At 37.0% G+C, this 60,948-nt stretch overlaps 5 protein-coding genes across 6 annotated transcripts in view; 3 read left to right on the top strand and 2 right to left on the bottom strand.

Annotated features, from left to right (window-relative positions):
* Nucleotides 1–761: 761 nt before the first annotated feature.
* On the top strand, nucleotides 762–26,927 carry LOC141848591 (putative inactive histone-lysine N-methyltransferase SUVR2). The gene is made up of 10 exons (XM_074736640.1): nucleotides 762–940; nucleotides 1,114–1,310; nucleotides 1,524–2,115; nucleotides 2,223–2,342; nucleotides 3,044–4,224; nucleotides 4,619–4,884; nucleotides 11,439–11,505; nucleotides 11,599–11,649; nucleotides 13,652–13,745; nucleotides 26,541–26,927. The coding sequence occupies exons 2-10, from the start codon at nucleotides 1,119–1,121 to the stop codon at nucleotides 26,567–26,569; spliced, it is 2,592 nt and encodes an 863-aa protein (XP_074592741.1). The 5' UTR covers nucleotides 762–940; nucleotides 1,114–1,118; the 3' UTR covers nucleotides 26,570–26,927.
* Nucleotides 26,928–45,841: 18,914 nt separating this feature from the next.
* On the bottom strand, nucleotides 45,842–46,696 carry LOC141848288 (uncharacterized). The gene is made up of 2 exons (XM_074736333.1): nucleotides 45,993–46,696; nucleotides 45,842–45,905 (listed from the first exon to the last, which is right to left on the bottom strand). The coding sequence occupies exons 1-2, from the start codon at nucleotides 46,694–46,696 to the stop codon at nucleotides 45,842–45,844; spliced, it is 768 nt and encodes a 255-aa protein (XP_074592434.1).
* Nucleotides 46,697–51,261: 4,565 nt separating this feature from the next.
* Nucleotides 51,262–60,948, top strand: part of LOC141848555 (T-complex protein 1 subunit alpha-like) — a 39,909-nt gene continuing 30,222 nt past the window's right edge. Inside the window, exon 1 of the mRNA XM_074736600.1 lies at nucleotides 51,262–51,306. The gene's annotated coding sequence lies outside the window, so the exon portion shown is untranslated. The remainder of the gene's footprint in view (nucleotides 51,307–60,948) is intronic.
* Nucleotides 54,545–57,529, top strand: LOC141811780 (succinate dehydrogenase subunit 3-2, mitochondrial-like). The gene is made up of 2 exons (XM_074699832.1): nucleotides 54,545–54,605; nucleotides 56,876–57,529. Exons 1-2 carry the CDS (start codon nucleotides 54,551–54,553, stop codon nucleotides 57,220–57,222), a joined length of 402 nt encoding a protein of 133 aa, XP_074555933.1. The 5' UTR covers nucleotides 54,545–54,550; the 3' UTR covers nucleotides 57,223–57,529.
* Nucleotides 58,844–60,948, bottom strand: part of LOC141811402 (uncharacterized) — a 12,427-nt gene continuing 10,322 nt past the window's right edge. For both annotated transcript variants that reach the window (XR_012600172.1, XM_074699454.1), the window contains exons 8-9: nucleotides 60,749–60,876; nucleotides 58,844–59,142 (exon numbers count right to left, since the gene is read on the bottom strand). Coding sequence is in view for 1 of the 2 variants with exons in the window: in XM_074699454.1 (XP_074555555.1) it covers nucleotides 59,088–59,142; nucleotides 60,749–60,876 (183 nt within the window). In the remaining variant the exon portion in view is untranslated. The remainder of the gene's footprint in view (nucleotides 59,143–60,748; nucleotides 60,877–60,948) is intronic.

The raw sequence follows: 60,948 nt of genomic DNA, 5'->3' as shown, positions 1-60,948 counted from the left end.
TTTTGGGTATTATTCTTTCTTTTGGGCTATATAAAAATCTAATATCTTATACTCCGACAAAAATTTTAAAAAAAAGATAATCCATTTTTTTATCATTAAAAGGGAAATTCACTCGTACTAAAAAATATATTAAAAAGACGCTTATCCTATTTTGCAATTTTAGTGAAAATCATTTCAACATGCTAAAACAAATATTAAGTAATTTCAATTAAAATTATTTTAATATTAATCAAAAATCTCAAATATCAGTTAAAATTAGTCTGATATATAATTAATCTAACCTTATCAAATGCTACAATATGAAATAGTTCTATCTGAAATTTCTATAACATAAAAAAATTAATTAAAATTGCTATAATTTAAAATAGTTGATCAAGGTAATTTTGATCGGTTATTTTAATTGTAATAATTTTAGTTAAAGTTGCTAATAACAAACATTATAAATATTAATATATTTTTTAAAAATAAAATATTCTTTTAATGATAACTAAAATAAGAGGTGTATGTTTTTTTTATTAAATCTAATTTAATCAATATATATATATATATTCTTTTTAATTGATATAAATATAAGGAATTATATATATCAGATTTTCGGTAAATTTAATTATTAAATGCCTTTGCCCTAACTCGAAGCTGCAGGAACTAAAATGGATGCACTGGTCACGTGTCGTGACTTGCTTCACCGTGCGATGTCCTGTCGCTCCAAGCCACGACTCCAGCGCTGCTTTTTTTCCCCTTTCCGTTCGTATTCCTATTCCTTCCCGTTCATGGAGCTGTCAATGGCGACACTGCATGCCCTCGTCTCACCGTCCAGTAGCGCCGCTTCCAACTGACAACCCCTCTTCTGTTGATCAAGGCTGATCGAAGCGTTCCCACCCAACCTCTTGTATCTGCTGTATCTCAGTTTAATCTGCCTCGAATACCTTAGAAACTTTAGGTCTTTCCTTCTATTTCTTGGCTATAATTAGGATTTCTTGTAGGGTTTGCATTTTTCTAACCGTCGTTTGAGCATTTTTGGTTGTATTCGCTCCCGGCGTTGGATTTTGTTGTAGAGTTTTGCTCTTTCGTATCAGCATTTGACATTTTTCGCTCATCTTGGTGATATTGTAGTTGGAATGGCTCCGATTCCTGCAAAAGCTATGGCAGCACTGAATGCGATGAAGGCCATCGGGATACCTATGCAAACAGCTAAACCGGTTTTGAAGAATCTTCTTAAGGTTTATGATAATAACTGGGAGTACATTGAAGCTGAGAACTATAGAGTTCTCGCTGATGCTATACTAGACATGCAAGAGTCAGAATCAAAGGTACCATTCTGATGCTACTTATTTGTTCTATGATTTTATTTTTCCATTTTATATATATTTTTTTTTGAAATTCTGTCGTGAAAGCTTCATGAGGAACATGAGAAGGTTCTTTATGATGAATGAGAATTGTATCATAATTTAGATCTTCTGTATGTGTAGTTTCTTCAATGTGTTCTCTTTCTAGGTTCAAGCACTATTAACTTATTTGGACAGGATATGGGCGAAATGGGTAACAATGATGTTGCTAGTAACGAACCTGAGCCTCTGAAGAAAAGAACAAGAAATAGGCAAGGGACCAATGACCCAGGGCCAGGAGTGATTAGCTCTGATGCAGCTGCAGAGTCTTCACTTAAAATGCCAAAATTAGAAGAACATGTTCCTTCTGAAGCCTATCCTGAAACAAGAAGAGATGAGCTAGCTAACTCAATTAACCACAAAGGGAAAATAGTTGAAACTTCATTGCCTGAAGCCCGTCCTGAGTTAGTTAACACAAAGAATAACAGAGGAAAAACAGTTGAATCAGAATTGCCTGAAATAGAGCATCAAAAAGATCAAGCAGTTCACTCAAGGAACCACAAAGGCAAAACAGTCACAGAAACATCATCTCAGCCTACTTCTTTTGGAGAAGCACCTGAGAAATTATCAACACCGCCATGTTCTAAGAAGCAAAGGACAACTGAGACCTTGTTACCTCAGATATATGATAGTCTTGGAAGGACTGGCCAAGCTTCATCTCCTATGAATTCTAGAGTGACAAGATCTCAAAAACGAGGATTTGAAGCTTGTTCTGGACCAGATCAAACTGGTAAGCTTTCTAAGTACCTGCATGATTAATGATGATTGATGATTCTTTGTTTGAAAAGTTAAAAGTTGAATGAGTAATTGACTTTTGCAAATCAAAACTCAATGCAGGTAACTTTTCTTCTGTTCCAATCAGGCCTAAAGATGAACCACGTGATGATGACATACCATTATGTGAGACTCCCATTGCAGTGATTCTCCCTCCACAGCCCATATCTTTTCATGATGTTGGTATATTGCCAAACTTCCCCTTTCAGTGCAGTTGGTTTGCATTAATTGTTATATTGTGTTTCTAGCACTCAGTTCCTTGGAAGCATTATGCACTTTGGTTTTACAAAATTAATTTGTTAATATCTAATTAGAATATTATCACTAGTTTGTTACATTACTTATATATTTATTTTATTGTACCTTGAAATGTAAGATTTATCTTTAATGTGAAAAATGGCCTATGCACTTATTTTTGAGACTGATTTTTAACTGCATTAAGAAATGTTGTCGATTGAGCTAACAAATTTGACACAAGGATAATAGCACAGTAGTCACTCTTAGATATTTGTGTCTACCTGACATCCAGTCACTCTTATATGTGGTTTTTACCCGTTGATCTAGTTTGGGTAGTATAATAAGTATTGCTGTTAGGTTCAAGCCGTGTTTGACTCATTGCTGTGAATGTAGTAGGAATATCTGAGTGCTAAGTAGCTGCACTGCTTCAGGCCATATGGTGGTATTAGAAGTTTGAGCACGGGGCTTATTCAAATTGTAGTTTTAGTGACTTCACAATTCCTAGACTTGTTTGTAATTGAATCATGGCACTTTTTTTTGAAGAAGCACTTTTTTGAGTACCAGCCATGCTATATTTGTCTACAAGTGATTGGTCACACAAAGTACTTTTCATGATTGATTCAATTTTCCCTTTCTGTCTCTTGAAGGTGAAGCAAGTCATCAACATTCTTCGAAGAGTCCTATTTTGCAGAAAATTGTTGATCGAGATGGAACACATAACGAACAAAATGAGAAGGATAAAGAAAACCTCCTAGATAACACATGCAAGAAAGGGTCCCCATCCAAAATCTTAACAGTTCAGGGCTCATCTTCTGTCGATGTCAATGCTGGTTCATCGGATCTAGGGGAGGTAAAACTTTCATTTTGGTACAATTCTGATCGACCCGATTTCCATGTGCCAAATTTGGAGGATGTTTACAAGCTAGTGGAGGACAAATGTTTAAGATCATTTAAGATTCTGCAACCTAACTTCTCCATTAAAAACCTCATGAATGAGATGTGCCAATGTTTTCTAGAACTAGGTTCTGAAACAACTGGCAATGAGCAGGATAATGTTGTACAGATAAATTCTTTGCTTGATTCACTCAAGAAACCTGTTATGCCTAGTGTGTGCATGCCTGCAAGTTCAGATGGTTTCTTGGGTTCAACACTGTCTGGTGGTTTTCAGGATAGATCTGGTCCATCTCACTGTTATAATGATGCAGAGAAGCATCAAAATGGGACAAGTAAGAAAAGAAAGAAACATGAATTCTCTGAATCTGCAAAGGATACATCACAGGGTTTGGCCATGGTTCAACAGCCACAATATCAGCTTGCAGAATTTAGACCACTCCATGATGTGGATGACATATCTAAAGGTGAAGAAAGAGTGCGAATACCAGTGGTAAATGAAATCACAACTGATAAGTATCCACCATCTTTTAATTACATACCACGAAACATTGTGTACCAAAGTGCATATCTGAATTTTTCTCTTGCTCGAATTGGAGATGAGGACTGTTGTGCTGACTGTTTCAATGATTGTTTGGCTGCACCGATTCCTTGTGCATGTGCAAGAGAAACAGCAGGTGACTTTGCCTATACAACAAAGGGGGTTGTAAAAAGGGAATTCCTGGATGAGTGTATTTCGATGTACCGTGAACCTGAGAAGCACCACAAGTTTTATTGTCCAGATTGCCCTCTAGAAAAATCCAAGAATGAGATGTCACCAGAGCCATGCAAAGGACATTTGGTTAGGAAGTTCATTAAAGAATGTTGGAGCAAATGTGGCTGCAGCATGCACTGTGGCAATCGTGTGGTACAGAGAGGCATTACACGCAATTTGCAGGTGAAGCTTGTTGTTTGTTGGAAATTAATAAAATTGCTTCCTCATTTTCTTTTTGTTTAGGCCTATCTCCAGCCACATTATATTATAGCTTTGGTTGAACATCCTGATGTTTCATGATAACCAATTCTATTTACAGTAGGAAAGAGCTTTACCTATCTCAAATACCACTAGAGCTTTTTTTTTTTTGCTCTTTTATCCCAGTAGACATACTTTTTGAGTTGCTACTAAAATTTTTATTATTATATCCTACATCTCTGATTTAGCATATCTTGACAACCAATTCTCAGACGAAATGAGATATTCCTAATTAAAATGCTAAGTTATTTTTTAAAGAAAAATTTCCAATCGACTTATTTTTTGAGTTATAGCTAAAGTTTTTATCATGTGCACCCAGGTATTTCGTACATCTGAGGAAAAGGGATGGGGTTTGAGAACGCTTGATGAATTGCCTAGAGGTGCATTTGTATGTGAATATGTTGGGGAAGTACTGACAAACATGGAGCTCTATGACAGGACAATGCAAACAACTGGCAATGCAAAACATACATATCCTGTGCTACTTGATGCTGATTGGGGATCTGAAGGTACACTTAAGGATGAAGAAGCACTTTGTTTGGATGCAACATTTTATGGTAATGTGGCAAGGTTTATTAACCATAGGTATGCTCCTCATAAGATTTGTGCTTTTTTTCTTTGCTTTCTGCTGTAGGTTAGGTATACTTTGGTCTATCATTGCTGGAGAACTATGGCTACTAATAGTCCTGTTAGTTTTCAGGTCACTAGGAGAACTTCTAATGCTTAAAATGATCTTTTTTTTTTTGCAATTCATGCGTTCCCATTCCATCTGTATTATCGAATTAGTTACAGCATCCGAAATATCTACAGGGATGAACAAAAAGTAGGATGTGCTGTCCGTGGTTAACATTTAATTAATAAACCCTTATAAGGAAATTATCTTTAATTTATGTTTATTAGTACTAAATTAACATTAAGTTGATACCTGTAACTTGTAATACTTGCAATTAATAGTAATTCTTGCAGGTTTTAACTACTACAAGTTTATATTAGTATAAATTATTAATTAATTGATGTTCTAATATATCAATGAATATTGATAATTTACTCTTACGTGAATATTAATCATTTAATGTTTATATTAAGTATTAACAAGTTAAAATGATATTTTTTTTATGAATTGTAAATATTTACAACTTTTATTAATATCTGTAATACGTCAACAAGGAGTGCAAGTTCAGGTTAATTATAAAGATAAATAATGATATTATTAAAATATTGATTCTATTAATATTAATAATCCTGATTACTTGTAAGAGTGCCAAAGCATGTCAAGTATCAATGCGATACAATGTCAAAAGCTTTCCATTTTCAATGGGGCACCGAAACTTTGGAATTGAACAATAAAATTTCATCATCAATATTCATTTTCTATTCAGCAAAAAGATATTGTTCCTTCTGTCATAATCAACTTATTACTTAAGTACAGATTAATGCAAATATATACTTACAATAATTCAAGTTAGTGAATCAAATTTATATTTTGGCTCATAGATCACTTAAAATATATGAGATCCACTTTTTATTTTTTTCATATACTTTTTTTTTAAGTCAATCTCCATTTTAAGGTTGATGAGTCAACTTCTAAGTAGCATGGTGGTTCATCTTTGGACTATTGTAGATAATAATTTCCTAAATAGATGTTAAATCTCTTACCTTTACTTCAAATTTGTTAGTGGCTTCTTGTTATATAACCAAAAAGTTTAGGAACAATAAATTGATAAGTGTTTAGAAGTCCAATATGAACACTTGGTTATCACATTTGAGGTCACCATTAAAGTGCTTGCTAATACAGAAGATACTTAACCATCATTTGAAATCTTGTACTGCGTCGAGTAAAACGGTCAAAACGTATCATTCCGGTAAATTATCAAAATTCGATACCACTCGACACAAAGTTCAAAATTTTAAGCCGTGCTGTAATTTTGGTTTTTGACTGGAAAGATAATGATTTAGTATTGTGTTGACATTTCGATACATGCTGTCGATGACAAATTAGAGGTTGAAAGAGGAAAGATATGAAATAAAGGAAGGAGATATTGTTTGTATTGAGTGATATCAAATTTTGGTAATTTATCAATTCGATTGTTTCGATCGGTATGGTACAAGATTTAAAACCATACTCGACCTGGACAATGCCTCCTTCGTATGCTTCATCTCCAACTCCAATCCATTATCGACACCATGCATCAAAACATTAGCATGATACCAAAATAGTATCGTTCCAGTCTGAAACTTCGACAAAGCTTGAGGTTTTGAATCTTGCTTAAATAAAATTAAATTCTAATATTATAAGTTAAATTAAATCCATATCAAAACCTACTTATAATTATGGATCTAAAGATGAAAATATTAATAAAAGTCAAACAATACAATGGTCTCCCAGACTAAAACCATTTTTTTAAAAATATTTTACTAGTCTTTTGTTGCTGTTAATGGTATTACTATTTATTTTATAGAGTAAATAGTTCTCTTATTTAATGATAGAGATGTCTAACTGATGATTCACAATGTATCTAATTAAAATTTGAGTAAATTATATATTTATATGATTAAACTTGGGTCAATAGTGTTTTTGAACTAGATATCTATATTAACTCAAGATTCAAATGCATTGCATTTTTTGACGCGTGATGTGAGATTACTGAAATAATCCAAATTTGGATTGGATGCGGTTGGTTTGGTCATCCATTTGATTTTGGGTTTTTTTTGTCACCCCTACTTATGGAGATAAAAGGATAGTTTATTATATCATTGTATCCTATAATAATTGTTAAGTTTAGCATATGCCTCTCTATACGCTCATGTAACTCTTAATTGTGGTAAGAAGTACATGAGAAAACTAACTTTCTAGGTTGACTAGCTTTAGAAATATAAGTCATTACAAGGAGACATACCAATGGAAGTCCATTCCTAATACATTTGTAATTGTGAGAAGGGTATTTCAAATTTTCGATTCATGCTTAGTTAATTTTCTTCTTTCATTCAATAGATAATGTGAAAATGATATGCTTTATGAGGAAAAGTCATGATTAATGCCATATAGAACATTCTTGCTTTGAGGGTTAAATTGTCCATAGTCTTTTTTAAAAGTCAAGTTTTGGGGCTTAATTAAATTGCCTTTATTATTAAGAGAAGGTTCTCTTGTGGGATTTTCATGTCCTAGGGACTTTCCCCACCTTACAAGATTACTCATCTAGCTATAACAACAACAACAACCAAGCCTTATCCCACTAAGTGGGGTCGGCTATTACTCATCTAGCTATATGACTTAAAATAGTTAATTTAGAAGAGGGGAGAAGCTATCAGAGAGGGTGTAAGAGTACCTTGGAGAGAGGGACTAGCGGCGGACATGACAAGTGATGTATGTGAGCAAGAGGGATTAAGGGAGAGGATAGGGTTCAAAGAGAGGAGTTAGGAGTGCTTATATAAAGAGAAATGGTAGTGGAATGAAATAATTCTTAAGCTTCTAAAAATATCACTATTTTAATTAAATAGGATTGAACTTGAGTATCCTATCCATGGAATGAAATCTCAAGCCGTTTCATTCGATACGGGCAAAAAATTTCATTTCGCCAGGGAATCGAAACTTGCACAATCAAGGTTCTAGTGTCGATGCACCTCGAGGCCTTGCTGGGCCCTTGTGACTCGTCCAGAGGGATCTCCGCTCCCGTGCTACTCATTCGAGGGATCCTCGTTGGGCTCACGCGACTCTTCCGGAGGCGTCGTTGGGCTCGCACGACACTTCCGATGTCGCGCAACGACAGGGGTGCGTCGCGCGAGCGCAGAACATTGAACTTATGTTTACTTAAATTAATAATTTTAATTAACTCTCGAGCTACTATGATTGATATAATTTAAATATGCTTTATTAAAGCCTAAAATTGTCCCATTATATATATATTTTTAAAAAATTATTTGATTTTTTATTTTTAAATATTTAATTTAAAATTTTATTTTTAGTTAATATATTTTATATTTAAAAAATATCAAAACTATATCGACACGATATGGTACCGAAACTGTATTGTTCCGATCTAGGACTGAAACCTTGGTACGGGTCGAGATATTAAATCTTGATCTTATCTATATATAAATATTATTCAATTTTAAATAAGTCAAAATAAATCCAAATCCACCTATTTAATGGTCTCCACTAAATCCTAAAGTTGACTTTTATTCAACCCTAAAACTCAAAATCTTGGGTTGATTTAGTTTAATTAATTATCTAAAAAGTTTTAAAAAACAATTTAAAATGCAAAATTTAAATATGATAAAATTGCTATTTTTTTCATGTAAATTTGGTGACATCAAGAGAGATGGCTGGAGTTTGTGTGAGCAAGTGATCAGAAAGTTAGAGTTTGATGAGATTATTGTGCTTCTCCTCTTCCTCTTGTTTTTTTTCTCACTCTTAGTTTAAGTGTTAAGGAACAACTAACGCTTTCCTTTATGATTAAAGTTAAAAATAATTTTAATCCATTTCATTAGAATATTGTTAAAGATACATGATTATTGCAACAAGTGTTCATTTATCATATTAGATTATTTTTTTTTAAATCTAAAAAATTTTAAATTCAAATTTGATTTTATCAAATAAATTTTGAGTCCAAAATTTTCAAATTTAATTAAGTTTGAGTCAAGTTTTATATACTTATAAAACCAAATAAATTTAATTACGAAATTTAAAATCTAAATTTAAACCTACAATATAATATTACATTCCAAAATATGAAAATCCTTAGATCTCTATTTTTTGTTCATTCTAATAATTGTAGGTACATGGAAGAAACAAAGCTAAATTGGAACTAAATAATAGAATTTTGAATTATTTATGTTTAATTTTTCTTTTATCAAATAAAATATTTTAATGCATAAATTTTTTAATAAATGCTCATGGACAAATTTTAAACGCAATTATATAAACTTGTAAAAGTATACATTCATTTCAAACAAAATTACACCTCAACAATGGAAACTTCTCGAGCCTTTGAAATTATTGTATTGTTGCATAATTCTAAAGCAAAGCATGCCCTAATTTATAAAGGATCAATGAAAGTCTCATGTTGTCATATTGCTCATTCCAATGTTGTACTTGCCAAAGTTGAATAAATAATAATTGCAAATCATTATGAAACAGAATATTACAATTTATGAATGACTAGAGTTAAAAATTAAACTTAATTGGTTGGAAGGATTTTTAACTCTAAGTTAAAAACTGAGGTGATTAAATTAATCAACAAACATGCACAGTAGAAGAAATATGAGTTAAATATATATTAACAATCTAATTAATTATAATAAAAAGTCAATTAGAAGTTACAACTTATATTATATTATGATTAATATTTAAGTATCAAAATCATACCGGCATGACATGTTATAGTCCTAAAATCATATTGTTTCAGTCAAAGATCGAAACTCCAGAATGACCCTAGATTTTAAACTTTGATTCTAGGCACATTGGTTCATATTCTTAGATCTTACAGTTGCTTAGTGTTCTGCAGATTGCACTAAATCCATTCATAATTCTCTTGTACACATTTTGTCTCTATTAATACAAACACTTAGTTGGGTGCTTTATACTGATTTTTCATAAGAAATGTTCAAAATCATGGGCTTAAGTGGTAGCTATGTGCATTTGGAACTCAGTAGTACTGGTAGGATTCTATTCAACATGTTTGCCTTAGTAGTGGTAGGACCCTATTGGACATGTCAAATGAAGATGTCACTGTATGACATGTAGCTTCAAAACAAAAAATAAACATAAGTTGTTTGTGAATAATTACAATGAGTCAAGCTAGTACTCTGTATGTAATTTAACATGATCAATGTTGAAATCTTTGAGGTCTCAGATTTCTTTTGATTTATATTAAGTTGACAACATATAAGTTGTTAGAAGATCTTGAGAATTTTATAAGATAAATACAACACAACCTAGCCTTTATCCTAATAAGTGGAGTCGGCTGTATAGATTCTCCTAAGTTATTGGGTTTGATCTCTTATTATATCATCATTTATATTGAAATGAATTTTATTTTTGTTTTATCATTGTTAACCAAGTCTTCATTGGTTTCCCTTTTCCTAGATTAATGTGCGTATTTTTTTCGATCTCATTTGCCTAAGTGGGGCATATCAGTTGCCTAAGTATGTCTATATCATTTTAAATGCGTCTTTTTGAGTTTTTCTTGATGTAATCCTACTTTCTCTCTAATGTTGTCATTTCTTATCTTGTTCATCCTCGTATGTCCGTACATTAATTTTAATATTCTCATCTCTACAACTCTCATCTTCTGCTCGTGTATTCGTTTCATAATCCAACATTCAACTCCATATAACACAGTAGGTCTAATTGTCCTTTTAGAATTTTCCTTTAAAATTTAGAATATTTTATAGGGCAAATAAGAATAAGAAATCATGTAAGTTCAATGTTAAAACCTTATAGAGGTAAACTATAAAGGGGGATAGTTTTTCTTCAGAGAGATGAGAGTGTATTTGACTGAAGAGTCTAGAGACTATGTCAAGAGAGAAATAGAGAAATTATAAATTCTCACAAAACATAGGTTGACACCATTGGATTCATGTTGACACTTCTCATGTGTTGAACGAGTCAGCTCTGATGCTTGGATTCTTCTTCTACATTGTGCATGTGTTAGATATTAATAGTCACACATAAACACTTAATAGACTCATATTTTTGTCGATCATGTTAATTTTTTTAAAAAATAGAAATAGCCATGTTGGACATTTTGATCCACACCTGTGACACCTGAGTTAGATACTTACATGAGTTCGTGTAATCTGGACTCAACAACGATGCCCATAGCATCCCTTTACCATAATATTGCTAGGAACATGCATACAGCATACTTTTGGACCAGACCTATCATTATGTGTGAGTACTAAAGATCAATAATCTTATGTTAAGTATTGTTTTGCAAGGTTTGGTTGGTGCCTATTCCTTGTCATGAAACTACAAAGTTCTGGAGGTTTATTTATCTCTTTTAGTTCTAAACTTGTAATGTACTTTAATTGATTATTAGTGTATGCCTCTTTAACTTTCATTGTACATGTTCTTGATGAATTATTTTTTTCACCACTGAGCGTAACACATTACTTCAATTTTGATGTATTGTTTGTAGATGCTGCGATGCCAATCTGATTGAAATTCCAGTTGAAATAGAAACACCAGATCATCATTATTACCATGTATGTGCTGAATCTTTTCATTCAGTATTCAGGCAAAGTACCAGATTTCTTTTATGTGTGGGAATCTTATGTACCTATTGAATGATCTTGCAGCTTGCTTTTTTTACAACTAGAAAAGTGGAACCTTTGGAAGAATTAACATGGGTAAGTAGTTCTAAATTATCAAGTGTCATGTTAAGCATGTTTCTTAGCTTGTGAGAACACAATAAATTTAATTCCAGTTTCTGAAGATCTTTTGCATTCTTAAAGATGAAAAATTCTTGAAGTCCCTGTTTTTCTGAGTGTAGGAAATTCATTGCAAAATTGTACCAAGAATTTCCAATTTCTGTTACCTTGTTCTTATCAACATCATGTGGAACTGGAAGCATTTGACAAGATGGGCCGAACTTCTGCATTGCATTTCTTACTATGATACATAAGATGATTTGTTTGAATCATTTACCCTTGTGTATTGTGTATTTTTTTCCTCCCGAATTGATGTTATGCCACTTGTGTTACTAATTAGCGGTCGACAAGAACATATTGAATGCTTAAGATTTTCTTTCCTTAAACCTTAAACTATTTTTGTTCAATTTTTTTTTTATGTGCAACATGATAGGATGATTTTTTGTTCTTGATTAAGCTAGCACTTTGTTAGGACTTAATTTATAAATGTTAAGTATCATATAATATTATGGATCTAATGTTAAATATAGGTAGAGAAGACTAACTAGGTAATTTTCTCCTTCAACAGTTTAATGGAGTTCAGAGTTGAAATATCTATCCTTCTGGTGTTGAATGCTCCATTGAGTAGCCACTCCACCATTGAGATCATTACCTATGGTAACCATTGTTTTAAGTGCTGAGTCATGTTGGTTGGCACTGACAAAATTTGTTGTTCCACCTAGTGATTGACACACAAAACCCTTCAGCATGGTGACACAATGGTGTGGAAATAGAGAAGAGAAAAGATTGAAGGAGAGAAAGGAGGAGAGGAAGAAGAAAAGGCATGCGACAATAGATAATGAAAGGAAGAGAAGAAAAATCGAGCAAGTGAAAGGAAAGGAGGATAGGGGAGGAGAAGAGGGATATCAGATAGGGAGTAGGTGGTGGGCAGGGTGGGCGGGAACCAACAATCGCAGTGACATGTGGTGGCGTGGGACGTAGGCGCTCCATGTGATTATGGAGGAACAGAGGTGCTCTACGCGATCATGGAGGAATTAGAAGGATTGTGAGAAAAAAGAGTAATTAAATAATTACTAAACTTATTCATAAACTTTTAAAAATGCAATTAATCTAACAAATAAACCAAATTATCTTATATTTAAATTTTGTTTAATTTTAACCTGACCAGAATAAATTCAAATAGAACCTGATTTGAACCTACTCAAACCTAATCACCACGACTACTTAATGGAAAATTAAAAATATTAATTTAATCTATCTTAATTAGTAGTATTCAAATTAAAGAATAATTAAAATAAAAAATTTAAATAAGATGACATTTGAAAGATCATACGAGCAAGCAATAAAAACCTGTGATGAAAAAATTAAGGTTCAACGGGACAAGCTAAATCATCAATGATTAAATAAACTTTATTTAATTAAGCTAAAAGTATTTTATTTATTTCCTTTCACGATTTTTAGTTCCTTTATTTAAAATATCAGATATTATTAGAATAATTTTTAAAAGACTATATTTCAATTCAAGTTAAAGGATAATTTTTTTTTTTTCAAATTTGATTAAGTCTATTTCGAGTCAATTTTTTTTAAATATTTTTTATTTAAAATTTTATACTTATAAAATTAAATAAATTTAGTTATAAAATTAATGTAAGCCTAAAATATAATATTTACATCATAAATTTTAAAACCTCATACTTTTTATTTTTCATATACTAATAATTGTGGTTACGTGAAAAAATTAAAACCAAATTATTTTACTTCATCTAAGAAAGTTTTATTTAGGTTTTATCAAACAAAATATAAAATGTCATTTAATTTACAATTTTTTAATTAAATGTTAATGAATAAATTTCAAACTCAATGAATGGATTTTTGGGGAGTTTATTCTTATTGATGCTTATGGAAGACTGATTCTTTTCTATGTTACTCTTGCATAATTTGTTTTCCTTTAATTCTTAGATAACATGTTCTTCTATGGCAGGATTATGGCATTGATTTTGATGATGATGATCACCCAATCAAGGCATTTAAATGTAGATGCGGAAGCAGACTTTGCAGAGATATTAAACGCCGAAGTAAGTTATGTTCAAAAGCAACGTAATACCTACTAGTTGGATAATTCTTTTTTCCCTGCTTAAGAATAAAAATGAGTTGACCATTGCTAGTCATTTGTAGCATTATTGTATAGGATGTTCAATATTTTCTTTCTAATATGTGGTACTACTAATCAAGTCAAGCATAATCTTTAATAAAGTTCATTGCTTCTGAGTGGTGAAAATGCCACTTGTCTCTTCTACCCCAGTCCTGCTGTGAAACTCCTATCATAAGCTTGAAAAAACATACTTTAAGGCCATAGTAAAACATGTGGTTTCCTAATCTCTAAATGAGTTGAGACTATCTACTTGTTTAGATGAGGGATAAAATTGTTGTATTCTGTAAGTTTACCTCTGTTTGTTAGATTACATGAAATAGCAAGACCTGATCTTATGTTTTTTATGAAATTATTTAGGCCATATTGACATTGTAACCCAATTAGGAATTTCTTAGTGTCTACTAAGTAGCAAAATCTTCTACCCTCATCGGCATTATCTCTCTCATCTTCTTCCGCAAGCAAAGGGACCCACCGCATTCCCTTCTTTCCTCAATGTCTCTTCCCACACCACCTTGCAAGAGGGCCCCGCTGCCTCCCTTGACAAGCTTCTGCACTCATGATCTTCTCACCAATCTCTTACAGGGATCTTCTAAAGCAATTCTCCTCCCTCTCCTTCTAAAGCACTCCTGTAGCGAATCTTCTCTTGCAGAAGCTTCTGCGTGGCCTTTCACTCCTCATGAAGTTGCTTCTTTTCCATCAACATTGGTGATGCAACACAAGAAGATGGTTTCAAATATGGAATAAGAATATGAATTTCAGTGGTAAAGAAGTGTAGAAGGGCCTTAGAAACATAGACATGACACCTAAGGAATCCTAGGCATCGTACCATAGGGAAATTACATGACGTAATCTGGAAGAGTTTCTTAAAGACTTACTTTTCTATTTTAGCTCTTGGCAGTACGAATAACATACACATTTATAGTAGTTGATGGATTCTCCAAAATAGAAAACTTAAAGGACTCATAAATATACTTCTATTATACACTTGACTAAAATAGATTCTTTTAATTGAAGCTTCAATTTTCCAAACTTTGACTATCAAATGTTGAAACTGCTGGACTTTATGACTTACTCTTTATGCTCTCATACTTTGACTTTCAAACATTGGAATTGCTAGACTTTACATCATTTCCTAAATATATTCATAATTTTCCAAAATATGCCAAATTTGAAATTGGGTTTTAGAATCTTTATTTATACGCTCATGGACTTCTAGAGAAGTTTGCCACTTGTCTCCATCAACCCTCCTCGACTGAGAAAAACTCATCCCTTATGAGCTTATTTTTTTTAATAAAAATCTCAGTTTAGCTACTATAATTCATCATTAACCTAAAAGGATCATGCCTTCCATTTGGTAATATAATTCAGAAAACCATTCCCTGCCTCCCTTTTTTGATAAAATTTTATAGTTTATTACATCTTTATTTTTTTTACCAATCTTTGAAGTGACGATTGATGAGCATTAGGTTCATTATTTACCTAAATATGATTATGTTTACAGTATAGGGTGAGATCCTTAATGTTGAAGCTCTTGATACACATGTTTGCAAGTAGATTAAGGACATAATCGTTGGAGCTTATTTTCTATAGAACTTTGTAGGAACCAACATTCCTTTAGTGAAATTTCTTCTTATAAGCCCTTTTTGAATATCATTTTGGTCTTATACGGACCATAATCACATTATTTTTCTCAAAATCAATAAACTCTTTTTTTTTTCCATATTAACATTTATCTTATGAAGGGGAGTCTTGGTGCAACGGTAAAATTGTTGTCGTGTGATCTTGTGGTCATGAATTTGAGTCGCGAAAACAGCTTGCAATGCAAGATAAGGTTGTATATAATAAATTATATGTGGTTTGACCCTTCCCTAGAGCCCCACATTGGTGGGAGTTTCATGTACTGAGCTGTTGTTTTTTAATAATCTTTTGCATGACATTGGTCTTGCCTCCAATGGTAAAGAAAATCAATTGACTTTCTAAGAAGGATTTTTGTAACAATTTCAAATGAACTGCATTTAGTGTGGACTTATTCACAGAACACTTACATGCAAATCCAACAATTTTACAAATTTGATCCCATGTTGTAACATGACCTCCAATCAGGCAACGAAGTTTCTCATCCATCATGAAATACTCATTCACTAACATCCTTAAATCTAATGGTGCTACCAGAACCAATATCAAACTCAAGGGATCCGGTTCTCTCTAATTGCATGAACATTTGAAGTTCTTATTGGGTCTCATTGGGAGTACAACCACCTCATATCTCCACCATGCCACTTAACATGATTTATTGACTTTATATAACTTCTCAATCAAATGGAATAAATCAGGCTTCATCAGTAATGCTCCTCTGTAACTCTGAGGAAATATGGGATGTTCTTTGGCATATTCACTCTCATGTGCAGAATGCCTTTCGTATATATTAAGTATACACAACATGATTGTTCATTACTGGTATACATTGTTGCTTTTCAGAGAATGTGGTATAAACTTGCCATATATCATCCCATCTCCACATATCCCAAAGTTTCCAAGTGTTATGAAGAATTTCAATTTTCAGGTTGCTAAGTTATTGCCTGCTTTGATAATCTCCAGTGGCATCCACGTATATTTTGCAATTGCTACAGTATGATCTTTATCCAATGCCTTAATCTAAGTGTTGCAATCTTCTTAACCTCAGCTAAAGCTTTAGCCTATGTTTCTAGACAAGATCTAGGAGGTGGAAGATGTGGTTATCGATGCATACAGAATTCATACCTACCATGAATTCATGTAGTTGCACTAATTTTTAATCAGATTGTTGCAGGGTTTGTTTGGAAGATCATCTGCTGCACAAACACTACACATTTAGTTTCACTGTAACTTCTTATTGTGCCCCAACATTGATCATAATTATTATTAGCTCAATTGAATATGAACTATTTCAGGCAGGGATTAAAATTTCGAGCCGTATCGCGCAATACGGGAAGGGGAGCCTTGGCGCAACGGTAAGATTGCTGCCATGTGACCTAGAGGTCACGGGTTCAAATCCTGGAAACAGCCTCTTGCCAAAGGCAAGCCAAAGGCAAGCTAAGGCAAGGTAAGCTGCCTACAATGGATCCTTTCCCCGGACCCCGCATGGCGGGAGCTTCGTGCACCGGGCTGCCCTTATCGCGCAATATGGACGAAATTTTTCGTTCCGCTACGGTACCGGCACCGGCACCGCGGTTCCAGTCGGGAAACGTTGTCGGAGGCGTCACCGGGGCCAGCCGACGCCACCGGAGGTGCCGCCGGGGCCGACGATGCCACCGGATTTTTAGGTTTTTTTTATTTTTTAAGTTAGAGTTTAATTAAATTTTAATAATCAACTCCTAGTTATAGTTCGGGATAATTTAAATAGGCTTTAATAAAATCCATAAAATTAACTTATTATTTTTTAAAAATATTTTATTTTTATTTATAAATATTTAGATTAAAATTTTTATTTTAGTTAATATATTTTATATTTTAAAAATATCGAAACTGTACCGACACGGTACGATACGGTACCAAAACTGTATCGTTCCGGTCCGGGACTGAAATCTCGGCACGGCTCGATATTTTAAACCTTGATTTCAGGCATTGCTCTAGAATGCAAATGATTGATCTAAATTTGCTATCACTACCACTTCTTGATCCGTTTCTTATATGTTAAAATCCATAATTCCATGTTTTCTGGTTCATATGCTTCTTCACATCTGATAGACAATCACAATTTAATTTCTACTCTTCACTTTTTTAATCATACTATTTGTCTCTAATGCTAACACTTCTCATTTAAAGGACCATACTCTTTTGATACATGCTTATTGTTCTTAGTCAAAAATCTTTATGCTCCACAATTTCTCATGAAGGTATTCTCTATTTTCACTCTACGGGAACCTTAAATAATCATGTAACCTGTTATCCTTGTCATTATGTCTAATGATCTCTGCACAGAGGTAAGGGTTGGTGACAATCATAAATATGATGGAATTTATTACATAGACAATCAAAAATCTTCTCTAATGCTCTTACTATCACTAGCATAACCCCTTACCAATGGCATCATTGTCTTGTTAATGTTTTTGGTCAAAATAAGAAAGATTATCAGTGATTCAGTCTCACTAACCTAGTGCCAGTGTGAAGCATTTGACTTGGCGGGCACTACCATTCGTTTTTGAAGTTAACAAACCCCACCATGCATCTCTGAACTTGGAAAAAACTACATGCATCATTTTCCGTTAGTACTCGAGCATACTTCATCCCTTTGGTGTTCACTCATATTTAAGGTCCTAGACCTATCTCTACTGACAATTGATTCATTATTCTGTAGACTGTCTTCACATGATATGACTTTCTTGTTGAGAAGTCAGAATGACGTACTTAATATAGAAAGGACAAACTTTATCCCTTTGGTGTTCGCTCATATTTAAGGTCCTAGACCTATCTCTACTGACAATTGATTCATTATTCTGTAGACTGTCTTCACATGATATGACTTTCTTGTTGAGAAGTCAGTATGGCGTACTTAATATAGAAATGACAGTTTTCTAATTCTATCAAAAGATAGTGATAATGCTTGTGTATATGCAAATAACCTTTGTTCTTTTTTGTGTTTTACAAGGTATCTTCCGCTAAATCATATGCTTGTATACATATTGAAATCATGGTGTCACAAAAATGCAAGAATCAGCATCTTCTTCATATCACATGCTCTATGATGTTTTCATCTATATGTACCTTAACTATATTGGGGAGATGTTCTCACCTTATATTATCTCATTATTTTCATCTCTTTTGTTCTTAACGGGTAAAATTTCATCATTCCTTCTTCCAATATAAAATACCTTTTCTTGCTGCTTAGGGTTTTTGGTTGTTTATGCTGTATTCATGTCCTTGCCTTGGACCTGGGCATGATAAATGTAGCTGTAGATCTACTCTTTGCATTTTTCTTGGATTTGCTCGTAAGTTACTACAAGTGTTATGATCTAGTATTTTTCCATTTGTAGGCTTATGCAATGCCACATCCTTTGAAACTACACCTTGTTTCTTGAACTATTTCTTGTACTCTTCACCATCTCCACTTGACATCATCAGTTCCATCAACTCTACTAGGGCTATCCACTGCCACTCCATTAGAGATTCATTGTTATTGCAGTGAAACCCAATCAGATTCTTAGTGGCCGCTTGTAACTCTTTCATTAGGCCCTGACACTAGTACCTCCTTCATTCATTTTTGATTGCATCTCTTCATAAGGTAAGTGTATTTTCATTATCTACCCTATTCCCAGTTTTAGTTTTCTTTAAAAAATTATGCTTGAATTTTTGCATTCCCTTGTCTTTGCCATCTATGAATATTTCCAGATCGCACCATGAAGCCAAACCATTGCAAGGAATATGAGAATTTGTTTTGCCACCACATGGTGTAGAACCTGTTTCTTTCTCTTACAATCAATTATCTGTCTGATGGTTATATTGGTTGACAGAAGATTAGATTGATTACAAAAGGATACACTTAGATCTCTACTGTTAATTACTTCAAACCTAGTATGGGTAAACCTAAAAAGGAAAATCTTTAATCTAAACAAAATCATAGGATGTGGTTTGAAAAGTGTCATTAGGTCACCAAAGTTGTCTGGAGTGTAGTAAGATTAGATCATTCAATCTTGGTCCAACATAGTGCTACCAAGATTATAATTTTGGCAATTTATGTTGATGGCATCAAAACAATATGACACATCATTAAAAAATAAACCAAAAATTAAATATATTATTTCAAGATTGTGAAGGATTTGGTTTTTCCTCGGTGTGGAAGATGCTGATTTATAGCTTTGAACAGTTAGTGTTGGAAGTCGGTCCATGTAAAAATTCTAATTGTCATTGATTAGCAGTGTTATGAACCTTGTAGTATATTGAAGGATATCTGTTATGGCCGAACTCCAAATCTATTCCCTCAGCCTGTATCTTCGCCAATCTCGCCGACACTGAACGCGTCACAGGGCGATCCCACAACTCCAAGGGAAGGAACCTTTTGTGCTGCCCTATCGTGAGCGATGGGGAGCCTTGCGCGAGGACAAGGTAAGGCCGGAACTGGTTGCACGAGGGCGCGGCGCGAGGGCACAGGATTGCAAGACTGCGATCTTATTCCATAAAAAAACAGAAAGGGTTTTCTGGGTTTTTATACCCTACATCCACACCCCCTTATTAACCTAAATCATGGCCCAAGCCCAACTAATATGACAACTTATAACCGGAAATCATGAACAGCAACAGAATAAGAAAAACATTAACGAAACCGACACTACGCAGAAGGCTATGCAGAGCCTTCTTCCAAAACCATACTCGCTATTCTTTTGGCTCGTCTGTGGTACGTGATTATGGGCGTTGGGACTGTAGCCTCAGTCCTAACATCCCTCCACGCTTCCGCCTGAGGCCCAACGATCTTCATAAATTCTGGATATCGTTCTGTCATGGTTGCACGCTCCTCCCAAGAGGCTTCTGCCGGTGAGTGACCCACCCAATGAATAAGGACTTCTTCCTGAGCTCCTCTTTTGCGGAAATCCAAAATAGCCTGAGGTGTTAACTGATCACTAGCCGCCGGAACAATGACCGGAATCGCCGGCGTGACGGTTTCTCCCAAATGTTTCTTCAGCTTTGTAACATGGAACACGGGATGAATCCGCCATTCCGTTGGTAACTCTAATTCATAGGCCAGCTCTCCAATTCGTTGTTTCACTGTGAATGGTCCATAGAATTTGGCCTGGAGCTTCGACACTTTTCCTCCAGCGAACACCTTCTGCTGCGGTTGAGGTGGTTTAACCCACACTAAATCTCCAACGTGAAATTCAAGCTCACGATGTTTCCTGTCATAGTAGGATTTCATCACCTGTTGACTGTGAGCCAAATACTCTGTCATTCGTGTCAACATTTCATCTCGGTCTCTTAAGGCCTCATCCACCGCGGCTAATTTGGAAAGCCCGGACTCATAAGAAACCAGAGTTGGTGGAGGCCTTCCATACACTACTTCAAACGGTGACATATCGGTGGTTGAGTGATGACTAGTGTTATAGGAGTATTCTGCCCAAGCCAACCAATCATGCCATTTCGAGGGTGCATACGAAGTAAAGCATCGTAGATATGTTTCCAAAATTTGATTTATAGCTTCCGTCTGTCCGTCTCCTTGAGGATGATATGCAGTGGTGAATTTGAGTTTGCTTCCTGATACTGAGAATAATTCTCTCCAGAATAAGCTGGTAAACGTGACGTCACGGTCACTTAAAATTGATTCCGGTAGCCCGTGTAGCTTATAGATATTCTCGAAGAATAACTTAGCCACCGATGGAGCTGAATAGGGGTGTTTAAGAGCCAAAAAATGTGCATATTTGGAGAACCTGTCGACCACAACTAGCACCACATTCTTCCCATTCGACAAGGGTAACCCTTCCACAAAATCAAGAGAAATATCCGACCACACTCTCTGCGGAATGGGTAATGGTTTCAGTAATCCTGCTGGCTTTAAATGTTCAATTTTATTCTGCTGGCAAACGGCGCAGACTTTCACAAACTCGGCTATATCACCCTTCATTCCTTTCCAAATAAAATCTGTTTTTATTCTCTTCACTGTTTTCAACACCCCTTCATGATGAGCCGTATGAATGGCAGCCATTATCACAGCTCTCACTGGGGAACTGCTCAACACAAAAAGTCTCTTTTTGAAAAAAATCAGCCCATTTTCAAACTTCCAGTTGTCATCCTTCAGTCCCTGCTCAATATCCGATTTAATCTGTTTCAATTCCTCAGACTCGTTGACTTCAGATCGAATGGTATCAAACAATTTGGGATACGGCATCGTGATGGTCATTAATCCGAGTTCTTCTTCATCTCGTCGGGACAGAGCATCTGCTGCCAAATTTGTTTTGCCACTTTTGTACTTAATTTCAAAGTTGTATCCTATCAGTTTTCCCAGCCATCGCTGTTGGAACGGGGTAAGCACCTTTTGTTGTAATAAAAACTGGAGACTTTTGTGATCAGTTAGCACAACAAACGTCTGGCCTAACAAGTAGTGCCGCCAATTCTTTACAGCGTAAACCAGTCCAATGAGTTCCTTTTCATAAACTGCAAGCCCGCGCTGCTGAGAATTTAACTTCTTACTGAAATACGCAATCGGATTTCCTTGCTGCAGTACCGCTCCTACTCCCCAATCTGATGCATCACACTCAATCACGAAGGGGGCCGAGAAGTCGGGTGTGCTCAGGACAGGGGCTTCTGTCATTGTTTGTTTCAGGACTTCAAAAGCTGTTGAAGCTTGATCTGTCCACATAAAATTTCCCCGTTTCAACATTTGTGTCAAGGGGGCCGTCCGTTCGCTGTACAAGGGAATAAAGCGACGATAATATCCAGCCAGTCCCAAAAAACCCCGTAATCCTTTCATTGTCGTGGGTTTCTTCCAATCCAGAATTGCTTGAATTTTCTGCTGATCCACCATCACACCTTTATCGGAAATCATATGCCCCAAATAGCTTACCTCCGATTGTCCAAATTGTACTTTGACCTTTTCAACCTCAACTGATGTTGTTGTAACGCCGCATATACTTGCTGTAAATGTTGTAGATGCTCTTCGGGGGATCTGCTAAAGATTAATATATCATCAAAAAATATCAAGACGAATTTCCTCAAATAATCTTGGAAGACCTCATTCATGAGCGATTGGAAGGTGGCAGGAGCATTTGTAAGTCCAAATGGCATTACCAAATATTCAAAGTGACCATGGTGGGTTTGAAAGGCTGTTTTTGCCACCGAATTTTCTTTCATGCGGACCTGATGATATCCAGATCTTAAATCTAGTTTGGAGAAGACTTTGGCTCCATGCAACTCAGCTAATAATTCTTCAATAGTGGGGATGGGAAAGGGCACCTTTACGGTTAAATCATTCAAGGCTCTAAAATCGATACACATCCTCCAACCTCCATCCTGTTTGCCAACGAGAATCACCGGAGCAGCAAAAGAAGATGTACTGCGTCGGATCCACCCTTTATTCAATAACTCTTGACATTGTGCCTCAATCTCCGTCTTTTGATTATGTGGGTAGCGGTATGGTCGTTTCATTACTGGCGTGGCTCCTTCCTTCAAGATAATTTCATGATCACAAGATCTAGGCGGCGGCAAAATCTGTGGTTCTTCAAAAAGGTCGGGAAATTCCTCGTTTAAGCTCTCAATGTCCTGTTCCATACCCAAGCTGAGAAGTTCTGGCCTAGATTCTCTCTGATCTATTCCTTGCAAGTTGACTACACGTCCAAATACCATGAAGCTCATCTGTCTCTGCTTGGAGTTCCATTTTATTTCTCCCAGCTCATCCAGCCAATTTATTCCCAAAACTCCTTCATACCCTCCCAAAGCTAGTGCGTAAAAAGTAATCAGGAATTTCTCCTGACCAATTACAGTTAAAGCTTGACACGCCCCAGGACTGGTAATCGCCCCTCCGTCAGCTACATGAACTGTGCTCGGTCGCGGTTGTAAGACCAGTCCTAATATCTCGATCAATTCAGGACGCAGGAAGCAGTGCGTACTTCCTGAATCTATCAAAAACCTCACGGTTCTGCTCCCAATTTGTCCTTCTACTTGCATGGTTTGGTAGATCGGTTTTCCAGTGACGGCCAGAGCTGAAACAGCAACTACTTCTGTGGGTTCAGTGGTAATTAACACATCAGATTCTTCATCCAATTCGCTATTCAGCATATCCGACTGCATCATTACATTGTAAAGATTTTTGCACTTGTGTCCCGGTTTAAACATCTCATCGCAATGGAAACACAATCCTTTGGCTCTCCTTTCCTCATATTCTGCTCGCGGAAGTTTCCAGTCTGGTGCTCTTTTTATTGGACCTTCTCCCACTCGTCCCTTTACTGCAGTTTCTTCCTTGCTCCTCTCAGTTCTCTCTCGTGAACTGCCGTACTCCTTCTGTTTTCCCAGTTTCTCTTTTGCACTCCAGAATTCCTTAGACTTCTCTCGATATACTTTCTTTGCAGCCCGAATGGCGTCGTCTGCAGTTTTTGGACATTGTAAAATTACTTGGATTTCCAGTTCCTCTGGTAATCCATTCAAATAATGGAGCAATTCATGTTCTGTTGACATTCCTTCCACTCGGAACATTATCTCCTCAAATTTCTGGTTGTATTCTTCCAAACTCTTATGCATCTTTAATCTGTTCAGTTCTGCAATAACATTCTCAGTGTCTCTACGGCCGAAACGTCCTTCGCAGACTGACTTAAAGAGAGACCAGGTCAACTCCGGATTGCCCTTAGTTAGCTTCATAAACCAATACTTGGCGCCGCCTGTCAATCTAGTCCCCACCACATGCAATTTCTCATAGGGTTCGGTATGATGGTATGAAAACAGGTGCTCGCAGGTGTTCAACCAGGCTACTGGATCTTCCGACCCATCAAATTTTGGAATTTCCAATTTGTACGTGGTTTTACTTCCTCCATATCGCCGGCTAGGTTCCTCCTCCTGTTCTTTTCCTTCATATCCCGGTTTAAACATCTCATCGCAATGGAAACACAATCCTTTGGCTCTCCTTTCCTCATATTCTGCTCGCGGAAGTTTCCAGTCTGGTGCTCTTTTTATTGGACCTTCTCCCACTCGTCCCTTTACTGCAGTTTCTTCCTTGCTCCTCTCAGTTCTCTCTCCCCAGTTTCTCTTTTGCACCCCAGAATTCCTTAGACTTCTCTCGATATACTTTCTTTGCAGCCCGAATGGCGTCGTCTGCAGTTTTTGGACATTGTAAAATTACTTGGATTTCCAGTTCCTCTGGTAATCCATTCAAATAATGGAGCAATTCATGTTCTGTGGACATTCCTTCCACTCGGAACATTATCTCCTCAAATTTCTGGTTGTATTCTTCCAAACTCTTATGCATCTTTAATCTGTTCAGTTCTGCAATAACATTCTCAGTGTCTCTACGGTCCAAACGTCCTTCGCAGACTGACTTAAAGAGAGACCAGGTCAACTCCGGATTGCCCTTAGTTAGCTTCATAAACCAATACTTGGCGCCGCCTGTCAATCTAGTCCCCACCACATGCAATTTCTCATAGGGTTCGGTATGATGGTATGAAAACAGGTGCTCGCAGGTGTTCAACCAGGCTACTGGATCTTCCGACCCATCAAATTTTGGAATTTCCAATTTGTACGTGGTTTTACTTCCTCCATATCGCCGGCTAGGTTCCTCCTCCTGTTCTTTTCCTTCGTCATCAGCTTCCAGATTAGGGCTTTTGCCACGATCCTTACGCCGTTCCAGAGCATCAACCCGCATCTGAATCCCTTGGATTCCCTTGGTGACGCTGGTTACGGCTGACGACATCTCCGTCACCGCGTTGCTCAACTTCTCGATCTGTTTGGCCATCCCATTGAAGCGCCGATCAATCAAAGCCTCGGCTCCTTTGTCCCCGTCGTTCATCCTTCGACAAGGGCGCTCTGATACCAGATTGTTATGGCCGAACTCCAAATCTATTCCCTCAGCCTGTATCTTCGCCAATCTCGCCGACACTGAACGCGTCACAGGGCGATCCCACAACTCCAAGGGAAGGAACCTTTTGTGCTGCCCTATCGTGAGCGATGGGGAGCCTTGCGCGAGGACAAGGTAAGGCCGGAACTGGTTGCACGAGGGCGCGGCGCGAGGGCACAGGATTGCAAGACTGCGATCTTATTCCATAGCAAAAACAGAAAGGGTTTTCTGGGTTTTTATACCCTACATCCACACCCCCTTATTAACCTAAATCATGGCCCAAGCCCAACTAATATGACAACTTATAACCGGAAATCATGAACAGCAACAGAATAAGAAAAACATTAACGAAACCGACACTACGCAGAAGGCTATGCAGAGCCTTCTTGCAAAACCATACTCGCTATTCTTTTGGCTCGTCTGTGGTACGTGATTATGGGCGTTGGGACTGTAGCCTCAGTCCTAACAATATCCAGGGAAAGGACTACCCACAAGAAATATGAAATTCAAAATTTGATACTCTTTTTGATGGCTATGTTGGGTTCTCTATTGGCATAATTTCATAAGTTTACATGACGACTTAGTTTTACAAGCACCAAACCAATTGAAAATGCATTGCAACAATAAGCAACTATTTACATTGCAATCAATTTGGTGTTTCATGGATGCATTAAACACATTTAAGTACACTATCACTACCTTTGAGTTGCCATGTGTCTAATAAATCAATGGACCATGTACTCTTTTAGAAGAAAAACTTGTCTAGATTTTTACCAAACTATTTTGGTGGCTCGGTTTATATCTATGCAACAACTTGGCTTGGTCGATATCTATCCTCTATTTCTATTTTGAGGGGTAGTGTTTGACATCAAGAGTAAGAATAAGTTCAGTTTATCTCTATGCAACAACTCGGGCGTAGTCGATAATTGTCCTCTAGTTTGAAGGGAGTGCTTGATAAAATAAGAATTGACCTACTTCCATGCGTTTTATGATTAAATTAGTTCATCCTGATATGTATATTTATGTTTGCTATCAGAAGTATATCAAGGCTATCTATTCTACCTGCTTTCTACTATCTTAAACAAAGTGGAACCATCCTACATATCCTAATCAAATTATAAGAAATGAGGCTATAACAATCCACTACACATTTTATGAAAAAGTACGTGTAATAGTTCTCTACTATTGATCTTCTTATGCAATGTCTATTGTCAGGGACCCGATCAAGAGCGTCTGCACGGTAGTTGACTGGACTTCAAGCTAAAGACTTCCAGAGAATTTTGGGTGCATTCCAAATGAAAGCTTTTTTAGTGCCAACAGATAGTCAATAGAAACTGCTGTTGTGCAAATTAGATAGAAATCTCAGCGTTTTTTGGAATGAGCATTATCTGGCACTTTCTTAGCTTGGTTCCAACGTTCGATACTTGCGATGGGATATTTTGTGGATATCAAAGCTGCCTTTGTAAGCCACTTCAATTTTAAGTAGGTGTTTGTGTATCAATGTTTGCATCAGGAGAATCTTTGATTGGTAATTTCTGTTCCTTTTATTGCGTGCTAAGTGATAGATAGGATTCAAATTCTATGCAAGCTAACTGTTTTTTATATATATTATTTGCACTCTGTTCTTCCATGCGCATTTTTTTTTTAAAAAAAAACATATATAATAGTTTTTAAAATAATGTATGCTTGAATATTTTTTAATCAATAGCTATGATAGATAAGGTTTCCTCCATGTACCTCTGCAGAACTTTGAACCTTGTAGATTATCTATGAAGCATTCGAACATTGAATTTTTCTACTGCATGATTAGAAATTTGCAGCTTAGTTGAGCATTATCTTTTTCCATTGTACTGTAGATGATCTGATTGTTTTTACTCGAGCATGCTATATGGAAGTAGAACAAAAATAATATAAATTAGGATCTTATTGTTTACTGTATTGCTGCTTTTAGTTTATGGAAAGAAATTGATAGGGAATGATATATTTATTACTAGAAAATAGAATGAATAGGAAATTGATAGAGAATAAAATAATAAATGGGGTTGCTTTTCTTTTCTTTTGGTTGATGAGTAGTTATTTCTTATGTTAAGTTTGTTGCACAAAATAAAATGGAAAACGAATGAAATAACAATTTCTTGGCAATTTAGCAGTGAAAGAATGCAAGAGAAAAAAAAAAGTGTTCTTTGGTGTGGTTTATCGAATGCATGGTTGCTTTATAGGAATGTTCAAGGAATAAATTAGGAATAGTTTTTTTTTAAAGAAAAATCTCTTAATTGAAATGATTGGCCCATTTATGGTCTCCTCAATTAATTAATCTATTTGATTCTTTTGACTGACTTCATTTATTAGCTTGCTTGCTTGATTTGATCAATTCATTTTATCAGTTTTATTTGCTTGCTCAATCGAATTAGCATGTTTGCCTTGTTCGACATGACCTATTTAATCATCTCAATCGAGATCACTTTAGCTCATTTGACTTGATTTGCCTAATTGGTTCATTCAACTTATTTAGCACGGACAATTTGTCCAACTTAATCAACTCATTTAGTTCGAATGGATCATTAATGTAGAGAGTTGCAATGTTAGGATGATAATATGAACACTTAATTGATTGTTTTATCTAATCTTAATTATCCATTTAGAATAATTAACTCTTAATCAATCATTAATCATCTCCCAAGCCACCTACATCACGTGCCAAAAACTTGAGTATGTTTAGTGGTAATGAACCTAAGTGGTTCCACACGTTTAATCCCCGTATTAAGATCTCTTCTTTATTGGTTTAGATATGGAAGTTTAGATTCATTTGATAGAATCATAATATACTGAAAAGAGCATCAATTTGAGAACTTTTGAGTGATAAATTCTTTTCTGCGAAGTTGATACAATATCCTCCTTCTTCGTGATCAATTGTAGTTTTTCGATTTACATCCTCACATATAATCGTGGGGTCAACCGTATGGGATCGTTGGAGTGACAGATTTCACTTTTTATAGAAGAGTGATAAGTTCTCTATTAATTATCAAAAATTATAAAATACCAAACAAGTGTTTATGTAATTCTTTCACGGGGATATACTCTTATGAGATACATATGACTATTTACACATTTGCATTGACATTAGATAATGTAACAAATGGACTCTAATGGGTGGTTTTTTTTAATAATCCTACAAACGTGGTTGACTATGCATCACCACGTCTATAGGTGGGATATCGTTTGTTGTTTATCATATAGCATAAACATAAGACACATGTGTGAAGGATCATAGGGTTTTTTTAATACCATCATCATGTGTTGTAAGATCATTTCATGTCTATATTTTGACTCATGTCTATATTTTGACTTATCATTAAAACAATGATGCTATTAAGGATAACTTAATGGAATTATGAATAAAAGAACAATTTCATTCATAAGCTCACAATTATATTTTATATATAGTGATTATCTGAAAACTTAAGATTAATAATCTTGTGATCGCACTAAAGTACTCTATCATTCATGTTATCTTATTTTGAATGATTAAACATGACTAAAATGTTTGTATGACGTATTTATTAAGTGAGTGGATCAACTATATTAAACCCTTAGTTACCAATACATACATACTCTCTTCCTATGATGTTTCCACACTTGATAAACTCTTTAATAAGATGGAATTGTTTGAACATATATTTAGATCTCTAATGGATGAGGTTATGATATATTCTTTAGCCTGTTCATGGTTTTGTTGTAGCCATATTACAAATATTACATCGAAATTGAGTCTTTCAACAATGATTGAAACTACTTTTAAGTTCATTAATATAATTGTGAACCCAAATACTTTCTTTTATAGTTTACGTGGTTGCAACGTATTGCCCTTTTGTCATTGAATTGACTATAGTATTAGTATAGGCTTTGAATCTATTCAGAAAAAAATATTGAAAATTTATGTCAATAAAAACCCTTCATGATAAGTTATTTATCTCTATCTCCATGTATTAAAATCTTATCTTTTCAAATATTTAAGGATATTCTTCGTTATAGTCTAGCGGCTTCATTATGGTTGATTTCATTTTAACTATATAGGTTAAAAGCAAATGTCAGATCAATTCACATGATATAAATGATCAATCCTACTATCTAAGCAGGCTCCGGTATGCCACAGTAGTCCCCGGGGTAATGGTGCAACGGTAGGACATCCGGGTTGTGACCTAGAAAATATTCCACCATATTTGAAAATTGAACTACGGCGTATTTGCTGAATTTCCTTCCAAATTGGGACAAATCAAAGGATGCTGGGCATCTGAATTGGCCATATGGTATGGATTTACCTAGGGTCGGTGGAAAACTTTCTGGTCGGTGCAAGAAAATCAGGATGATTCTTGACAACGTTGGAATCAATCCCCTATTGGTTTCTTTCCTACATCATCTCAAGAAAAAGAAAAGAATCTTAAAGGAAAAAGATGAATGCGAGAGGAAGATCCATCGTTCTGTTCGATTTAAATGGATAAAAAAATATTTTAAAAAATATTCTAAGATAGATCCGTCTATCTATTATTTTATAATATTCCTAAGATGATATGAGTCATGTAGAGGAGAAAATTTATTAATAAAGAATGATAATTATTTATACACATCCTAAACTAAAGTATTTATTAAGAAAGAATAACAAATATTATATACATCCTAAACTAAGAAAGAATGATAAACAAATGTACACATCCTAAACTAACCAAGCAATGTAATATATACAAACAGATAAAACAAACAATAATGAATAATTATACACATCCTACCAAACAGAAAAATAAAATTATACACATCCTACTAAACAGAAAAAATAAAATAAAAGAAAATAAAGCAAGTATATACAAAAATAAAATGAGATAAATTACTCCCCTTTCATCAAGAAGATGGATTGTTGCAAACGGGAGACCTTGATTCCTAATCGCCCTGGGTACTCCAACTCTGCAGACTGTGTCTAGTTCAATTGTTCAATACCGATGAAAGTGATCCTTGTACGTTGCTTTCAGTTCAATTGTTCAACCCTACACTTTCGTATACCTTCTCCAATATAGAAAAGCCATAAATAAGTCATAGTACCACTGAAATTAACAACATCCTCCAAGTAGTTAGAATCAAAATAATTAAATAATTAAAAATGAATAAATGAATAAGAAAATGCCCACATAAATAAAAGAATAAATGAATAAATAACAACAACACCAATATACAATCTAAAATATACAAACTTTATGTGAATGCACGGCAACGGCGCTAAAATTTTGATAGAGTGTGTTTTGGGTGTTTTATTTTAATTTTTTTATTTTATTTGTTTTGTTACTCACACCTATCAAAATTAATTATTTATTTATTTTACCAAACTCCTAATTATCGTTTTAAGTAATTAATATAGAGAGGTCCGGGTCGTCTTCATGGACTCAATGACAGAGAGTTATTTTAGACAACATGGTACGGGATTTTATTTATGGATCAACCTTATTCATTCCTATCTACTGGATAATCCACAAAAGAATATTAATAATACACTATTTACAACTCTATGATGGCTTATGTTTTGTGTATTTTATTTTTTATTTTTATTTCATCATTTGTTTTATTTGTTTTGTCACTCACATCCATCAAAATTAAAAATTTATTTATTTACCAAACCCCTAATTATCACTTTAAGTAATATAGAGAGGTCCGGATCGTCTCTCATTGATTCAATGATAAGGAGTTATTCTAGACACTTAGTGCAGGATTTTTATTGGTTGACTTTATTCATTCCTATCTATAAATTCCATTTATTGATAATTAAATCCTAGAATGTAGTTTATTAACATACAATCCTATTTACAATAATATACAACAAATTTCACACATTTACAAAGTACTCCACATCTATACATATATAAACAACAACTATTCCATAATTTAATTTATCATTAAAAGTTAACATACAACATGAGTTTCAATTAATTCAACATGTACAAGCATACATCATAAATTCATACATCATACATTATGATACAACATACATACTTAACCTAAATAAATTATACAACCTAAATTTTATAAATCTTACAATTGTACAACCTAATAACCTGTTCTTATTCAAGTGTTACAACAACACAACCACAACTCCATACATCATAATACATACAACAACGTATTCACACTAAATCAACACAATCCATGTGCACATGACTCACAACAACCATTCACATAACCGGTTCCAATAACTACAACTTTAACAAAATTCCAAACACTACAAGTTAACATTAAGCATGCTTCTTTACTAATCAATCATCCAACATCCAACTCACATTCAACATTCCAATGCAACAAAAACATACGACCGAGAGATTCATTCCTACCAATTCAACACATCAAAACTTGCTGTCAAACATTTAACATATCATCATATCATGCAATACAATCCAAACATATCCTTCAAACCAAAACAACCAACAAGAACATATATTCTTCAGCACAAACCGAAACCAACAGCAAGCACATATTATTCAACACAACGTAGAAGAACATAAATCATCGGGGGGTTTTGAATGATTCAATCACTAACAACAAAAGAAAAGCAATGCTTAAACTAGGTTAGAACTAGGGTTAGGGTTTCCTTCCCTTTCGGTTCGGAACAGAGGAGAACAGGGGAGAGTGGTGAAGGTGGATGTATGGCCTGAATCAGCACAGAACAGCACACCGGCACCATGTTTGATCGAGTCACACCAACAGGAACGGAAGAACGTCGCCGGAACTGGCCAATTCCGGCGAGCTCAAATCGGGGAAGAACGAGATCGATAGCCGCCGAGCCTCATTCCTGATGCAAACCACAGACAGGGATTAGAATCAAACGGAAACCCTTACCTCGTTCCTCGGTGGAGAAGATGGTCGGAGATCAACCCGGCGTCCCGTGCCAAACTCCGGTGGATGCGAAGGGGCAAAGAACTTGCCGGAGCGAACCACCCACGACAGAGTCCCTTGAAGTACTGCCGGCACCAACCGCCGGAGCGAACCACCCACGACAGCTGACGATCCGGAGGGGTAAAGAGGAGAAAGCACCGGAGCGAACCACCCACGGCGTCTCCCCTGCGGTTTCGTCGATGCTTGTCAATCTTCGTGGACGCCGGCCGCAGCTCTGTGGCTGATCGGAGAGGAAGGATGAAGGGGTTGGGCGACGGGAGGCGATGGAGACGGTGGGAGCTCGGGATCGCGAGATCGGGGAAGGAGAAACAGTAGCCGCGATTTGATTACAATTGAACCGCTGAATCCTCTGTGAACCGCTGAATCCTTATAACCTAAATGCTGAACCGGTTTGATTACAATTGAACCGGATGTAAATCTGAATTGAACCGGCTGACTTCAAATGGGATTTGGGCTGGTTTGGATTGAATGGGCTGAACTGCATTGGGTCGGTTAAACTTGAATCAATTCTGATTTAACTCATTTTAAATTTAATTAAGCTAGATCTGAATCCAAATTGAACCCACACGGAGTCAGAACTGATTTTTAGCCTAATCGAGTCAAATCTGAATCTGATTTAAATCCGACTCTGGGATTCATTTCTCTTTCAAATTGAACCTCAAAATATTATTATTTCCATCCTATTTTTTTAAAAAAATAAATACACAAATTAATATTCAAAAATTTTCATCAATTAATGAAAAATAGAATAAACACTAAAAATTCATACAGATAAAGAATCAACCCAAAAACCCTATTTATGTCATGAAATATGATCAAATCGGTCTAAAATAACCCTAATTAAACCTTTTAAAATGCTATTTATCACACATTCCTAATCACAATGTTATTCAAACAATAATTCAATTTACACTACCAAGAAACAAACATATACAACAAATTATATAACGAACCTATACACCAAATAATTGTACAACTCTTTTACCTGTTCAATGCTTATTTATTAATACAAGTCATCATACAACATGCACTATAAATTTTATATACACAAATTCACATTACATCTAAGTAACAATAACCCACAAACACTTTACAATTGACATTTCTTAATTCACAAACATTATTCCACTCTACAACACAACACAACACATACTATACAACCGGTTCATTCAAAACAACTTGAACATGTTCAAAACATCAACACCTCAACATACCATAACTCAATCCACCATAAAGAATGCATTCCAATTTCATTAATGGTACAAATTCAATTTCCAATTTGTAAATCATTCATAACCAACTCAATCAACTCAGAACATCTAACATTCCAAACATGATACAACATTTTACCCTCATCTTGAACAACCAAGTAGAGTTCATTACATTATCAAGCATCACTCAATTAGCTACATTCCCATAACACATATCATCCATCATCTACTTAACTCCATCCTATCACAAAATCAACTCATTTTATACAAGGAAAAGTATCACAACAAACCAACCAAACCTCATCTCAGCACCTCAGCATCTCAGCCATCTCAGCACCAATATGGCGAACGAGACGGTTGGATCGTTAAACATAATCCAGTCAGTCTGACTACGCCTCCTTCGACTAGACTTGGAGGATGAGCAAGGGCAACAGATAACGTGGTTCCTTTCGGGATGGAGATCAAGAATCAAACGAAAGTCACACATATGGCTGGCTTAGCAGTACTAGTCATGATTGTGATGACCCTTCTTATGAGTAAAAAAAAAAAATCTACCACTGTAACGGTCTCACACGATCGATTTCGATCTCATGATCATCTATGAGAAGGTAAATCAAAAAACTACAATTGACCAATATGAAAAAGGACATTGCCTCAGTTTTGTCAAAATTTGACCCTTATCCACTTCAACAAATCTGCTCCGCACTAACCAATTTAATTATGCCCCGAAAACGATAATTGTGATAACCCCACAGACTGACTCAGTTGCTTCCCACACGTAATCTGCCGTAATAAAATCTAAAAGTCTAATTTCTAACGGGGGTAAAATGTCTCGATAGTTGCTCACCCCTTTTACAATAGATCACTGGACCAAGATAAAATCTCTAATGATTTACCCCTCTTTTAATTCATTTGAGATATTACTATAGGAACCCGGACGAGGATATCACCTTTTATCACAAATAAAGGTAATTGTGATAAGATAAAAGCCTCCAATCATCATAAACATCAATAAATCTTAATAATTTTTTTTAACAAAATAAATTTTGTCATGGATGTTTTATTGGAGTATGACATCTTCTATTTATAAATATAAAAGATAATCTAGTACACAAAACTCCCATCTACTTAGAATCCCGAGCATAAATAGCATCAGGGAGTTCCACAGAGGCACACACAGAAAAAATCCTTCATATTTCCAGGTCACCTGGAATGCCAGATTGAGAAAAGGGAAATTAAAAAAAAAAAATTATTATAATTTGTAAATATTACCACAAATATTCCCTACAAGATTTATCCCCAATCAACAAACGAAAGAGGATGACCACCTTCTGGAGGTGGTGGTCTCAATGATGGAGGCAAGTTGCCCCAGGAGATTCCCGCCTGATTCATGATAGTTGATGTGCCTACCAAATGACAGCACTGAACAATGTTAAAAGATTTTATTTATTTAAAAAAACTGATCAACATATGAACACTAAACATAAGAGGATGAAGCAAAAGAGAGAAGAAACTTAGCAGAAAACTCTTTAGTTTATTGAAGGAATAAAATTTAATTGTTGCCAATCTACCCCCAAATACCAACTTGACTACGTCCCGAAGGCAATGAATAAAATTTAAAAATCATCATTGTGTTGCTGTTCAAGCAAGCACCAATATAATGTCCATCATGATCAAGTAAAATGAACTATAGGCTACTCTACTAAGTATTTTTTTGTTGAGTTGTGTAGTTTGAATAGCTATGTAGTCTAAGAATACATATGCATGTTAACTTGCTAACGCGACCTAGTGTATGCTTTTGCCTCTTTTATAATTTCCAACTTGTTGGTCCTAAGAAGAGTTTCAGTCAATCTAAGAGCAACTATTATAAAATTTCTTCTCTTGGTCAAGATTAAATCAACGACTATTCTTTTTAATAACACAAAAGAAATAGAAAAAACTATCATGTTGATGTAAAATTTAAATTGTTCAAGGAATTTCTTTGCAAACATGACATGTATGAAGCATAAACAATGTTTCCCTGGAAGAGAATAAAATATCAAAAATAAAACATTAAAAGATGAAAGAAACAAATTCTGAAACCAAAAGTTCTTTGTTGAAGTAAATCTAAGCTTTAGCAAACGTGAGCAAACACTATAAATTAAGAACATCAATGAAGGTGTACACTTTATTCTATGTGGACTCAATCTACATGCACTATAGTGAAGAGCCAATCAAAGAATTTAGAAAGATTTGATGAAAATAAAAATGAAATGAACATTTTAGACCAACTTCGTTATTTGTTAGTTTGGAGTAAGATGGGACATCTATTTATCAAAATGGTATTAAAAATAACTCGAGAAAGATCAATAAGACACTGCTAGAATAAGTTATTTAAAAGGAAACAATATGAATAATGCAAATGCATCATCACTGTATGGAATCCTTATTTTAAGTATTTTCTATCAAACAACTAATGGTAGATATCATACGCTTCAAGTCACCTCACTAATTTAGCAAATGGGATTAAGAGGTATTTGCAAGGAACTCTTGATCGAGGCATTTAGTAATAACACAATCAACAACTACAAGCTTGTTGTCCACTTTATTAATACTGGTTAGATTGGTTGATTAGACAACAATAAAAATACATGCAAGTTGATCCCATAGCGTAAGCTCATGGTTGTCAAACAAATAGAAGGTTGTGGTTTCTTTTCAGCTGAAATATAGCGACAGAGTAACAGCAAAAACAAATGAAAAACTTTAGAGTACATTCATGACAGACACTCGACCTTCTATGTGGCAACAAACCAACTATAGAAAACATAAAGATCATATGGATCATACCTCATTTGAGAAGTAATCAGACACGGAGAAATAAAATTGCAGCATAACAGAGTGAGAGCAATTAACAAACATTTACCAAAGCTTTTCCCAAGGCAAATCATCTTTCATTTTATAAGATCACCGTTTTAAAGACAAAATAAAATTAAGGTGTGATGTGACTTAACTCACTTGTCAAGTAGGTTAGTTGATAAAGGTGAAAAATGTGATAACAGAAACAAATTAGGCTGTTTTAAACGACATCAAGGACTTTAGATCCTTCCTCATAATGCAAAGAAAAAAAATATCAGGTTGCAAGTTGGCATAACTTGCTAATCTAGTGTTTCTTCCTCTCTCTTGCTCTAATCATTTTGCCTTTTAACTCCCTCCACTTTCCAATATTTAATTAGCCATTTTTCTTCATGCATCTGATGCATTTCCACTCAGTAGAGCCAGCTAGAATTCAATGATAATCTAACCATGACTATCAAAAAAAGGGCAAAAACTAAGATTATCTAGCACAATTTAGATTAAATTTGTCATATTATACTCATAATTTTGTTACTTTCTACATCCAAATATAAAAAGGCAAAGCAAACTCACCTGATAAATTCTCCCTTGATTGAAAATTAGTAACCAAACTATTCTGAAATGGTAACATCTCTGGGTAGCTCAGCTCTGCACAATACGAGTCAATAATATTAATGGCATATCTTGATAAGTGAATGATAAAAAAAAAATGCAAAGAAATTTTTTTTGTATTTGCATTCTGATTGTTTAAATCTAAAAACATCTGCAATTAACAGGTGCCAATGACAACCTAACTAGGTTTTCACTGAAACAATCCCAAAATTCCTCAACTAGCACAAATCATGAAGTAACAACCTCGAGGCAGCACTATTTAGTGATTTGAAATGAAAATAGGCATATTAGAGTTAAAGACCTCAGACCTTTTTTCTCTATATTGCACCAAACCACATAACAAGAGATTGTTTGACATCATAGTTATGACAAAAATTAAATGGTCAATACCAACAAACTTGAAATTAGACTTTTCATTTTTACTTAGTCTGTACATTGTCAAACAAATAGTTAGGACTTGTCAAACAAATAGTTAGGACTCTGTTTTTAATGAGGACAACAATTTTTTAAAAAATGGACACAGTATGATTTACAAAAGAAAAGCTGCTCCATTTTGCAGTTGGACAGGATTTTCATTGTTTCTGCACCCAAAGCCAATCTAATTCTTCTCTAGATCAAGCACACCAGTTGAGAGTATGTCAATATAAAAGGTAGGTTTTGAAGTAGTTCTGAAGTTTGTTCACGGTGGGTGCTCTCAATTATGCCAAATGTTAGGTTGCATAATACTAATTTTATTGTAATTTTAAAAGGTAGGTTTTTGTTCATGGTGACTGCACACTCAGCAATCTAGTCACTCATCCAAGTCACTCAACCACTCATCCAAGTCTTTCATCCATTCATCCAAATCACTCGGTCACTCATCCAAGTCTCTCAGCCACTCATCCAAGTCAGCTCAGACACTCATCCAAGTTTCTCAGTCACTCATCTAAGCCATTCAGCCACTCATCCAAGTCTCTCAGCCACTCATCTAAGTCTCTCGACCATCTCGGTCGTCTTATCTCGGCACCACATCTCAGCATCTCAGCCATCTCAGCAGTTCAGCATCTCAGCACCAATATAGCGAGCCACGGCCATGTCATCTCGGCACCTCATCTTGGCCATCTTAGCATCTCGTCTCGGCACCTCTGTACACTCAACAGTCTAATCTCTCGGCCATCTCATCTCAACCACCTCGTCTCGGCCTTCTCATCTCGACCATTGCTCTCTCGGCCACTCTGCACACTCAGCAGTCTAGTCACTCAGCCACTCATCCAAGTCACTCAACCAAGTCTCTCAGCTACTCATCCAAGTCAACCAAGTCTCAACCAAGTCACTCAGTCACTCATCACTCAAAGTCGCTCAGCCACTCATCCAAGTCATTCAGCCACTCATCCAAGTCTTCAGTCACTCATCCAAGTCTCTCAGTCACTCATCCAAGTCTTTCGACCATCTCGATCGTCTCATCTCGACACCTCATCTCAGCACCTCAACATTTCAGCCATCTCAGCACACTCAGCAGTCTAGTCTCTCGGCCATCTCATATCAGCCACCTCATCTAAGCCATTGCTTTCTCGACCACTCTGCACACTCAGCAATCTAGTCACTCAGCCACTCATCCAAGTCACTCAGTCATTCATCCAAGTCTCTCTAGCCACTTATCCAAGTCGTTCAACCACTCATCCAAGTCTCTCAGTCATTCATTCAAGTCATCTAAGTCTCTCAGTCACTCATCCAAGTCTCTCGGCCATCTCATCTCGATCATTGCCCTCATCGAAGTCTCTCAGTCATTCATCCAACCTCTTAGCCACTTATCCAAGTCACTCTGTCACTCATCCAAGACACTCAGCCACTCATTCAAGTCAATCAGTCACTTATTCAAGTCTCTCAGCCACTTATCCAAGTCACTCAGCCACTCATCCAAATCTCTCAGTCATTCATCTAATTCATTCAAGTCTCTCAGCCACTCATCCAAGTCTCTCGGCCATTGCCCTCTGCACTCTGCACACTCAACAGTCTATTTTCTCTCAGCCACTCATCCAACTCACTTAGTCACTTATCCAAGTCTCTCAACCACTCATCCAACTCTCTCAGTCATTCATCCAAGACATCCAAGTCTCTCAACCACTCATCCAAGTCTCTCGATCATCTCATCTCGACCATTGCCCTCTCGGCCACTCTGCACACTCAGCAGTCTAGTCTCTCAGTCATCTCATCTCAGCCACCTCGTCTCGGCCATCTCATCTCAGCCATTGCTCTCTCGGCCACTCTGCACACTCAACAGTCTAATCACTCAACCACTCATCCAAGTCACTCAACCACTCATCCAAGTCACTTAGCTCACTCATCCAAGTCAGCTCAGCCACTTATCCAAGTTTCACAGTCAATCAAGTCATTCAGCCACTCATCCAAGTCTCTCGGTCATCTCGGTCGTCTTATCTCAACACCACGTCTCAACATCTCAGCCATCTCAACAGTTCAGCATCTCAGTACCAATATGACGAGCCTTAGCCATGTCATCATGGCACCTCTCCATCTTGGCATCTTGTCTCGGCACCTCTGCACACTCAGCAGTCTAGTCTCTCGGCCATCTAATCTCAGCCACCTCGGTCTCGGCCATTGCTCTCTCGACCACTCTACACACTCAGCAGTCTAGTCACTCAGCTACTCATCTCAGCCAAGTCTCTCAGTCATTCATCCAAGTCACTCCGTCATTCATCCAAGTCTCTCAGCCACTCATCCAAGCCACTCAGTCACTCATCCAAGTCGCTCAGCCACTCATCCAAGTCATTCAGCCACTCATCCAAGTCTCTCGGACATCTCGGTCGTCTTATCTCGACACCTCGTCTCAGCACCTCAACACTCAGCAGTCTAGTCTCTCGGCCATCTCATCTCGGCCATTGCTCTCTCGGCCACTCAGCATACTCAGCAGTCTAGTCACTCAGCCACTCATCCAAATCACTCAATCACTCATCCAAGTCGCTCAGCCACTCCTCCAAGTCTCTCAGTCATTCATCTAAGTTATTCAAGTCTCTTAGCCACTCATCTAAGTCTCTCGGCCATCTCATCTCTGGCCTTCATTGCCCAGTCATTCAAGTCTCTTAGTCATTCATCCAAGTCATCCAAGTCTCTCAGCCACTTATCCAAGTCACTCAGTCACTCATCCAAGACACTCAGCCGCTCATCCATGTCTCTCAGCCACTTATCCAAGTCGCTCAGCCACTCATCTTTCTCAAATCTCTCAGCCACTCATCCAAGTCTCTCGGCCATCTCATTTCGGCCATTGCCCTCTCGACCACTCTGCACACTCAGTAGTCTAGTCTCTCGGCCATTCATCCAAGTCTTTCAGCCATTCATCCAAGACACTCAGTCACTCATCCAAGTCTCTCAGCCACTCATCCAAGTCTCTCGGTCATCTCATCTCAATCATTGCCCTCATCGAAGTCTCTCAGTCATTCATCCAAGTCATCCAAGTCTCTCAGCCAATTATCCAAGTCACTCTGTCACTCATCCAAGACACTCAACACTCATTCAAGTCTCAGCCACTTATCCAAGTCACTCAGCCACTCATCCAAAACACTTAGTCATTGATCTAAGTGTCACAGCCACTCATCCAAATCTCTCGATCATTGCCCTCTCGTACTCTGCATTTATCTCAAGTCATCCAAGTTTCTCAATCACTCATCCAAGTCTCTCAGTCATTCATCCAAGACATCCAAGTCCACCATTCATCCAAATCTCTCGACCATCTCATCTCGACCATTGCCCTCTCGGCCACTTTGCACACTCAACAATCTAGTCTCTCAATCATCTCATCTCAGCCACCTCGTCTCGGCCATCTCATCTCAGCCATTGCTCTCTCGGCCACTCTGCACACTCAATAGTCTAATCACTCAATCACTCATCCAAGTCACTTCCAGTCACTCATCCAAGTCTCTCAGCCACTCATCCAAGTCAGCTCAGCCACTCATCCAAGTTTCTTAGTCATTCATTCAAGTCATTCAGTCACTCATCCAAGTCTCTCGGTCATCTATCTCGCACCACGTCTCAGCATCTCAGCCATCTCAGCAGTTCGATCTCAACACCAATATGGCAAGCCTCGGCCATGTCATCTCGGCACCTCATCTTAGCCATCTTGGCATCTCGTCTCGGCACCTCTGCACACTCAGCAGTCTAGTCTTTCGGCCATCTAATCTCAGCCACCTCGTCTTGGCCATCTCATCTCGGCCATTGCTCTCTCGGCCACTCTGCACACTCAGCAGTCTAGTCACTCAGCCACTCATCCAAGTCACTCAGCCAAGTCTCTCAGTCACTCATCCAAGTCACTCAGTCATTCATCCAAGTCTCTCAGCCACTCATCCAAGTCTACTCAGTCACTCATCCAAGTCTCTCAGTCAATCATCCAAGTCGCTCAGCCACTCATCCAAGTCTTTCGGACATCTCGATCGTCTTATCTCGACACCTCATCTCAGCACCTTAACACTCAGCAGTCTAGTCTCTCGGCCATCTCATCTAGGCCATTGCTCTCTCGGCCACTCTGCATACTCAACAGTCTAGTCACTCAGCCACTCATCTAAGTCACTCAATCACTCATCCAAGTCGCTCAGCCACTCATCCAAGTCTCTCAGTCATTCATCCAAGTTATCCAAGTCTCTTAGCCACTCATCTAAGTCTCTCGGCCATCTCATCTCAGCCATTGCCTTCATCCAAGTCTCTCAGTCATTCATCCAAGTCATCCAAGTCACTCAGTCACTCATCAAAGACACTCAGCCGCTCATCTATGTCTCTCAGCCACTTATCGAAGTCGCTCAGCCACTCATCCAAATCTCTCAGTCATTCATCCAAGTCTCTCAGCCACTCATCCAAGTCTCTCGGCCATCTCATTTCGACCATTGCCCTCTCGACCACTCTGCACACTCAGTAGTCATTCATTCATACAAGTCTCTCAGCCATTCATCCAAGTCACTCAGTCACTCATTCAAGTCTCTTACTCAATCATTTATTCTCAATCATTGCCCTCATCGAAGTCTCTCAGTCATTCACTCATCCAAGTCTCTCAGCCATCTATCCAAGTCACTCTGTCACTCATCCAAGACTCTCAGCCACTCATCCAAGTCTCTCAGCTACTCATTATCAAAGTCACTCAACCACTCATCCCCTCTCAGTCATTCATCTAATTCATTCAAGTCTCATAACCACTCATCCAAGTCTCTCGGTCATTGCCCTCTCGGCTACTCTGCACACTCAACAGACTAGTCTCTCAGTCACTCATCCAACTCACTTAATCACTCATCCAAGTCTCTCAACCACTCATCCAAGTCTCTCAGTCATTCATTCAAAACATCCAAGTCTCTCGACCATCTCATCTCGACCGTTGCCCTCTCGGCCACTCTGCACACTCAGCAGTCTAGTCTCTCGGTCATCTCATCTCAGCCACCTCGTCTCGGCCATCTCATCTCGGCCATTGCTCTCTCGGCCACTCTGCACACTTAAGCCATTAATCACTCAACCACTCATCCAAGTCACTCACCACTCAAAGTAGTCTAATCACTCATCCAAACCACTCAACTACTCATCCAAGTCACTCAGTCACTCATCCAAGTCTCTCAGCCACTCATCCAAGTTTCTCAGTCATTCATTCAAGTCATTCAGCCACTCATCCAAGTCTCTCGGTCTATCTCGGTCGTCTTATCTCGACACCACGTCTCAACATCTCAGCCATCTCAGCAGTTCAGCATCTCAGCACCAATATGGCGAGCCTCGGCCATGTCATCTCGGCACCTCATCTTGGCCATCTTGGCATCTCGTCTCGGCACCTCTGCACACTCAGCAGTCTAGTCTCTCGGCCATCTCATCTCAGGCCACATCTCATCTCTCGACCACTCTGCACACTCAGTAGTCTAGTCACTCAGCCACTCATCCAAGTCACTCAGCCAAGTCTCTCAGTTATTCATCCAAGTCACTCAGTCATTCATCCAAGTCTCTCAGTCACTCATCCAAGTCACTCAGTCACTCATCCAAGTCTCTCCAAGTCATTTAGCCACTCATCCAAGTCTCTCGGCCATCTCAATCGTCTTATCTCGACACCTCGTCTCAGCACCTCAACACTCAGCAGTCTAGTCTCTCGGCCATCTCATCTCAGCCATTGCTCTCTCGGCCATTCTGCATACTCAGCAGTCTGCACACTCAGCCACTCATTTACGTCACTCAATCACTCATCCAAGTCGCTCAGCCACTCATCCAAGTCTCTCAGTCATTCATCCAAGTTATCCAAGTCTCTTAGCCACTCATCTAAGTCTCTCAGCCATCTTATCTTGGTCATTGCCCTCATCCAAGTCTCTCAGTCATTCATCCAAGTCATCCAAGTCTCTCAGTCACTTATCCAAGTCACTCAGTCACTCATCCAAGACACTCAGCCACTCATCCATGTCTCTCAACCACTCATCCAAATCTCTCAGTCATTCATCCAAGTCTCTCAGCCACTCATCCAAGTCTCTCGGCCATCTCATTTCGGCCATTGCCCTCTCGACCACTCTGCACACTCAGTAGTTTAGTCTCTCAGTCATTCATCCAAGTCTCTCAGTCATTCATCCAAGACACTCAGTCACTCATCCAAGTCTCTCAGCCACTCATCCAAGTCTCTCGGCCATCTCATCTCGGCCATTGCCCTCTCAGCCACTTTGCACACTCAGCAGTCTAGTCTCTCGATCATCTCATCTCAGCCACCTCGTCTCGACCATCTCATCTCAGCCATTGCTCTCTCGGCCACTCTGCACACTCAGCAAGTCGCTCAGTCACTCATCCAAGTCTCAGCCACTCATCTAAGTCTCTCAGTCACTCATCCAAGTCACTCATCCAAGTCTCTCAGCCACTCATCCAAGTTTCTCAGTCATTCAAGTTTCTCAGTCATTCATCCAAATCATTCAGCCACTCATCCAAGTCTCTCAGCCATCTCGGTCGCTTTATCTCGACACCACGTCTCAGCATCTCAGCCATCTCAGCAGTTCAGCATCTTAACACCAATATGGCGAACCTCGACCATGTCATCTCGGCACCTCATCTTGGCATCTCGTCTCGGCACCTCTGCACACTCAGCAGTCTAATCTCTCGGCCATTCTCAATCACCTCGTCTCGGTCATCCACTCTCTCGGCCACACACACTCAGCAGTCTAGTCACTCAGTCACTCATCCAAGTCACTCAGCAAGTCTCTCAGCTACTCATCCAAGTCACTCAGTCATTCATCCAAGTCTCTTAGCCACTCATTCAAGTCACTCAGTCACTCATCCAAGTCTCTTAGCCACTCATCCAAGTCATTCAGCCACTCATCCAAGTCTCTCGACCATCTTGACCGTCTCATCTCGACACCTCAGTACCTCAACATCTCAGTCATCTCAGCACACTCAGCAGTCTAGTCTCTCAATCCATTCAGCCATCTCATCTCGGCCATTGCTCTGGCCACTCTACACACTCAGCAGTCTAGTAACTCAGCCACTCATCCAAATCTCTCAGCCACTCATCCAAGTTGCTCAGTCATTCATCAAAGTCTCTCAGTCATTCATCCAAATCATCCAAGTCTCTCAGCCACTCATCTAAGTCTCTCGGCCATCTCATTTCAGCCATTGCCCTCATTCAAGTCTCTCAGTCATTCATCCAAGTCATCCAAGTCTCTCAGCCACTTATCCAAGTCACTCAATCACTCACTCAATCACTCCTCCAAGTCAAGACTCATCTAAGCCACTCAATCACTCCTCCAGTCTCTCAGCCACTTATCCAAGTCACTTAGTCACTCATACAAAATCTCTCAATCATTCATCCAAGTCATCCAAGTCTCTCAGCCACTCATCCAAGTCTCTCGGCCATCTCATCTCGGCCATTGCCCTCTCGGCCACTCTGCACAATCAACAATCTAGTCTCTCGGTCATTCATCCAAATCTCTCAGCCACTTATCCAAGTCACTCAGTCACTCATCCAAGTCTCTCAGTCATCTCTCAGTCATCCAAGTCATCCAAGTCTCTCAGTAATCTCATCTCGGCCATTGCCCTCTCGGCTACTCTGCACACTCAGCAATCTAATCTCTCAGTCATCTCATCTCAGCCACCTCGTCTCGACCATCTTATCTCAATCATTGCTCTCTCGGCCACTCTGCACACTCAGCAGTCTAGTCACTCAGCCACTCATCAAAGCCCTCAGCCACTCATCCAAGTCACTCAACCACTCATCCAAGTCAGCTCAACCACTCATCCAAGTCAGTCATTTATCCAAGTCATTCAGCCACTCATCCAAGTTTCTCAGTCATTCATCCAAGTTATTCAGCCACTCATCCAAGTCTCTCAGCCACTCATCCAAGTCTCTCCACCATCTCGGTCGTCTTATCTCGGCACCACGTCTCAGCATCTCAACTATCTCAGCAGTTCATCATCTCAGCACCAATATGGCGAGCCTCGGCCATGTCATCTCGGCACCTCATCTTGGCCATCTTGTATCTCGTCTCGGCACCTCTGCACACTCAGCAGTCTAGTCTCTCGACCATCTCATCTCAGTCACCTCATCTCGGCCATTGTTCTCTCGGCCACTCTACACACTCAACAGTCTAGTCACTCAGCCACTCAGCCAATCCAAGTCACTTAGCCAAGTCTCTCAGTCATTCATTCAAATCACTCAGTCATTCATCCAAGTCTCTCAGCCACTCATCCAAGTCATTCAGTCACTCATCCAAGTCTCTCAGCCACTCATCCAAGTCTCTCGGCTATCTCGGTCGTCTTATCTCGACACCTCGTCTCAGCACCTCAACATCTCAGCCATCTCAGCACACTTAGCAGTCTAGTCTCTCGATCATCTCATATCAGCCACCTCATCTCGGCCATTGCTCTCTCGGCCACTCTGCACACTCAGCTGTCTAGTCACTCAGCCACTCATCCAAGTCTCTCAACCACTCATCCAAGTCTCTCAGCCACTTATCCAGACGACGACGCCGGCATCTCCTCGAACGCCACACGCTCCACACAATTCCCCCATTGCCTGCATGCTCAATTTAAACAATGTACGTACATGTCGATCGACACTCGAACAAAGATTTCTATCGGAATTCTAAATCAAATCATTTACTTTTGGAAGTAGGCAGCAATCTCCTCCTCTGAGAGAGGGGATGCCCTGAGGAAGGCGATGACGAGGGAGCGCTCGTCCACCGAAGCCGCAGCCGTCGAAAATACCGGCATGAAGGGCCTCGCCAACTCCAGCGGCATCGGAGGTGGCGCGGTGTTGCATTGGCGGGCGTCCTCCACCGCCGCCTCGTAACGGCGGAAGGTGGCGAAGAGGGCGTTGTCGAAGAAGAACCTTCCGACGGCGAGGGTCTCGGCGATGCGCTCGGCGGCCTCGTGGCGATGGCAGTTGAAGAAGCCGCAGTTGATGGGGCCGATGGTGGAGAGGGAGGCGATGACGGGAATCGAGAGGACGACGGACTCCCGCGGGGGGAGGTAGGCACGGCGGAGGAAGTCGAGGATGGACTCCGCCTCGGCGGTGAGACGGAGGAAGGCGTCGTCGTTGAAGTTGTTGTTGAGGTAGGGGATGACGTTGATGCCGGTGTTGTCAAGCCAGACGAGGAGCGCGACGATGTTGCGGGCGACGAGCGGAGTGGCGCCGTGGGCAATCAATCTGTCGTAGATATCGCGGTCGATCCTGTGAAAGAGGAGTAGATTGTAAACGGAATTATAGCTGTTGAATTGTGAAAAAGATGTCGACGTCATTGCTGCAGGGGTCGATGATCTGAATCTGGAAGTGTGGAAAAAAGCCATTGCATTGGCGGCGTCCATAGATAGCTAGCGTTGGAATGGACAATGAGAAACGATCAAAGTCCGGAGATGGAAAGAATTATATTAAAGAGGATCTTCGCGCCACGTGTCCACCATCGAGATCGAACAGATGAGAATAGATAGTTCTTTATAGGCAATATCCATTGCATTGGCGTCGACAGCATTTATCGCAAATTTAAAAATTATTTTAGAATTTTATTTTTTTAAAAAAATCAATTATATCGATTCAATTTCAATTTTAAAATTTCTTATTTAATTAAATCAAATAAATCTAATAAATAAATTGCTATATAAATAAATTTATAAATTTTTAATTAAAAGATAAATCTTTTATAATATTTAAAATCAAATTAATTAATATTTTATTCATTCGAATCATTTAATTTTTATTTAAAAATTGATCAATTTAATTATTTAAAAAATTATTTATTTAAATTTAATTCAATTTTAACTTAATACTTCAATTCTATCTGCCGTTGCTACCGGAGTGAATTGTGACTATGAGATGAGACCGAACAAAAGTAACGTGTCGCGTATTAAAGGAGTGGAATTTGAATTAGTCCGATAACAATTAACTAAAAATTGATTTAATATATCAAAAGACTATTAAAAGTAAATAAATAATCATACATTTTCTTAACTGATTTAATTCACTTTTTTCATCATATATTTATACTATAATTGTCTTAATTAACCTCTAGCCAAATATATGTTTACTTTTCGGTATTTCTTTTTTTTTTTTTTAAAAAAAAGTGAAATCCGTCCACCTACACGGTCGGTCTCATGATCATCTGTGAGGAGGTAAATCGAGAAACTACAATTGATCACGACAGAAATATTATTTCACCGAAATTCAAATCTTTATCCTCTTTTACAAGTATGCTTCGTTAATTATAACCAACTCAACTATTACTTTCCAACATTTCATTCTATTATCATCGAGCTCTTAGTATATCAAATAGGATATTATTTTTCCATAAAGCTTTAAAAAAATCTTGGCGAAATTAATGAGTAAAACGTGGAGATGGATTAAAGTAGAATTCATTTTTATATTATTTTGGCGTGTAATTTGAGCCAAACCACAAGCTTATTTATTTATTTATTTAAAACTTTATGGAATTAACTTGTCTTATATATAATCATCTGCATTAATATTATTATAGCTTTTAATCAAATTCAATTATCATTATAATTTATATTAAAATTTTATCTATTTATAAAATTTATACTATTTCTTTATTTTTTTAAATATATTATAAAATAATAAAATTTTAAATTTATAAAAATCTATGAAATTATTTATTTTTGACAATTAAATTTTATATAAGTCAATAATTAAATTTATTTATAAATTAGTCCACAAATATTATTAAACGGTAACAAAACAAACTCATTAATTAATTAATACTTTATTAAATTAAACATCAAATTTATTAATAAAAGTCCGATTCATTTACTATTCTAAAAAGGCTTCTAACGTACAAGATGAATTTGAATATTTGTATTTAGGAGTGAGCAGTCCCTCAATATCCGAATTAATTGAAATATTTAAATCAAAATTGAATAATTTAAAAAATTTTAGACTAACTTAACTTAAAAAAATCCAATAAATCAAACCCACAAAACATCAATTAATTAGATAAAAAATTAAAATAATTAATTTTTTTAATCATAATTGATTGATAATAAATGGTCAAAGCCCACGATAAATTATTAAATATTTTATTCAATTTTTAAAATTTAACATTTGAACAATCAACTACTGACACTATTGACTATTATTTTTGATTTAATCGATTTAATTGAATTTAAAATTTTAAAATTAGGACCGAAGTGAATTATCCAAATTAATAGATATTTAAAAAAATAATATAAATTTCTGAATTAACTAAATCCAACTTTTAAATTTCAATCGGTTCTACCAGTTAACTCTATTTAACCTACCTATTAGTCACCCTTATTTGTATAACTAGTTACAAGTACATGCATCTTTTATTTGTATTTATAGGCTAACAAAATTAATTATAACTCAAATGCATTTATATAGTTATAATAGAGAATTTCCATTTAACTACCGGATTGTAATTTTTTTTTTAACATCTCAATATCAGTGAATAGTATTATTATTTTTCAAAATTTTATAATAAAATTGATTGACCGTAATCGAGAATAATAAAATTGAAAATTTTAAAGTGATGGAATATTAAATATGTCATCGTTAATTTCCTTAAATTTTTTAGAGAACCTCACTAAAAGAAATAATTTTTTAGAGATAAAAATTTATGATTAAATATTTTCATTGTAAATTTACAACAAAATTTACAATGAATAATATTTTTATGGCTAATTAGCAACAACTTTTACAATAAAATCTTATTTGTTACTAATTATGTAACATATAAAATTCGTCGCAACATTTGCGATGAAAATTTATTTTCATCACAGAATAACAAATACTCAATTTTGCTATGAAAATAATTTCGTCGTCAAATTGTGATGAAATTGACGATGAAAAATTTATTCGTCGTTAATTTCGCGATGAATAAATATTTTTTTATCATAGAATTTTACGACGAGCTATTACCCATGAAAATATTTTCGTTACTAAATTTGTCACCAAATAATTTTGTGATGATTTTTTTCATCTCAAAATTCGTTGCAAATGATCTTTAATTTTTTAGTGTAATTAGCGATGAACTTTTTATTTTCGTTGCTACTTAGAGACAAAATTAAATTTCTATCGCTATACTAATTAGCGAAGGATGTTACCGTCACTAGATCAGAGATTGAACAGTGCATTCTGTTTATAATCTTAACGACAGATTTAAATTTTTAACGTTAATTAGCGACGACAATTTTAATATCCATTACTAATATTAGCGATGGATTTCAATTGCGATCACTAATATTAGCGATGAGTATTTAACTCCATTGTTACATTTAATGACGAAAATTAAATCTTTTGTTACTAATTTGCAACTGAATTTAAATCTGTCAATATATGATGTCAACGATTAATTTTTTATCAATGAGGTAAATTGGTCGCTATTTACAAATAACAATCGATTAGTGATAAAATAATCCGTCACTAGGGCTAAATATTCTTGTAGTGTTAAACCAAAATTGAATAAATTAATTTTTTTGAACTTAATTGAATCGATTAAACTTTCATATAAAAAAAAATTTAACCCATAAAATATCAATTAAATCAGTCGAAAATCAACTTTTGATTAAATTGGACTTGAGAGGGAATGAAAGTCCTGAATTACATAATTAGATATTTTAAACTCTCGATTCATATTGGAGTATAGTTTAATTCGATTCATATTGGATAATTTAATTAAATCAATTAAAAATTTAAAATTATTTAATTGAAATAATTAATATTTAAAAAATTAAAATTTTAAATTAATCCAATCAAAATTTTAACTTCAATCGAATTGATTCGATCGATTTAACTGATCTTTTACTCACTTAGCTTTTGAAATAAGCACGAAGAGGTTTCGGTTCTGGGTCAAAATTATGTGAGGTTTCAATTCTGGGGCAAGATTGTAGGGGCAGGTTTTGATAACTTTGGCAGATAAAGAACGTGAGACTTGATGAGAATTGGAATAGATTCATCATCGTGTGGCCGTCATCATCGTGTAGCCGTAGGACCGAATAGAGGTAATATGGATAATTTTATTAATTAGAAATAAATCAACAATTATAATAAAAAGAAAAATCCTAATTTCGTCTAAGACAGTAATTAAAGGTAAACTTAATTATAAGGTAGATGAGAATTGACAAAATATGATAGAATATATATTTTAATTTGTCAATAAAAAATTATAATCTTAGTTATTTATTTCCATAGTTATTATAATTAAAGCAATTACAAATGTAATTACAGTGGTATTGAAATAATTTGAGTAGTTTTAATTAAATTGGTAACATATATTTTAATATAATAATAGTTCATATAAAATTTTTGATAATTAAAGCAATACAGTCTTAGCATCATAACTGTCGTAATGATATTATAATAATAATATTTTTAAAATAATAGAGTGCTTTTAATATTTTTTTAAAAGATGCCCTACTAAAGTGATTATAATTTTCAGCAGATAAATTTATTCAAATAATGTTTAATAAATACATTTTAACAATTTTTAAAAAATATTTCAAGGAACCACATCTGTCGATCTCCAAAGCATGTGACACGGCACATATGCCACCGCATCCTTCCCTGTTACGAGCTGAGACCTCAAAAAACTGCCACATCCATTAGCTCTCCGGACCTGCCCTTCCCTTCTTTATATCTTTCTTTTGTCGTTGCTCGCAGTCCAGGGTTTCCGCTGCTGTCTCCCGACCTCGGCAATGGCGATCGCTGCTCAGACTGCTGACATATTGGGTGAGCGCCAATCCGGTCAAGACGTTCGCACTCAGAATGGTGCGATCTTCTCCCTCTCATCTCACCTCAATACTCTCCCAGCTTTAACTCTACGAGTGCGTTTCCGATTGTTTGTCTTTGATACGCTTTCTTTTGGTGTATTGGTGAGACAGTGGAGGCGTGCCAAGCTGTTGCCAACATTGTCAAGTCTTCTCGCGGACCGGTTGGTCTCGATAAGGTGAAACGCGATATCCGATTAACGACCAATTCAAAAAATCATAAAAAATTTATTATAATTGGATTTAGCGATCAAATTCGAATTCGGTCGCTAAAATTAACGACCGATTTAGATTTTCATCGCTAAATTTAGCTATCGAATTCAAATTCGATCGCAATTTAACGACTGATTTTCACATTCCGTCACTAATTTATAAACCGAATTCGAATTTCATTGTTAAAATTAGCAACCGAACATAAATTCGATCGAACACAATGCCTACTACCGGTTGGTCGCGCTCGGCCACTCCTCTACCAATGCCCGAAATATCGTCGTCATCCTCATGTGGCTCGACACCTTCGACATCAACGCCCTCGCACAACTCCACATCCATGCCAACAGCCCCACCATCGTCTTCGGCATCACCAAGGAAGCCAAGTTCATCCTCAGCTGCTTTCTCAGCGACGAGCCCCCCGTCCTCGATGCCCTCGCCGCCCTCTCTCTCATCGCCTCCTGCCCGCTCAACCTCCTATTCTTCCAACACCACCGCAACTCCATTCGGAGCCTCACCGACATTCTCATTAGCATTGCCCAGGTCATCTTCAACGACAGACTACAGGGCATCTTGACTAGGTACGATACGACGGCGACAGAAGCCTACATGCTGAATCTGTCACCTCTTCAGTTACCGCCGGAGCTGGCGATACCCTCCGTGGACGCCATTGCGAAGCTGTCGACGGTGCCAGAGGACCAACGATCGATCTTTGTCACGTTCTCCAAGAGGCATCCCCGATTAACTACCAATTCAAAAAATCACAAAAAAATTTATCGTAATTGGATTTAGCGACCGAATTCGAATTTGGTCGCTAAATTTAGCGACCAAAATCAAATTCGGTCGCTAAAATTAGTGATCAAATTCTGTTTCGGTCGCTAAAATTAGCGACCGATTTAGATCTCCATCGCTAAATATAGCTATCGAATTCGAATTCGATCGTAATTTAACGACTGATTTTTACATTCCGTCACTAATTTATAAACCGAATCCGAATTTCATTGTTAAAATTAGCAACCGAACATAATTCGGTCGAACACAATGGCTACCACCGGTTGGTCGCGCTCGACCACTCCTCCATCGACGCCCGAAATATCGTTGCCATCCTCATGTGGCTCGACACCATCGACGTCAACGCCCTCGCACAACTCCACATCCATGCCAACAGCCCCGCCATCGTCTTCGTCATCACCAACGAAGCCAAAGTCATCCTCAGCTGCTTTCTCAGTGACGAGCCCCCTGTCCTCGATGCCCCCGCTGCCCTCTCTCTCATCGCCTCCTGCCCGCTCAACCTCCTATTCTTCCAACACCACTGCAACTCCATTCGGAGCCTCACCGACATTCTCATCTGCATTGTCCAGGTCATCTTCAACGACAGACTGCAGGGCATCTTGAATTGGTACGAGACGACGGCGGCGGAAGCCTACAGGCTGAATCTGTCACCTCTTCAGTTACTGGCGATGCCCTCCATGGACGCCGTCGCGAAGTTGTCGACGGTGCCAAAGGACCAACGATCGATATTTGTCACGTTCTCCAATTGGCATCCCCGATTAACGACCGATTCAAAAAATCACAAAAAATTTATCATAATTAGATTTAGCGATCGAATTCGAATTTGGTCGCTAAGTTTAGCGATCGAAATCAAATTCGGTTGCTAAAATTAGCAATCAAATTCTGTTCTGATTTACATTTCCGTCACTAAATTTAGCGATCGAATTCGAATTCGATCGCAATTTAACGACTGATTTTCACATTCCGTTTACTAATTTATAAACCGAATCTGAATTTTGTTGTTAAAATTAGCGACCGAACATAAATTCGGTCGAACACAATGCCTACCACCGGTTGGTCGTGCTCGGCCACTCCTCCACCGACGCCCGAAATATCGTCGCTATCCTCATATAGCTCGACACCATCGACGTCAACGCCCTCGCACAACTCCACATCCACTCCAACAACCCCACCATTGTCTTCGGCATCACCAACGAAGCCAAGGTCATCCTCAGCTGCTTTCTCAGCGACGAGCCTCTCTCATCGCCTCCTACCTGCACAACCTCATCTATTTTTCCAACACCACCGCAACTCCATTCGGAGCCTCACCGACATTCTCATCAGCATTGGCCAGGTCATCTTCAACGATAGACTCCAGGGCATCTTAAATTGGTACGAGCCGACTGCGGCGGAAGCCTACAGGTTGAATCTGTCACCTCTTCAATTACCGTCAGAGCTGGCGATGCCCTCCGCGGATGCCATCACGGAGCTGTCAACAGTGCCAGAGGACCAACGATCAATCTTTGTCACGTTCTCCAAGAGGCATCCCTGATTAACGACCGATTCAAAAAATCATAAAAAATTTATCGTAATTGGATTTAGCGACCGAATTCGAATTCGGTCGCTAAATTTAGCGATCGAAATCAAATTCGGTCGCTAAAATTAGCGATCGAATTCTATTTCGATCGCTAAAATTAGCGATCGATTTAGATTTTCATCGCTAAATTTAGCAATCGAATTCGATCGCAATTTAACGACTGATTTTCACATTCCGTCACTAATTTATAAATCGAATCCGAATTTCATTGTTAAAATTAGCAACCGAACACAAATTCGGTCAAACACAATGCCTACCACCGGTTGGTCGCGCTCGGCCACTCCTCCACCAACGCCCGAAATATCGTCATCATCCTCATGTGGCTCGACACCTTCGACGTCAACACCCTTGCACAACTCCACATCCATGCCAACAACCCCGCCATCGTCTTCGGCATCACCAATGAAGCCAAGTTCATCCTCAGCTGCTTTCTCAGCGACGAGCCCCCCGTCCTCGATGCCCTTGCCACCCTCTCTCTCATCGCCTCCTGCCCGCTCAACCTCCTATTCTTCCAACACCACCGCAACTCCATTCGGAGCCTCACAGACATTCCATTTTTAATAGGGCGAAAGATTCGCCGATCCATACATAGATAGGTCAACTTAATAACTCCGATCTCGAATCGAATGATTCCTCTTTTTTTCTTTTTATCGTTTTTTTGGAAAGAGTTCTTGGGCATATGGTTCATCCGAGATCTACGATCCTGATCTCACTTGGCCGATCCGGATCCGGATCAGCCGATTTTTCCAAGTAGTTACTTCCTTGTGTTTGTGTCTTCGTGTGCACTTTATCAGTGAAGATGATGAAATTTGACATGAACTTATATATTGCTTGACAGGGAAAAAATGGAGAAGAATGCTTGTTTCTTTGTTCATGCAGATTCTTCTTTTGCTCTTCGGGGTATGCTTTTTATAAACTAGATGAACTTGTAGGTATAGGTGGCTTATGATTTTGTCATGTTGGATTGGTCATTCTTTTTCTTTTGAACTCTTGATTATTCAATGCATGCTTATGCTATTATTGTTCTTGTACCTAGTAAGTCCATTGGATGTATATGAGAAGCTTACTGGTTACAATAATTTGGGTCATCATTCCATTTCTTAGGTAGATTCCATAAGTAGGAGCCTCTTATCAAAACCTAAAATGTCGCAAGTTGTGTATAAACATGGATCTTATGACCCTAAAGTCTCCATGACAGACATCTTATTGAATTTAGCTAAAAGGCATTTGCCTATTTTGCTAAAGTATCTTTCAGATTTTCTTCTCAGTGCAATCTAAATATTGTGTTCATAAGGAGACAATCTGAGTCTATGTTTTTAGATGATTAGTTTACTCTCAGCCAAACAGGAACAATGAGAATCGATGGTTAACATTCAATTCCTATTTTTAATACTGCATAACACACCTTAACCATTTATAAATTTTCAAATAAAGGTGGATGACGTTTATACAAACAATCATATTCTTAATACTTTTGGTTTCCATCATTTTAAATGAGATGCTATATGAATCCTTGGATTGTGCGATTATGTCAAGAATGAAAAAACAAAGTTTGAAAATAGAATAAAGTTTTAAACTTTTAATTACAAGGAAAACTTCTAACTATATGACATCTACTATCTACTAAGTTTGTGGCTATCAAACTGCATAAAATTGCTTATCTGTGTAGTTAGAAAGAAAATTATTACTTATATTGGGAATATAGCCTTTCTATTAATTAAACAATGACCCATGGCTAGATTTTTTCAAATATATGTTACTCAATATTTGATCAACACTGCAACTTTTAGAATGTATTCTTGTTTTTATCACTTTTATGGGTTTTGAAAAATTATTTCTCTTTTTTTTTTTCTTTTCTGGCAATGGATAAGCTCAACAGAGATTTCTTGTTTGAGCTTTTTAAGAAACAGACCACAATTATTAATCATGTAATTTAAAATATCTATTATGTGCAATAATTGAACACCTGCTACATGTTTTTGTCAGTTTTAACAGTTTTTTAAGGAAAAAAGTAAGAGTAAATTCACTAATTGATTATTGAAGAAATGTTCCTGTATACCCAGTGGAGCGGAGAGGAGAGAACAAAAGGAGGGGGCAGGAGAGGATTTGATCTCTTACCATTTATTTACCCATGCAGAGAGGGCAGAGTAGATGCAGGTTGATTAGACCAAAATACTCCAAGTCAGGAGTATTATTAGATAAAGTTCTTTTAAAAATAATAGGCATGTTTGTCTTTTCGCCCACTTTTGGGAAGATGAGCCCGACTTCCTTTTTGGAAACTGCAGAAGCAGAAGCCAACTCTGCTCCTTCTGCTACCAAAAGAGTGGAAATAAATAGCAGTAAAAAATCATCACAGTTCAACCTCCTCCTTAGAAATTAATGTATGTTGATGGGATATTGAAATTGAGGAAATTTGTGGGTTCTCGAAGTAGTCTTTCACTGTTACAATCACCAGTGATCATCGACAAGGTATTTTAACTTTGCAATTCCTTCCCATTATTTTTCTTTTTATTTGCTACAGTGGTAATGAGAATAGAGTGTTTATGTTAAAAAAAAAAACTTTTTATATTGGCATAATTGTTTTGATTTTTAAATCTTTTAAATTCGTATTCTTATTTTCTTGATAATGAAAAACCAGAGATGGGTTAAAATGCTATTTGAAATTTCCATTTTTCTAGATTGTGAGTATGGATCAGCATATTATGGAGCTAATTTCTCTTCATCAATTTCTTCTTTGGTTTGTGATAGACCATAACGAGCTTTTGATCTCAAAACTTCTACGATTTTAGGAAATGACTTTGAAATTTCAATATGTTTAGTTACATGAAATGGAGGGAACTTTTTTGCTCCTCGTGTACAATAATACCTGTTAATTGATACAGGCCTAATTCCTTATGGCTGTAATTATTTTAACTACATTATTTAAATATTAAAATTTGCATGTTGTGTTATATTCTATCTTATTATCAATGTTTGTTTGACATTTTAGCGGCCTATTAATTTCTCTCTACTTTGTCCTCTTTTAATATGTATCAGGGCTCTTACTCCTTTATACCGACAATTGCATGAGGGCACTTTGATGGCATTGGCTACATGTGTCGATATCTCTTGTAGGATGCATACCTTATCTTTGGTGTGGTTATGACTGAGATTTTTTCAAAAATATGCAGGTTTTCTCAGTGGTACTTCAGGATACCCAAAGATGGAGAGTCTTCACCAAAAGCTACCTAATGGCTGCCAAAGTTTATCAAAGATCCTCCATGGCTCTAGTTCTATGGTGGAGCCTCAGCCACCTATCTCTACCTATGGACGCCGATCCCTACATGTGACCCGCACCTTATCTGAAGCCACAAGAGGGGTTGTCTCAAACCGTCCTTTGTCCCCTCATCTCCCAGTCAAGAAGCCACAGCTGCGTGCCACATTTTCGATATCCCACAGGATATTTGGAGCTTCTCTGACATCTGCTATTTTGTTGATCCCGATAGCATGGAAGTTCAGTCTTCTGCTTGACGTATAAAGCAGAAGTTGTCATAACTTTCACTGTCGGCACAAGCTCAGTTACCACCTTAGAAAGGGTGGAACATGAACCAGTTTTATGTCATGTTTTGTTTGAATAACTCCCCAAATAAAGGACCAGCCGAGGAGTAAGTTCTGAATGCATCTATCATTCATTATTCGAGTTTATGAATTTCTTTGTTTAATCTTCTAGACGTTGCAGTGTCCATTGACTGTTCTGATGATATTCCACTTAACCTCTGCTTGTAGAAAGGGCTGGAGGTTTTCAGACTAATTCTTATGCTTAAAACTGTTAACAGTTGATTGCATCTTTAATTTACTTCATGAGATGCACATTTATCCGTTGAAGCTAGGAAACAATATATACTGATCCAAAGTTTGGAGATAGTCTCAAGCATCGACTCTGAGACAATGTTCATGTTCGTAATTGTTGTTCAGCTGTTATTTTTGCCCCCAGTTATATTGATGTACACTTGTTCTGAATGATCAAGTGAGAATCGTATGTTGCTATTTTCCCCCCTATTATCTAGTTGCTAAAATCACACTATGGCATACACTTCCAATAGCCCTTCAAAGGACATAATTACCTCCTTTGAGTTGAACTTGCTCATGGTTGCCTCCGGGACAATGGTACAATGGTTTAGATCCTTTGGCAGTCTTCAGAATTTTAGATTCTGAGACTCAGTTGCAGTATATTGTAGAGGTGATTTCTCTTCGACAAGTAGCAAATTAGAGAAAGTGGGATGTTTGTATGGACCACCGTGAATGTTTTTTGATTTATTTTAGTGGTTGATAAGAAATTTTCATGAGGTCAAATCGTTAATTTTAAAATTAATCGATGTAAATTAGATATATATTAGATATATATGGTGTCCAATTTAAAAAAAAATCAATATAAATTAGATATATGATGTCAATTAAAGAGCATGTTTATGATTCTTCCTATTTAAATAGAATGATGTTTTTTTTAGTTCTCTTTTACCTTTTTTTTTTCTCATTATTTGTGTTGTCGATATCATAAGATGCAAAGATTAATATTTAGACAAATATTTTAGATGTTTATGTATGAATGTGTTGTACATTTTTCTATAAATTATATGGATGTGTTTTAATATGTAATTTAAATTGTGCAATGTTAAATGCAAGCATATTGTTAATGGGTTGTTTTAGTCTAAATTTATATAGAAAAAAAAAGAAGTTTTAATTGATTTTGTTTTCATGTTAATGCCAATGCGCTCGTAATGAAAATTGTGGAGAACAAAAAATGCTGTTTGGACGGTTGTGAATTTATTAAATTAATGCTTAATTTTCTTCCTTGGGCTCGAATGTCTAGCATAATTAAAAAGCTTATGAATCATGAAAAATTAAAACCATATATTTGTGAATCGAATCTAGAACTTGGAACTTGCAGATAGGCACAATTTTCTAATAAAAATAAAAATTACGTGCACCGTTTCTAATAAAATGCCATCGTGCTGCAATTTTGTTAAAAAACAACAAAAAGAGTAATAATTATATATCAATTAAGATAGAATTTATAAATATTCGAATACTAGACAAGGTAATCGTCCGTGTTAACTATAATTTATGATTTGAGTTTTATTAAATGGGAGACCCATGGAGACATCTAAAATGAATCTTTATTTTCTTACAGGCAGAATAAGAATTCAAACTTTAAACGCGAAGGGAAGCCCACTAATTAAACCTAATTCCCTTTGCAGTTCTATGCCGAATTTTATGCCATCAAAATCATGGCAAAATGATAATTAACTATACTGTCAACAGATAATATTACACCTCAAACATAAAAAAGAAACAAAATGATGATCCCACTGTGGTTTCGAAAATAATATATTTCTGTTGAACTCATGGCCTATTCATTGTAATGAAATGATAGTAATCTTCTTCACCATAGAGTTTCCTGAAAAACACACAAAAAAAATTTGTCAAAATTCCAAGTACACACATCCATGTTATAGTGCTATAATGAGATGATTTTTTTTTTTTTTTTTGAAAACGAAGCTTCACAAGTACTTTTGCACAGTGAGAATGGTCATCAAGCCATATTGCATCATATGATCGGAATCATGAATCCTATGATTCTAACTAGGATATCAAATATACTACCCCAACTTGAGCAATACAGTTAAGATCAAAGGGTTGTAAGATACAATATTTTTCAGTTGTCAACTTGTCAGTAGCTGAGTACATATGTTGAATAAGATCTTAGGCACAATGTACCTGTGGTGATGTCATCTAGGCAAATAACCAAAGCCTGAAATTTGAAGGCACACATACGTACATTTAAGCAAATAGGCAGCAGATCCCTCAATATGGCATCTCTCCAAGAAGCATTTAATGACTTGTATACCCAACTCGGCTGCGGTTCATGTTTCTGTGCTTTCACTTTATAATGGGTCCAGAATGTGTCGATTGGGAATGAACAAATTGCTTTTATGGTTGAAAAGGTTGTTGAAATTGCACCATGACTAATCTATGTATCATCTCCAGTTACAAGGTTGATTTCCTACTTTCCTCATTGTTTCAATCTTCTCAAAAGCTTAAATAGCATTGGTTTATTTGACATTCTTGTATATAACTTTGAGGCCTAAGTTGGGTCATATTGCCTGAAGTTTCTCATTCAGCCAGAAAATTACATAAATAAAAACATTAGTTTTAATCCAATAAAACAGACTAAACATATTGGACCTTTCGGTCATGTTCCTGGATTTACTTGGATTGCAAAATTTGTTTTTATGGCCTAAAACCAAAGCTTTGCGTATTTAATCAGGAATCCTTAACATTATTTTGGAATCATACTCAATGTTGAGCTTCAATGGGTCTGACTAGCTGTAATTTTAGGCAAGAAAACAGGATTTTAAGCATGAAAGTTGTTTTTTTTCTCTGACATGTGAAGATCAGCATGTCAGACTTCATCCAATGAAAATCTAAAATGACACTAGGTATCTGTAATGTTCCTGCAACGTATACAAGTTGACTGGATTAGCTTGAAGCATTGATCAGTCACCTGGAGATATTATAAAGCCTTGATCCAGCAAAAAGCTATATAATGATGGGTGGATTTGTGTGATCCTTTTGATATGCTCGAGTGTCGATTATTATCTAGCCTGAATGGCAAATTGTGCCAAACTCTTATGTAATAATGAATCCTAGAGGATGAGCCTTGGGAGAGAAATAAAGATTCTCATCTAAGACTTGGTGACTAAGGTATGTGTCATGGTAATAACCCTCTTCTCAGAGAGGAAAAGTTACATGCACTAGAACCCAAATTGGCAAGATCAAGAGCCTAGTTCATCTCACTCTTGTTTTAACAGATTACTTTTGAGTCGTTCCATCAGATGAAATGACCAGAATTCCTAATAAAATGTTTGGGAAAAGGTCTAAAATAATTATCATGAACAAATTCTATAGGGAACATCTATCATAATTTAACTTTAATGGATTCTAAAAACTAATTCACACAGCTACTATATTTTGAGACAGATAACTGGCAGAGTGAAACTTACGCCAAGTCCATGTAAGTGTCAGATTTGTTCACAGCCTTCCCTTCAGCGAGTTCCAGGCAAGAATGGTGTATTATCATTTCTTTCACAGTATACTTTGTACTTTTGATGTCATTGTCCCACAAAATGCACTGTGATTCAATAGAGTTAAGTAAAACTTAGACTATATAGGATAGCGGAAGAAAGAAATTGAAGAATTTAAG

This window comes from Curcuma longa, chromosome 17, assembly GCF_044706935.1.
Source record: "Curcuma longa cultivar G26 ecotype Majalengka, Jawa Barat chromosome 17, ITB_CL_G26_1.1, whole genome shotgun sequence".
In the NCBI taxonomy this organism is placed as follows: Eukaryota; Viridiplantae; Streptophyta; class Magnoliopsida; order Zingiberales; family Zingiberaceae; genus Curcuma; species Curcuma longa.
Note: the sequence above shows the minus strand (reverse complement) of the source record. Positions and strands in the feature narration are given on the sequence as shown.

Bases quoted from the DNA above. Each gene is read 5' to 3' on its own strand.
- LOC141848591 (XM_074736640.1), top strand. From the start codon at position 1,119: ATGGCTCCGATTCCTGCAAAAGCTATGGCAGCACTGAATGCGATGAAG. The intron at 2,343-3,043 runs GTATATTGCCAA...TGTCTCTTGAAG, and splicing joins CATATCTTTTCATGATGTTG to GTGAAGCAAGTCATCAACAT. The intron at 13,746-26,540 runs GTAAGTTATGTT...GTCTATTGTCAG, and splicing joins CAGAGATATTAAACGCCGAA to GGACCCGATCAAGAGCGTCT.
- LOC141848288 (XM_074736333.1), bottom strand. From the start codon at position 46,696: ATGGACGCCGCCAATGCAATGGCTTTTTTCCACACTTCCAGATTCAGA. The intron at 45,906-45,992 runs GTAAATGATTTG...TTGAGCATGCAG, and splicing joins ATTGCTGCCTACTTCCAAAA to GCAATGGGGGAATTGTGTGG.
- LOC141811780 (XM_074699832.1), top strand. From the start codon at position 54,551: ATGGAGAAGAATGCTTGTTTCTTTGTTCATGCAGATTCTTCTTTTGCT. The intron at 54,606-56,875 runs GTATGCTTTTTA...AAAAATATGCAG, and splicing joins TTCTTCTTTTGCTCTTCGGG to GTTTTCTCAGTGGTACTTCA.